Source organism: Quercus lobata, chromosome 4, assembly GCF_001633185.2.
Source record: "Quercus lobata isolate SW786 chromosome 4, ValleyOak3.0 Primary Assembly, whole genome shotgun sequence".
Lineage (NCBI taxonomy): Eukaryota > Viridiplantae > Streptophyta > Magnoliopsida > Fagales > Fagaceae > Quercus > Quercus lobata.
Window position 1 is genome coordinate 47,739,924 of NC_044907.1, and position 72,089 is coordinate 47,812,012.

Sequence of the window (72,089 nt, forward strand, 5' to 3'; positions counted from 1 at the left end):
GAATGAATTCAATTAAACTTATTAATAGTTATTCAATAATTTTAAAATTATACAAATTCCAACATTGCTAACTAAAACAAAATAACACAAAGATAAGTAAAACAAATACACAAGTTTTATTTCTACATAATATTAATATCCCAAAATATAAAACAAAACTACAAATGACTTATTGGATAACTCACTTGACAAAGAATAAAAACATATAAGAAATTTACAATCTTGAAAATTAATTTTATAATCTATTATCAATTATGGTTAGCACTCTATTTCAATTTGAGAATATACATTAAAGTTTGACTGTTTATTTATTTACACATGGTCTCTTTTATGAATATCATATTGTTGTTAAACAACATACATTCTAAGAAATATCATAATTTATTTTGAAAAGCCCTTTTTTTTGGACTTAGATTGTTAAAAAGTAGGTCTAGGCATTCATAATTTATGCTAATTTGATACTTTGGTTTCACTATTTTCACACTTATAAATGTTTCTCACACATGTCTACAATTTTAGATCTATGTTTTTTATTTTATTATAACCAGATTATCTTGGCATGTACTTTGCTATTTGATATCTAAAAATCTTTACTCATTACAAAATACTTAACCATTCATCTTTCAATTCATTTGCATGCAGTTATGTAAATGTCTCAATTGTTTCCTTAAAGCTCACAATAAACAATTAAACTAATATTATCTTACTTTTTTTTTTACCAAAAAAAAGTTTTAAAAAATAGTTCGAGTCAGGTTGACCCACAAAAAACACTGGTCGGGTCACGGGTCAACCTGTTTTTGCTTCATGTAAAAATATATATATATATCAAGTTCGGGTCAAGTATTTTTCGGGTCAAGTCGGGTCGGGTCAGAAAATTCTAACCCGTTTTGCCATGTCTATTCATATATCTCTCTTTTGGGTGTGAATTTTGAAAATTTAATATGATAGGCCAAAAATGTATTGACCCCTTTGGCAAATTAATTAACTAATTATCCAAGTTAATTAATTAAGTCAAACTAACATGCAATAGCATGGTAGCACAAACAAATCACCAATTATACTAAATGCAATGGAAAATAAATTTGACACAGATGATTTGTTTACAAATGGGGAAAATCACTGAGGCAAAACCCTCCCGGGTGAATTTAAAGTCACCACTCTTGAAAATTTACTATTATCAATCACAAGCGGTTACAAGTAAAAGGAATCCCAATACCAAATACCAACCTACAGTTAAACCCTTACCCTAATACATAATTAGACTTGTATTGCAGCGGTAATCTCTCCATTCAATACATGACTCCTAGTACGTGACTAACCAATGATGCACGAATCCCAATCATTCCAATATGTGACTAACACACCAACTTGAGGAAGATGTTAGCTGCAAAGTTTTTTAGTTCATCAAACAATGAAAATTAGGAAGCTCCTTGGTCACAAAACCCTTGGCGCAAAGACGCAGAAGCTTTTATAGAGAATATGATGAACTAGGGCAAATTCTATCGCCAGTCACAATATGCGTGTATAATCACTTTACATCACCTGTGACGACACCTAAAATAATCCTTATATATGTCTAGGGTTGTGAGAAAAGAAACCCTACACAAATACTCATGGATATGCGTATAATCAGATCTGGAAATTCTGATTTCGTAATTCTCAACAGACACAGCTTGTGTCGAGCTTCAACATTAAATCTTGATAGAAAGGATTCTATCGAGACATCTTTCGAGCTTTAATAAACAACACTTCTTCACTTGTTTCTTAGTCAGTTTTGCATGACTTCAATACTAAACTTGAACACTTGTTTCTTGAAGTACTAAACCCATCCTAGATCTACCCAATTACAAGTAAAGTGTATTTTGTCAAAGGATTAGCCAATTACATAAATATGTCCCTAACATAATGGTTGAATTTCATATTCCTTATGTTCTTAACATACATATCAAATTTCATTCAAATCGAATGTTATTTACCATTCGATTAATAATCTTATTTTTTATATATAATTTTAGATCATAGCAACTTGAAATTTTAACATTCATTTGATAACGTAACAATTAATCTTTGATCTTCTTGAAATTTTGCAAGTATGAAGAAAATAAGAACATGCAATCTAACAATTAAATTTTCAAAATTTATACTCAATATAAAGATATATGAGAAGTTTGTATAAATACTTTGTTCTTAGTTATCTAGTGTTGCCAATACCAAACTAGTAAATATTTCATATTGTTAGGTTCTAATACTTTAGGAACTAATGTATTAGAACTTCAATTTGTATATGTTAGCAAACCATGATCAAAACATTTAGTCTAGATTTAGACTTGCTCAAAGTTTGGTTTAAATTAAGTTTGGAATCGAGTAATTGCAGGAAATTACTATTTAATTTCTACAAGGCTCGATCGATCGAAAATTAGACTTGATTGATCGAAAGTCGCATATCAGCAAAAATCAGAAAACGTAAAAAGGCCATAACTTATCCGTTTGAAGCCCAAATCACAATCCCTTTTTTTCCAATATTTAAAGGACATCATAAGCTAACTCTAGGTAGGGTTTTCAAAGTTTTTTAAAGAGATTAGAGTGCATCTTGTGCCTCTTTTGTAAATCTAGGGTTTTGTACCCAAAAGCTTTCTAAAGTCTTCTGCCGGTGTTATTCCTTGAAGAATCTCAAGATCCGGTATTGTAGAAGTTGTTGCATACAAGATCAACGTCTAAGGAGATCCAAAACCTTTGAGTGGAGTCTCAAAGTCACAAGTGTGGGTGCTTGTGTTGCAAAGGCCAAGGAAAAAAGTAGTCTGTGGACTTTGAGCTATCATGGGGTCGTGGTAGCAAGTTTTCTACTCGAGGTAGCAATAGAATGTTAGTGATATAAGTTCTATTGTACAAATTTCAATTCTTACATAGTGGATTTGCTTTTTACCTTGAGGATAGTTAGTTTAAATCCTCCCCAGGTTTTGTACGGGTTTAGTTTTCCTGGGTCATCATATCGTGGCCTTCTTTATATTTCCACTGCTTTACATGATATGACTTTATTGTTTTAACTTAGATCTAAAAAATAAACCTAAGTATTCACTTAGCTAATTAATTAGGCTAAAAAATCTTGTTTATAGGGATCTAAAAACTAACACATATTTTGGTAAAAATGCAAAATGACCCTTGAATTTTGGTTGTTCTCGAACAAACCTCTTGGTGTTTCAATTTAGCATTAGATTAAATTGTAAATGAAACCCTCAAGTTTAGAGTAATTTGATTTTTTCCTCTAAAATTTCAAAATCTTGATCACTTTTCTTAACGTTAGATATCTTGGGAAAAAAAGCATTTTGTTCATATCAATTAATGTAGGGGCCAATAAATGTCACCTTCTCTCAAAATGACATAATTTTAGTATTTTAAAAAAAAAGTATTTACCTCATTATTATTATTATTATTTGTTTCTTTTTTCTTGGTTTCTTCTTTGTTTTTTGGGAAAATTACAACTTACTTACCTATGGGTTGACAGAAATTTAAGCTGTCTACCCGTAATTTAAAATTTGACACTTTACCCACCTAAAGTCTAAGCAAAATTTAAGTTGCCTACTTGTGATTTAAAATCTCACGATACAAGTATTCTGCTGGATTTTTGTTGATCTTATTTTATCTTGTATTTTTATGTTTTTTGTGCTTTTGGATGTGAGAGATATAAAAGTAGAGCAAAATTACATATTTAGCCCTCTTTTAATAGAGATGGGTTATGCAATTTTTACTAAACTAACCTCAGGCAGATAAAGTGTCAAATTTCAAATCACAGGTAGGTAACTTAAATTTCGGTCAAGTTGTAATTTGCCCTCTTTCTAACTTTACTTTTTCTCTCTCCTTTTTCATATTTCAAAATCAGTAAAATTGCACTAACCTCCTTTGAGGATTTTTAATTATACTCACCTCCCCTCTATAGTTTGGAGTAAGATACTCACCTCCTCTAAAATGCAAACTACTTACACTGATTTTCTTGATAATTAAAAAAGCTATAAAAATCCAAAAATAAAAAGGTCTAAAAAAAATCTCAAATTTCTTATTAAAAAAAGGTGTGGATGACAATTTAAGTTGAGGGTAAAATAGAAAATTCATGATTTTTTAAAATGTTTAAAGGGAGGTGTCTTATTCCGACCTAGATGTGAGATGAGTATATTACAAACTAAAGTAAAAAATGAATGTAATAATAGAAAACCTTAATGAGTTCCATGCAATTTTTTTTAGCCACGTTTACAAAAAACACGGCTATAGTTGACCTATAGTTGTGTTTTTAAGCATTTTTAGCCGTGTTTTTAAAACACGACTATAGGTCCAGCCAAATAATATATATATATATATATTTTAAAGGATGACCTATAGCCATGTTTAAAAAACGTAGCTATAGGTTAAGTATATAGCCGTGTTCAAAAAATGTGGCTATAGGTAACACCAAAATATATATATACCAAAAAAAAAAAAAAATATATATATATATATATATACATTGAATGATAATTGTAGGGACTGGGTTCATGCACTTCTTTCGTGGTAGAAGTGGATTCAAGCCCAACTAGCCCAATACAATAAATTTGTAGAGAGTAGGTTCAAGAGTTAGGTTTTAGCGAGGATAGCAACGACCGGACATGGTCATGAATGGGTTGAATAACAGATACGCAGGCTAAAACGGGAAACTTCGTCCTCGGGCCTCTCGTCCGAGGAGCTTAACGTTCTTATTATTTCTTTTACGCTAGGTTACAATGGTCCTAGAGACGATACAAAATGCTACTCACCTCTCTCTCTCTCTCTCTCTCTCTTTTCTCTATCCCCCTTTCATGGAGGAATTCTTACATTATATAGCCCTTCTTAGTTGATCCTGACCTTCCATCTGTTGATCAGGCAGGTAACTACTTGAGTGCTTGTCCCATCAGCCGCCTCCCCCTAACTTCTGTTAGTTGCAGCAACCGAAGCCACACTGTTTAGGGGTTCTTTCCCATTAATGCGGCCAGGACGTTTGTTGGCCCATTCAATGCAGAGGTGACAGTTTTTCCTTGAACCGCTCCTACACTGTACCCCCGTGCGCGTCATACTACACTCGCTCTTTCTTCTGAGAGCGCTTTGGGGGCTGCCTTTGATGGCGTGCCGTTCTTTCCTTCTAGGTTTCGGGATGCCGAGGACAGGATCGTCCTCGGCTACATCTCTAGGCCATTTGGACTTTCGTTGCACGTCCTCGGCAACGTCTCTCCTCGGTGCGGGCCTTGGGCTGTAGTGTAAAGTGGGCCGGGATCACAAATTCTCTGGCCCCACAATAGCCCCTCAAAATCTTGTTGTCCGACTCCTCAGACGAAGATGAGGGTTTTGATGACATCAGGCCTTTGTCATGGCTTGTCAAACCTTGTCATCTATCAATACCAAAGCCTCTTCGTCTGCCCGAGACACGTTCCAAGCGCCTTGGTATGTGAAGTGCGTCTTCATTAAATGCAGGTGGCTCTGTGCTCCCCACGTTCAACGATGCGATGGTAATCTAACGGTGGAGATTTCCTTACCTTTATGGGCGGGAAAATCCGCACAGTTACTTTTAATGGGAGGTATAAATAATCTTTAGAACTGATTTGTCTCTTCACTTTCGTACTTAGGAGTTCTGGCGCACATATCCTAGGTTCAGTCAAACTTCTAGCCAAACTCAAGTCTCCCTCGAGCATAAAAAGCCCGTCCAAGGAACTTTTCCTCATTGCTATAAGTTTTCTGCTCTCACTAACTCGTGTTTCCTTTCTTCTGGGTTTATCTTTCCCTTGTTCCTCTCCTTCTCCCGTCATCCCCTGAGTCTCTTTAGCAGTTTCTAGAGATGGGTAAATTAAAAAAGCTGGTTGAGACCAAAGAGGCGATGGAAAAGTTCATCACTGACTATAGGATACCCCCCAATATGGGTTTGAGGTACTGTAAGGAGGGGGAGTGGCATTTTAAGAAAAGAACGGGCGAGGTGGTGATTCCCCTTCTCGCCTTTATAAAAGGGGGTGTGAGAATCCCCATGGGGCTGGTAATGAGGGATTACCTTAGGCATTTCCGATTAGCTCCCACCTAGTGCGCTGCTAATGTGTTTAGGATCCTAGGTTGTGTGGATGCCTTAAACGAGAAAATAGGGCTAAGACTAACCCATCATGACGTAAACTGGTGCTACAACCTCCAACATTTAAGGGGCAAATCCTACTACATGAAGACAAGGGACGATAAGGTTCGATTAATCTAATGCCTCCCCGAGTCCAGCAAAGGATTGAACAAGCACTTTCTTATTGTATCTGGGGAGTGGCACGATGGTCTTCCTTGCCCAACTGTGAAGGGAAAACCAGGTGGGGTGTAGAGAGTAGGAGGGGGTTAATCTTTTGTGCCATCTTAATTTGTATGGTTCGATTACTAACTATGAACATGCCTTCTTTTTGCAGATCCACACGCCTTTCACCGACACTTTCACCTGACTAACCGGGAGGATTTGGACATCGTTCTCAAGGCGGCGGTTTTTGTAAACGAAGAGGACAACCAAGTCAGAGCCGCTCACAAAATCTTAGGGTATGATCCTATCCAGAAGTCATTTACCACCCCGAAGCACGTGATCAAAGCTAACGATCCTCGGCTACAGAAAATCACTGTAGCTGAGCACGGGTTTTTGATCTCTAAAGGATCTCCTGTCCTGGAGGGCATCTCGTTGGCTGGCTCTTCTCCGTCCCACCAAGCAGCAAAGGACGAGGGTGATTTGGGTTTATCCAAAGAGGGGTTCGGTGTATTTGACCAAGCTGATTCATCCGAGGATCCTTCCGGTGACCTGGGTGACCCTGATTCATCCAAGGCAGAACTGTTGTCAGTGGGAACATCTTCTCGGGCGGAGATGGGTTTTAAGAGAAAGCTCCTGACCAGCTTGTTCGACCTGATTGAGGGCCAGCCGGGGAAGGGTGTACAGGGAAAGTTGCAATCCAGTGTTCCAACTCCCCCACCACAGCCCCAGCCTGTCCAGACTAGGTCTTCTCCTTCCCGGTCGCAGTCAAAATCTCCCCAACCCAAACTTCCTGCCTCTCCCCAATCTAATCTACCTCCTCGGCCTGAGTCCACCGACCCAAAGAGGAAGAGGAGTTTCAAGGGTAAGGAGCCAATGGACGGGGGGAAATCCCGCTCCTCTCGAGAGGAGGACGAAGCCCCGTGAGCTTAAAAATAGTTAAAGATTGGGCATCAAGGCCAGGGGAAAGGGGTCGATGCCCGAGGAAAGGGGTCGATGCCCAATTCACGCCCAATGCTTGGCTTCTTGCCCCAATACTCCACGGGGAGCCACTGATGGAAGATGCATCCATGAGGAGTTTCCGAGACGGTGAAGGCGCTTATATGGCCGACGCGTTGGAGAGGACCCTACTGCTCCCCACTGACATGAACGAGTTAAAGAATTTGAGGATGCAGGAGGTTTTCCTCAGCATGAAGAGGTACCTAGGTATGGTAAGGCTCCTAATACCTGTGACTCCGTCGACTTTTGCTCCTAGATTTTCATTCATGATGTGTTTGTTTCAATTAGCAGGCCGTCTAGGCCACCTGTAGGCTGGAGGATGAGGCTAAGGGGCAGAGTAAGTCCGTAGAACTTGAGCGTAATAAGCGTATAGAGGCTGCGCGAACCCTTAAAAATTTCGAGGCTGACCTCACAAAGGCCAGGGAGGATTTAAAGGAGATGACCAAGGCCAGGAATAGTGTTGAAGCAGGCCTGGCCGGTGCCCAAAAACAGGCCGAGGACCAGACGAGGCACTTGCTCACTGCCGAGGAGCAATTGGGGATCGCCAAGGAGCAGATCAATGATTTAAAAAAGAAACTGACCGAGGCAGAGGGGGCTAAGGGCATCGCGGAATGGGCCAAGGACGAAGTCGTAAGGGCCAAGACAGAGGCTAAGTTTGCCAAGACGGAGGCCGAGACCTCCAAGGACAAAGCCGAGGAGGAGACTTACGATGCGGGGGTGGCTGATACCCAGGCCATCCTTAAAGTTCAAATCTCTGGTGTATGCAGGCTATACTGCTCCCAGGTTTGGAATGAAGCCCTCAAACGAGCTGGGGTGGAGGCTTCGTCCGACCTGTGGAAGGCGGAGAAGGTGTACTATCCTCCAGCTATTCGTGAGACCACCTTCTCCAGCTCCAAGGCTGTGAGCACTCCACAGGAGGTTGAGGCTGCTCAGCCAGAAGCTGTTCAGTTCGTTCCCACTCCTGATGAGCCGACTAAGGGAGGAGGGTTTCATGGGGTGACAGAAACACCTGGAGGTTTGAATCCTGAGGTGCCCCAGGAGGCTACCAAGTCCACAGTCAGTGCTCAGGTCTCTGATGCCGAGGAGCCGGCCCTCTTGGTTCAGCCCCTTCAGATTATTCCCCTTGCTGATGTCTCCAATGGCCTTGAAGCTAATCCTGCTCAGCCTCCCAAGGAGGGGGATGTATCCCAGGGTCTCAAGGCTAACCCTGCTCGGCCTCCCCAAGAAAGGGATGTCTCTCAGGGTCCCGAGGCTAATCCTATTCAACCTCCCCAGGAAGTGGCCAAAACAAAGTTGAAGAAGTAGGAGCCCTGGCCAACTTTTGTATTTGTTTTTAGTTTAGCTATTAATTAGTTTCCCTTTTGTTTTGAGGACCTTGGAATTTTCTTGTAATTAAACTCTTTGACCATATGTATGAAATTCCTTTCTTCCTTTTTCCTTTAAATTATACGTTTGTTGCCTTTACTGATATTACTATTGCTGCGAATCTCATGGTTTTTGAATTAGTTATCTTAACATGTATGAATGGTTGTGCATATGATATATTTGGAATTACATCCCAGAATTCTAACTTACCCGCACCCATGGGACGCTGAGTTTGCGTCTAAACATATTTCTAAGGAGCTAAGTGCATAATCCGAGGTGCAGAGTGTGTTTTTAGGCCATGTCTGGTACTTAGATTTTCTTGGAGTATCTAGTTTCCCCACAGGTTTGAGTCCGAGGACCATGCAAGACCTTGGTTCTGTCTAGCATTTAGATTTTCTTGGAATGTCTAGTTTCCCCATAGGTTTGAGTCTGAGGACCATGCAAGACCTTAGTTCTATCTAGCACTTAGATTTTCTTGGAGTGTCTAGTTTCCCCATAAGTTTGAGTCCGAGGATCATGCAAGACCTTGGTTCTGTCTAGCACTTAAATTTTCTTGGAGTGTCTAGTTTCCCTATAGGTTTGAGTCCGAGGACCATGCAAGACCTTGGTTCTGTCTAGCACTTAGACAGTTGCTAGGATGCGAGACATACAATCGTAATAGACTTAAAATTTGAATTGTGGAAATGTTGTTATTAATAATAATACCTTCTCAGGTTATTTACATTCCATGGATGAGGTACAGCCCTTTCATCTAAGTCTTCTAGGTAGAAAGCTCCTATTCCCGCGACTAAAGTAATTCGGTATGGCCTTTCCCAATTGGGTCCCAGCTTTCCCCAGGACGGATTCTTCGCAGCACCCACAACTTCCCTCAGCACTAAATCTCCTGGTGCTAGCGGCTTGAGCTTCACATTGGCATCATAACCCTGTTTGAGCTTCTGGTTGTAATAGGCTAAATGGATCGTTGCCTTTTCTCTTCGTTCATCGATTAGGTCCAGGTTCTTCCCCAGTAGTTCATCGTTACTATCCGGGGTGAAGGATTTCGTCCTCAGTGTTAGGAAGTTTACCTCTAGGGGGATAACAGTCTCGGCCCCATAGGTCAGGACAAAAGGTGTCTCCCCTGTGGACCGTCGTGGAGTAGTCCGATAAGTCCATAAGACATGCGGCAGCTCTTCTACCCATCTTCCCTTAGTGTCGTCTAGTCTCCTCTTAAGCCCATTAACTATGACCTTGTTGACGGCCTCGACTTGACCGTTCCCTTGAGGATAAGCTGGAGTTGAGTACCTGTTAGTGATCCCCAGCTCGCAGCAATATTTTCTGAAGGCCTTACTATCAAACTAGAGTCCATTATCTGAAATGAGGGTACGAGGGACCCCGAATCGTGTGACGATGTTTCTCCAAATGAATTTCTTAGCATCCACGTCCCTGATGTTGGCCAAGAGCTCGGCTTCGACCCACTTGGTGAAGTAATCTGTGCCGACCAGTAGATACCTCTTATTTCCCGCTATCCTCGGGAAAGGTCCCACAATATCCAGGCCCCACTGGGCGAACGGCCATGGGCTGGATAGAGGGTTGAGGATCCCGCCCGGTTGATGAATATTTGGGGCGAACCTTTGGCACTGGTTACACTTCTTAACGTACTCCAAGGCTTCCCTCTGCATCCCCAGCCACCAATATCCCTAAGTAATGGCCCGGTGGGATAGGGATCTTCCTCCTGTGTGACTCCCGCAGATCCTTTCGTGCAGCTCCTCGAGCAGTAGCTCTGATGCCTCAGGGTGGACACACAGTAAATATGGTCCAGAGTATGAACGTTTGTACAGTTTGTGGTCCTTGGATAGCTAGAACCAGAGAGCTTTTCTTCGTATTTTTTCCGCCTCCAACTTTTCCTCGAGCAAGATGTCGTCTTTGAGGTACCTCACCATAGGATCCATCCAGTTGGGGCCCGCCCTGACCTCATGAACAGGGACCATGCCTTTCGCTCCTTCATTCGTTCTATCCAAATGCTCGACAAGAATAATTAGAGGCAAATCCCCTGCCGAGGATGTGGCAAGCGTGGCCAGTGAGTCCGCATGAGTGTTTCCACTTCTGGAGACGTGCGATAGGCTGAAGAGATCGAAGCCCGACTGCAGGCGTTTGACTCGACTTAGGTACTCTTACATCCTCGCATCTCTGGCCTCTAATTCCCCCTTTACCTGGCCCACTACTAGTCTTGAGTCCGAGATCATCTCCACGGCCTTTTCCCCCATTTTCTGTACCATGGTGATTCCTTGTAGCAGGGCCTCGTACTTGGCTTCATTGTTCGTGGCCAAGAACCCAAGTCTGAGGGACTTCTCTATGACGATTTTCTTGGGAGATATTAGGACTAGCCCCACTCCGGATCCCCTTTGATTTGCTACGCCATCAACGTACACCTTCCAACGTGGGGGTCCTGGTGCAGAGATTACTCCAACCGATTTTCCATCCACGTTCTGCTCCTTTGCTACTATTTCCACTGGTGGTTCAGCAAATTCGGCCATTAAGTCAGCCAGGACCTGGCCCTTTATAGAGGTCTGGGGCATGTACTTAATTTCGAAAGCCCCCAGAACCGTGTTCCATATGGCGATCCTTCCAGTGTAATCCGCGGTCCGCAGTACAGACTTCAAGGGTAGTTGGGTTAGGACAACTACCGTGTGGACTTGGAAGTAATGGGGAAGCTTCCGCGTGGCGTGGACTACAGCCAGTATAGCCTTCTCCAAGGGTGGGTATCTGACCTCAGCTTCATGCAGTGACTTACTCACGTAATAGACCAGCTTTTGGATGCCGTTGTCATCCCGTATTAGTACCAAGCTCACAGCATGGGGGGCCACAGCAATATATGCGTACAGGACTTCATCGGCCTTAGGGCTGGACATGATAGGTGGTCGGGATAGGTACTTCTTGAGTTGTTGGAAGGCCACAACACAATCCTCGGACCACTCAAACCCCTTCCACTTGTTGATCAAGAGATAGAACGATCTACATCTGTCCGCCGACCTGGAAATGAATTGGTTGAGGGCTGCGATCATCCCTGTGAGCTTTTGGACCTCCTTTGCATTTCGTGGCGGTTTCAAGTTTTTTATAGCCTTAATCTGGTCGGGATTAATCTCAATTCCCCTATGAGTAACCATGTAGCCCAAAAATTTTCCTAATCCCACGCCAAATGAGCATTTGGAAACGTTTAGGCACAGCTTGTGCTTCCTTAAGACGCCAAAGGTGCTGCTGAGGTCCCCTAAATGTTTGGACACCGCTTTACTCTTCACCACCATGTCATCGACATAGATTTCGATGTTCTTGCCCAATTGTGGCTCGAACATTCTCATCATCATCCGTTGATAAGTGGATCCTACGTTCTTCAAACCAAACGACATTACCTTGTAGTGGTAGTTCGCAGTAGGTGTTACGAAAGCCGTTTTCTCCTGATCCTCCAGTGCCAGTGGTATTTGATGATAGCCTTGAAAGGCGTCCAAGAAGCTCATCCGAGGATGGCCTACTGTCGCATCGACTAGCTGGTCTATCCAAGGCATTGGGAAGGGGTCCTTAGGGCATGCCTTATTTAGGTCTGTGAAGTCCACACAAACTCGCCACTTCCCACTTTTCTTCTTGACCACCACAGTGTTGGCCAACCATTCGGGGTAAAAAACTTCTTTGATAGCCCCTGCACGCTTAAGCTTCGCCACCTCGTCTCTAATCGCATCAGCGTGCTCTCTTGACGGGCAACGAGGCGGCTGCTTCTTGGGAATGATGGACTGGTTAACATTAAGATGGTGACAGATGAAGGCCGGGTCGATCCCGAGAGCATCGCAGGCGTCCCAGGCAAACACATTGATGTTTCTTTTGAGGAACTCAATCAATTCCTCCTTCTCCTGTAGAGGCAGCTGAGCCCCTACCAGAAAGAATTTCTCCGGATCGCCGCTTATAACTACTTCCAAGTCTTCGCATTTTGCCTCGTCGACGGCTGTGTCAGGGGACGAAGTCGGGACCTTTGATTGCTATAAGCTCCTTTTAGCAGAGGCCGAGGACTCCACTTCAAGCCGATGGGAGACAGCAGCCACCACACAATGCCTTGCCATGGACTGGTTCCCACGGATTTCGCGGACTTGGTCCCCCGACGGGAATTTCAACTTCTGATGCAAAGAGGAGGCGACAGCTCCCAATGTGTGGAGCCAGGGTCTGTCGACGATGGCCGTATAGGGAAAGTAGGTGTCCACCACAATAAAGTTTACTTCCACCGTCTTTGGGCCGGTCTAGATGGGTAGCCTAATCATGCCCTTTGGGACAACGAGCTTCCCATCGAAGGTCATCAAAGGGGAGCTATAGAGCGTCAGATCCTCCGATTTTAATCCCAGCCCCTTATACAGATCGGGGTACATGACCTCGGCAGCGCTGCCACCATCCACCATCACCCTTTTCACATCGTAGCCCCTGATTCTGAGAGTGATCACCAGCGCGTCGTCATGGGGCTAGATGGTACCGTCCATATCTTCTTCTGAAAAGCTTAAGGCCAGGTGAAAATTCCTTCTGGCCCTTTTCGGCTTTGGCTGGGACTCCCTCGCAGGCAGCTGGGACACAGATAATACTCGAGAAGGGCGCGTGCCTGTTCTTCCTGGCGCGGCCAGGATTACATTGATCGTCCCTATGGGCGGCTTTAGGCAGTGTCTCTCTGGGGTTCCTGATGGGTCTGACCTTGATGACCACTGGAATGATGCAGGAGGTGCTTCAACTTTCCTTCTCGGACGAGCTGGTCCAGGTGGTTCCAAAGGTTCCTGCAATCCTCCGTGGTATGCCCGTGGTCCTGGTGGTATTGGCAATAGAAGTTCTGATTGCGCTTCGTGGACTCTCCGGCCATCTTATTTGGCCATCTAAAGTATGGCTCGCCTTTGATCTTCTCCAACACCCAGTGTACTGGTTCTCAGAATACAGCGTTAACAATTTGCGTGTTGGTTTCTCCGGATTGCCCTATGAAATCTCTCCTCGGGCGGTTGTTGTTGTATCGGTCCAACCTGAAATCCCTCCTCTCCTGGGGGATAACCTTCTCTTTTCCTTTACCCTGTAGCTGGTCTTCCTCTACCCGTTTATTTTTGTCAATCCAGTCCATCAACTGGTGCATACTAGTGGCAGGTTTTCCTGTCAACGACTTCCTCAAGCCGTGCTCGGCCGGGAGGCTACTTTTGAAGGTGCTGATGGTGACTTCATCAAAATTGCCTTCCAGTTCGTTAAACATTTCCCAATAACGGTCCGAGTAGGCTTTAGAGTTTCTCCATCATGCATGGACAACGATAATAACGTACTCAGGGGCCGAGGGGCTCTGCTGTTCGTAACGAAACGGGAGCCAAAGGCTTGGGTTAGTTGCCTATACGAATCTATGGAATTCGTCTTTAGGCCATTGAACCATCTCATCGCCACAGGTCCCAAGCTGGATGGGAAAACCTTGCACATTAGCGCCTCGTCCCTAGAATGGACAGTCATCCTTTGGTTAAACTGGCTCACGTGCTCCACGGGGTCTGTTTTGCCATTATAAAGGGTGAAGGTCGGCTGCTGGAATCGTCGAGGAAGCATAGCCCCTTCTATGTGGCGCGTGAAGGTGATTTGGAGAGTTGGTCCAGTGCCTTGCTCATGGCATCGTTTCCCGAGCCCCTAGGAGATGGACTTTTACATTCGCACCTCCGGAAATGCTCTTCTTTGTGGGAGAAGGTCTCGCTTGGAGGAGTCCTCGATCTTTGCCTATAATCGTCATCACTTTCGTCATCGAAGGGTATGTCATGCCTGGAATGGGATGGCCTTCGTTGTGCATGGTACAACTTCATCTTCAAGTCTTCTATCTCTTGCTGCATGGCCCGCTTATCATTCTGTCTCTGGGATGCATGGCTTTTAACTTGTTCTGGTTGCGTGACTCGGTTGTTGTTTTGTCTCTGGAATACATGGTTGCCCACACGAGAATGGCTTTTGCTGGTTTGAGTGGTGTTCACACTTCCCTCCCGAAACCTTCCATTTTCTTCATTTCAAGTACGCTCAGGGGTTGGAGAAATTACCCTGTTGTTGGGGTTTGGCTGGTTCGGGCTGATGGGAGCCTGCTTAATGAGGGCCTGATCCTGCCATGCCTGATTGTTGTCCTTACTAACACACAAGCTCTTCCCACAGACAGCGCCAATTGTAGGGACTGGGTTCGTGCACTTCTTTCGTGGTAGACGTGGATTCAAGTCCAACTAGAACAATACAATAAATTTGTAGAAAGTAGGTTCAAGAGCTAGGTTTTAGCGAGGATAGCAACGACTGGACATGGTCCTAAATGGGTTGAATAACAGATACGCAGGCTAAAACAGGAAACTTCGTCATCGGGCCTCTCGTCCGAGGAGCTTAACGTTCTTATTATTTCTTTTACGCTAGGTTACAATGGTCCTAAAGATGATACATAATGCTACTCACCTCTCTCTCTCTCTCTTTTTTCTCGATCCCCCTTTCATGGAGGAATTCTTACATTATATAGGCCTTCTCAGTTGATCCTAACCTTCCATCTGTTGATCAGGCAGGTAACTACTTGAGTGCTTGTCCCATTAGCCGCCTCCCCCCAACTTCTGTTAGTTACAGCAACCGAAGCCACACTGTTCAGGGGTCCTTTCCCATTAATGCGGCTAGGACATTTGTTGGCGCATTCAATGCGGAGGTGACAGCTTTTCCTTGAACCACTCCTACACTGTACCCCCGTGCGCGTCCTACTACACTCGCCCTTTCTTCTTGGAGTGCTCTGGGGGCTGCCTTTGATGGCGTGCCGTTCTTTCCTTCTAGGTTTCAGGATGCCGAGGACAGGATCGTCCTCGGCTACATCTCTAGGCCATTTGGACTTTCATTGCACGACCTCGGCAACGTCTCTCCTCAGCACGGGCCTTGGGCTCTAGAGTAAAGTGGGCCGGGATCACAAATTCTCTGACCCCACAATAATTATAACCACCTACATCCCCACTTTCCCACCTACCCCATTATTACTTACCCCCACTTTCATCTTTTCTTTCTTCTTCAAGTCACACCTGGTTCTTCTTTCTTTTGTTTTTTCTTTTTTTCCTTTTTCTTTCTTCCTTTTTCACTCCAGCACAACTCTTTTTTTTTCTTTGTTTCTTTGCAACTACTCTTTCTTCTTCTTTTTTTTTTTTTTTTCTTCATCTCATGCACACTTATTTGAAGCCATGCCGTCAACCCAAACATATTGACCCACCCACGCAAATGCCATCCACGCTGCTATCCATGCCAGTTAGCGCTTCCCCTTCCTCTTTTCCTCCCCTTATCTCTCTCTTTGCTTTATTGTGTTTCTTTTTTTCCCCCCTGTAGATCTAGTTTCTTATTTTTTGTTATTTTATGTCTAGTTAGTAAGAAAATGGAGGAAATGCTGAAAATTTTGAATGAAGTTGATATTCTAGAAATATTTGTGTCTATGTCTTGATTTGGATTTGAGTTTTGATCTTGAATTTTTTGGATTTGTGCTTGAATTTGTGCTATTGTGTTGCTGATATTATGCTTATGTTTAAATGGGTTTGTGCTCTTGAGATTGTTCTTTTGTGTTTCTAAGCTTGTACTTTTGTGTTACTTGAATGGATTTGGGTTGGTTTTGTTGAATGACAGGAGATACATGGGTTTGTGTTCTTGTATTTTGGAGCATGTTGTGTTCGTATTGTGAATATGTTAAGTTTGATTTTGAATTTTCTGGGTTTGTGTTTCATTTTGAATTTTTTGGGTTTGTGTTTGATTTTGAATTTTTGGGGTTTGTGTTTGATTTTTTTAAGTAAACCTATAGTTGTGTTTCAAAAATGCAACTGTAGGAGGCTTTAGCCACGTTTCTAAAATGCAGCAAAACTGTACCTATAGCCGCATTTTTAAAACGCAACTCAAACGTGGTCTATAGTCACATTTTTAAAAACGCAACTATAGGTCTAAGCCTATAGCCACGTTTAAAAGAACGCGGCTATAGACCTATTAGAGCTATAGTCGCGGTGCACATGTAAACACGGCTATAGAAAACGCAGCTATAGACCAAAAGGGGCTATAGCTGCGTTTTAAGGTCTATAGCCGCATTTTAGAAACGCAGCTATAGCCCTCATTTTTTGTAGTGGTTCTTGCAAGGAAGTTAAAGGCTAAGATCTAGTTTTTCTATTTCTTCCAATATTAAAAAGTCTGTTGTTTGTGAAGATAGTAATTGACCTCCAAGAGCCCCCTCAACTAAACATTGAGTTCTTAGATGTTTATAGTTACTGAATTAGAACTAGGTCCAATTCTAGGAGGGTTTAAAAATTATTTGAATATGAGTTTCTAAATATGGTGATATATGGGGAAGAAGCATCAGAATATGGCCAGGGAATATTTAAAATGAGGAAGAAAAAATTAATAGAGTTTGATAAACAAGCCGACTAAGTTTCACTTTCAGTCCTATAAGTTTTAGTTTTGTCATTTCAGTTTTCTAAATATTAAATTTTGTCAATTCAATCATCTATTACCTTCTATTAAGTACTGTCGTTCACTAAACCAAAATGATGCTGTTTTGGATGATTTTTTTATTTTCTTAATTTAATTTTACTGGAAAAATGTTAATTACAAAAAAGAAAGTAAAAAAAAAAAAAGGAAAAAAGAAAAAGAAACTAAGGATGTGTTAATGGCAATTCAACAACCTCATCTCCTGAATCTGTGCATCCAAACCACCAAGCATACGATTTCAAGGGAGCTTTCTCAACTTTCATTGCAGACACCATAGGATCAACCTCACCTTGCAATAACCCCACAACAGAAAGCACCTTGTTATGCATCAATATCGCACAGCCAAGCTCTAGCTGATCCTTATCCACAAAAGACAAAATCCCCACATAGTATTCCAGTCCCATCGACGATGAAACAATCACGTGATTCTCATCTATGAGTTCTTCCAGATTTCCAACACTAATGGGTGGGCCTTTAGGATCATCGATTTTAGATTTGTCTTCCTCAGCTTTTTCCTCTTCAGGTTTGAGTCTTTCTTGGTTGCTCATAGACTCTTCCTCCATTAATAGATAGTCTTTCACACGAGCAAGCTTTAGGAGTCAAAGATGGCACTTTGTGTGTGGAGTAACGCTTAGGAGTCAAGAAACGGCATCTTCTTTTTTGCTGAATGTTGAGAAGTGGCAGTTGGGCCTTTCTATTTGCGATGTTTGCAACCCATTCGAGCTGGTGGCACCGCAAGCTCGAATTTCTTCTCCTTGTTGGATCCTTCGGATTTTCAATCACTCGGTAAGTCTTGGCGGTTAAGACCGCCTGAAGTTCCTTGACCTATTAGGATGATTTGATTGTCTCAAAGACAGAGAAGCTAGATACTGTTGTTGTTGTAGGATTTTTTTTTTTTTCAAAATAACACCTATTTTCAAACAATTTTGTTAGTTAGCATCGTTTCTAAACTATTTATGAAATGAACATCTCGAGTCTAAAATACTCGAGTTCACTGTAGCAAATTGAGTATGTAAAAATCGATTTCCAGTGGAAATCGAGTAGAAACTCGAGTTCCTACTCTACACAAATAAAAAAGAGAGAAACAGAGGCAAAACGACCTTCGCCTGACGATTACACACGTTCGTGGGTCCAATCTGAGCCTGGTTTCATGGGTTTCTCTGCTTGGGTCGTGTGTTCACCGCTTGGGTCGTGGGTTCACTACTTGGGTTCGATGGTTCCTGGGTTCGCCGCTGCTTCATGTGGTTTCTGCTTTGATCTCTTTTGTTGTTTCTTTGGTTGTCATGGATTTTTTTTTTAGAGGGGAGAAGGGTTGTTGTGGATTTTTTTTCAAAGGGAGAAGAGAAAGAAGAAGAAGAGACTGAGGATTTTTGGTTTTCTTTTGTGGAACTCAAGTGTTCAAAAGTCAAGTTCCAGGTGAATTTTCATTGAAATCAAGTATGTGATACTCGATTTGCTATAGTGATCTTGAGTTCCTTAGCCTCGAGATGTTAGTCTACTAAATAGTTTAGAAACAATGCTAACTAACAAAATTGTGAAAAAAAAAAAAAAAAAAAAAAATCCGTTGTTGTACATCGTTCTCATTCCCCTTGATTTTTTTTTTGGTAATTAACATTTTTCAGTAAAATTAAATTAAGAAATAAAAAAAATGAAAAATAAAAACCATCCAAAAAACGGTGTTGTTTTGATTTAGTAAACGGCAACACTAAACAAAAAGGTAACGGAGTACTAAATTGACAAAATTTGAAACTTAAAGGACTGAATGACAAATAAATGAATTATTTTATTTATTCAGCAAAAAAAAATATTTTATTTTATTAGATTTAAGATTTATTTTTATTTTGGTTTAGATTTTTTACTTACATGGAATAATTAAATTGACTAACATGATTTCATTAGGCAAATGGCACATGTAACACACTTAAGTGGTCCTTAATGGACATATCAACATTGTACATAGACAGAAGAGTTTTTTTTTTTTTTTTAACAAACATTATCTAACAATTGGGGAAGTAAACTAAAATTTAAAAATTGAAGGGGAAAATCAAAATTACCCCACACTTTAAGGATACTATTTGCAATTTAGTCGTACCATTATTTACCCATAGGGTTTTGGAAATAGTATTGCCTCAACTGTTTGTATATTGGTATATGCAAATGTTGGTTGTAATATGTTTAAGTAATCTTACTTTGAAAAGTAAAAGAATGAAGAGAATTTTTAAATAAAAATTGAATTTTGTAGTGGCTCGCTTAAGCGAAGCTTGTGTATGTGCAATTAATCGACATTCTTTAGATGTTTTTTTTTGAGAAGGGACATTCTTTAGATGTTGATTGGAGACATAAAGTGTATTTTCGACTCTCTATTTATTTTGCTCGAGCAAGGATTGAGCGGAGACAAGCCCACTCTAGCAAAGTTGAGTGGACCCTAATAGGCATCCACTAGAAACAAGTGTAATAAACACCCCATTTTGCAACCCTTCATTCCTTTTGTTTTATCATGTTTCAACCAAGGGCAAAATGGTAACTTTACACGTGAAAATTCCAAAAAATGACCTTAAGAAAGTTTACTATTTTTTTTTTTTTTAGCAGAAATGATAATAGACTTTATTTAAAAGTCATGTTGTACAATGGAAAAGAGAAAAGAGACATTCTTTTAACCAACCAATAATCTATTTCTCTTTTGCAGCACTAACCAAAGTTAAGTCAACACATTTACATCGTAAAAGTATACTGTAAAAAGTAATAAAAAAATATAAAAAATAAAAATAAAATAAACAAAACTATCCCTAATGAGAATGATGTCTTCGAGTATCCAGTCAGCCTCAAGGAGCAAATTCTATCAGAATTCAGAAGTTCTACAAGTTCTGCAAAACTATCCACTCTGCTCTGTGTATGCTTTTATGAGAGGCAGAAGTGCCATGGCATCTAAGGTTTATTGGGGTTCATATTTTTGTGAGGTTTCCCTTTAATTCTCATTGTACTCCTTTTTTTTCTTTCTTCTTTTTCGTGGGATACCTTTTTTCTTTTATAGTAAAAAAATAAAAAACCTAGCCCAAGTAAAAAAAAGTCTATCAGTATTTTTAATACTAATGCTCCACCGTTGTCTATCAACTCATGCATGATATTTTAATCTAACAATTCCATTGTTAGAAATAAGTTAAAGCTTGAGTAACAGATATGCGTTATGCACTTTATAAAATCAGTGTCAAACAGACTTTGGATCACATTTTAATCTTACAATTCCATTCCAGTATGTTTCGCATTCACATGCAGGTACCTTAGTGGTTGGCATATGACTTCCCACCTGAAGTCAGGGAAAAGCTTAAACATCAGTGGGGATCAGACTGGAAGGGTCAAGCACAGAAGTGGTGAGCATATGATACAGCCATACATAGTTAGATGTGGTATATATGGTGAAAGGCTGCAACTGAGTCTAGACTAGGTCAGATTCAGTTTAGGGAATTAACCAAGCTGAGGATTAGTTTATCAAACCCAGGACAACTGAAATATCAACTTGTAACCATTGGATGTATTCAACCTAACATAACCTAATCTAGGATACAAAATTACAGATTTTTTTGGTTGGGGGCACGTAGAATATAGTAATTTGGATACGCAAGTAATTTTAGAATTAAAACATGCCTGTGAGTGTAAATTTGTATTTAACTTCTGTGAAAGCAATAGAGATGAATCTAAGGAAGTCTCATCTAAACAGAAGAAAGCTTTGAGGAAAGTCACTGCAGAAGCTACTGCTACTACTGCAGAAACAGAGGATAAGAAGAAGAAACAAGTTATAGAGCTACAAGCCGTTTAGTATTTTGTTGTAAAACTACTTGTAGTTTAGGAGTTAGTTTATAGATAGTGGATTACAGCTGTCAGTTCATTTTCTGGAGGGAAAGTTAGTTAATTAGTTTTTGTTAGTTTTGTTTGTTAGCTTTCAGTACAGGTATATATATCTTTGTACACAAACAATAATTAATTGAATCATTCAGTTTTCTCAATTCAGATTTTATAACTTCGTCAAACTTGCAAACCCTTTCAGGTTTCTTCTTAAATTCACTGGGAAGGATGAAGAAATCAATCTTTTGGGTGATGGGACCGAGAAAGCTGAGTTTGGCGAGTGGTCATGGATATCTCCAGAACAAAAAGTTGAGCTTGTTCGTCTTCTTTACATGGTCTTTTTTCCATTCTGTGCAGGCAGTGTATTTTAATAAGCCTGTTTACAAGGAAGTTATGATAGTTTTTGCTCCATATCTTCAGTAAACTTAAGGTATAGTAAATAAATAAATCTTGTCTGAGTTTTTTGTTTATTTAATTATTTTATCCCAAGCAAATAAATAAATAGTTAAATGCTAAAGAACCTTAAGACAAATCACTGGCCAATCCTAGGGCAATTCAACCTTCCGTCTTTCCTCAATTGATGCATTCTGTTATGTCTTTGGCTAAGTGATTTCTCTTTAATAAACACAATGCTATTGAATCTAGGTCCTCTTGTTATAAGAGGAGCAGCAGTACTGTTACTAGAACCCTGACACTAAATGCCTTTTAAAGAAATTGAGGGCAACAGCCCATACCAACACCTTCACTATCCATGGTGTCCAAATATGTATGTATGTAACCTAAATCCACACAATACTTGACCTCCTTCAGGTGAACGAAGATTATTTTTGCCAATAAGACTTGCAAGTTGTAATCCATAGTATTTCACCATTAAATGAATAAGTCATAACATTTCACACTTTTCTTTTTCAAATTCTTTCCTCAATTTTCCCTTTTTTTTCTTTTTCTTGGAAGGTGTCTGCCTCCATGTCAAATTCAGTCCATTCATTTCTATTTCCCCAAGATACAAGGGCCATCTTGATTACAAGCTCAGTTGCTAGACAGAACAAGTTCAACAAAGAAAATAATGAGCATACAATCTCCAACTTAAAGAACCGTGACTCTATTAACCAAAGTGGGTTTTTGGTACCCCCACCCCCCCCCCCCCCCCCCCAAAAAAAAAAAAAATTTCCCACACAGGTTGTCCACCTGCATCAAGTTGGTTGGGTGTGGGTCCGTCATTTTTTTTTTTTTTTAATGTTTACTGTGCATTTTCTTTTTCAAAATTAAGTGTCTATTGGCTCTACACCTTTCTGAACTAGTGCATATATGTCTATAAATAGGACTTTGGTCATTCATTTTGGTCAACTTTTTCATTCTCATTTTCTTGCATAGGAGTTCTCCAAATAGAGGAAACACATTTTTGTACATAAATTGCTATGATTCTTCTGTGTATAGGAGATTATTGTATTTTGGTCGCTTGAACCCTGAGTCTCCTCTTTAAACCCCAAGCTTAAAGGCTTGGAGAGGTGCCATCTTCCTGTTTGTTGGATGGTTTCTTGATTTTTTTTGGTTGGTTCACAACAATAGTGTTAATGGTAGGTCTAATCATTAAAAAAAAATTGTTAAAAAGTAGTGAAAAATTATCTTTAACATTTTTTTTACTAACTTTTATTTAAAACTATAACCTCTCTTTTTTATAATTTGATAGTTACAACAGGAGAGTGAGGATTTAAATTTTGGATGCTATGGCCAGTTAAGTTACAAAGCTTCTGATTTTAAGTCTTGGCTAAATTGCAAACTACATCCTTAAAGTTTGGGAGTGTTTAGATTTTATACCCTAAAATTTCAGAATTTGAATTTTACCCTTGTAAGTGGTCAGTTTCTTAGGCAACCAAATTGAACCTATCAAGGTGATGGGTAGAGCAAGCAAAGCTAACAAATAGCTCGTCACTAACATCAACCGATGGCTTTTGGGGCTGTTGGTGGGCTCAATGTGGGGTGTGAGGAGACTGCCTTTGAATAGAATAATGGCACTAAGTATTGTGGAATGTTTGGGGAAAGGGATTTATGATGGGATTGGAATTGGCAAAGTTTCAAGGCAGGTAAGAAGCCACGTTATCCTTTCTACCTTTCAAGGATAGAGAAATTTTCCATTTAAACATTATTTTAGCAACTATTTCGTTAGTTGGCATATTTTTGAAACATTTTAGCAAACTAGTATTTCGAGTATTTGAGGCTCGAGTTCAGTGAAGAAAATTGAGTCTTAGAGACTCGAGTTCCAAGCTAATGCAAATAAATAATCCACTTGTAGAGACTCGAGTTCCATAGAGTGTGTACAAAGTAAGAGACCCACTGCAAGAACAAACCCAGCATGCACAAACCCAACTCTTTCTTCAGCAGGAACTCGAGTTTCACATGGATTTTTTCTTCCACAGCTTTGAACTCAAGACTTAGAGACTCAAGTTCCTTCACAAAACTCGAGTTTCAAAGCCTCAAGATGCTAGTTTGCAAACTTGACAACTGACTAAATAATTGCTAACATAATGCTAAATGCCAAATTTCCTCTAAAAGAATATCTCCTTAAATATTCTCCAAAAAAAAAAAAAAAATGTTCTTAGTGTACGGTTTGAGGTGCCATATTCATTTCTAGGATGACATGTGGTGCATTGACGTTCCTCTCCGAGCGTCTTTTCCCATGTTGTATGGGATTGCTCAGAGGAAGGATGCATTTGTAGCTGATGTTTTGGGTGGACAGAATGAGTTTATTCATTGTAATATCCATTTTACTCGTTCTATCCAAAATTGGGAGCTGGAGAGTTTATAATTGTTAAATATTAGTATTGATACACCATGTTGAATATACTAGTATAGATGCGGAAGCGAAAGCATGAAGTATAAAACACAATAACACAAGAGAGTTACGTGGTTCAGCCTAACGGCCTACATCCACGGAGGAAACCCTAAAGGGCTACATCAATAATATATTATAGTGTAGTACAAATCCTGTGTTATAATGAATCATAACATGTGTATATATAGTAGAATAAACCCTAGACTAATAGACTTCTAGTACAAGTAGAAGACTTGACTTGCACACAAAGTAGAATTAGGCTTGGTCCTATACTAATGGGCTAATATATCTCTAACACCCCCTCTCAAACTCAAGATGGAAGCTTGATGAAATCTTGAGATTTGATAAGGTTGAGGAGATCCCTTGAATGAAGTTTGGCTCTGTGACGGTAGTTTGAGGAAGGCAATGGTCTTGTAATGTTGATGCGACTTCTAACGGTGGCTTGACTATACCGGAGAGTTTTGACGGCAGCAGTAGGAAGCCAAAGAAGATGAACGCAGTGAAGAAAAACACCGAGGAAGACAAAGATTGCTCTTAAATATACCGTAAGGACAGAAAACCATGGCCACAGGAAGGTGGCTCTGATACCATGTTAAATATTAGTATTGATACACCATGTTGAATATACTAGTATAGATGCGGAAGCGAAAGCATGAAGTATAAAACACAATAACACAAGAGAGTTACGTGGTTCAGCCTAACGGCCTACATTCACGGAGAAAACCCTAAAGGACTACATCAATAATATATTATAGTGTAGTATAAATCCTGTGTTATAATGAATCATAACATGTGTATATATAGCAGAATAAACCCTAGACTAATAGACTTCTAGTACAAGTAGGAGACTTGACTTGCACACAAAGTAGAATTAGGCTTGGGCCTATACTAATGGGCTAATATATCTCTAACAATAATCTTTCTCTGCTTTATTGTATTCCACTAATATTGATCAGAATGGGGTTGATAAAATGGTGTGGAAGCCTGCAAAGAATGGATTTTTCAAAGTTAAAATCTTATTATAGAGCCCTAACGACTAGAGGAAGTCATGCATTCCCTTTGGAAATTATTTGGAGGGTGAAAATTCCTTCTGGAGTGGCTTATTTTACTTGGATAGGCTAGGGGAAAGATTCTCACTTTGGATAATTTGAGGAGGAATATTTATATTGTTAACAGATGTTTCATGTGCAAGAACAGTTGGGAATTGGTGGGTCACTTGCTCCTTTGCTGCTCTTATGCATATAATTTGTAGATGTTTGTGTTTAGCCTCTGTGGGGTTTCTTGAGTGATGCCTAAGCAAGTAGTGGATCTACTAGCTTGTTGGAATAGAAGGGTGGGCGGCAGGTGTTGGGCAGTAGCTATTTGGGGAGCAATTCCACAATGCATCATATCGACTAATTTGCGAGAATAGAATCTTAAAACTTTCAATGGAGAGGAACATTCCATCATTGAACTGAAACGGTTTTTCTTGCTTACTCTATTTGATTGGATGACTGCATTGAGCGGTCCTTATATCCCCTCTTTTTGGGAATTTTTAGATTTGTGTTCTTTTACTTAATGTTTTGTTTCCTTTGGTACATGTCCTATGTACTATAGGAACATTTTGTGTGCTTCTCTTCTTTTATTAAAAAAGATCTTTTACCTATCCAAAAAAAAAAAAAAAAAAGCTTCTTGGTGTTTATATGTTTACAACTCTAGGTTGTCTGCTGTCACTAGTATTTAGGTGGTAATGGTGCAGCTGAAGTTTGCAACTTTCTTTTCCTTGGATCATTGCTGCTTAGTTTTGGGTGCATGAATACTGATGCTTTTAGATGTGGAATAGTTTCATTATTTATTTTTTAAAATGGAGCTTTTTATTTTTAAAAAGGGTAAGATAAGGAAAAAGGCATTGTACTTTGGTTCCACAAGCCAATGCAATGAAAAACATTTTGGCAATATTAGGTGCAAACATCCTTGATCTTTGAATACCAAACTCCCTATGGCACTTCAAAATTGATGACCATCTTATTACAATTCTATCCTTTATCTAATATGAGACTATCTGAGAGCAGGATGCTATCTCTGTGATGGTTAACCCATCAAATTTCAAATTCCACCTGTGGAAAAGCTCTCAGTTGCTTTGGCAGAGGGTGACAAATCCTTCGGACTGATTTCTCTTGGTTTTTCTTAATCCAAAAAAAATAAAAATAAAAGAAACAAAAGGTTTCTGGGTTAATTTGGTGCAGCTAGCAAACAAGATTTGTTTGGCAAGGAATTATGAAGGAAAGGAAGATAAGTGATATAAAGACCTAGACAAATCACATCTAGTTTATTTTAGCAATCAAATTTTGGAAAAAACCAATCACACTCAGAGGAATTAAAAAAAAAAATGGTGGAAATTCTTTGCAATGTTTTCTAAAAAGTTCATTTCTTACCTATCTTTGATTAGACTATGATATATGGTTTATAAACTAAAGAAAATTTGAAAGTTAACTACTAAAGGTCATGCTGAGCATAACTATACCCGCATAATAGCCATTATGCATATCCAAAATTCATTAGATTGCACCTAACAAAATAAAACATAAGAGCGTACAAAACACTAAACTAGCGGCCAAAATGGCCAAATACCACTATTTACCGAAAAATATATCAATCTACCATTGTTTTGGAAATATGTAGGGATCTACCACTTTTTAAGTACTTGAGTTTGGGGAACTCGAGTTTTCCATGGTACTCGAGTTCCATAAACTCGAGTTCTTTGAAAAAATAACCTTCAAATTCGCCGGAAAACTTTTTATGGAACTCATGTTCATGGAACTTGAGTACCATAAAAAATTTTCAAAAATTTTCCATGGAATTTGAGTTCATGGGACTTGTACCATGGAAAACTCGAGTTCCCCAAACACGAGTACCCAAAAAGTGATAGATCTCCACATATTTCTAAAACAGTGGTAGATTGATATATATTTTGGTAAACAGTGCTATTGTGCCATTTTGGCCCCAAATTAGCAACAAAATGACGTAGGGAAGACATAAAGTAGGTGTTAGGACAGATTTACAAGTGCTAATTCCTAGGTTTGTATTTATCTTTATCTTCTTATTTTTTCCGTGTTCTATTTGTTTTTCCTACAACTCCCTTTAAGAATTATGTGCTCCAACTTTAGCATTGGATCTCTTTGTTCTACATCAAACGGTCTTTAGACAAAATGACATCTCCTCCCATAAACAACGGATGGAGTGTGAGGTTATGGATTCATTCTTTTATGGAAGCATGACTTATGTTTATCTTTTAAAAAATATATATATATATAGATTTCATAAGAACTAGTTGCTAACCCATACGATGCACGGAAAAGCTATTGAGTATGAATTATTATTTAATCTTTGTTTATTTACTTCAATCATCATTTCATTATAGTTTAACATGAAAACTTAATATTGTAATTTGTTTCTGAATGAATGTTGCAGATTAGAATTCAAATCTCAAATATCCCTATTCTCAATATGAAACATTCAATTACTAAATAGAAAGTAAATTACATAAATAGCCTTGATTGGTGGCTATTACATAAATCTCCATCATTCTTTAATTAGGCCCCCTCCACTTGAAACAAACTCGTCCTTGAGTTCATCCATTGATCTTCTTTCCATACTTGCAACTCATCAATGGAATAAACAGATCAACTTGAATATGTTTTTCCTTAGTCATCACGTAATTGTTGAGATTTACCAAATAAGAAATGACAATTGAATCAAATCTATCAACCGCAATAAAATCAATAAACTTTGTTTCAGTGTCTCCCACCAAAATAATAGGAGCTTGAACGTTGCAATCATCTAACTTGACTTCATCGAGATCGTTGAAAACTTCCTCTATAATTTCTTCTTTAATGGTCTCTAGTAGCTCGACCTCAAGATCTTTCGCTATAATAGGGTCTTCATCAATCTCATCCACAATATTGATTTCAGGTTTTTATTCTATAACTATGCCTTCATTAATTTCCTTAAAACTCTATATTTTCTTCTTTGAATTCTACATATTCTTCAAGAAAAGTATTTTCTTCAACATGAACTTCTTGGCCAATAATAATCTTGTTTTGTATACGACAAAAGTTCATCACAATCCAAAGGATAAAAGTTGATAGCAAGCATCTTTTTCATCCTTGTCCATGAATGAATTTTGTCTTTACCTCGTCTAATTCTATTAGACTGTATTCATTTGCACCAACGTAAGGCATACTCACTAAGTTTATACAAAGCAAGTTTAAATTTTTTCTCATCGCAAATATTCTCATAGTCAAATAAATCTTCTAGATCAAGTAACCAATCAAGAAAATCTTCTTTATAAAAATAGCCATTAAAAGTAGCAATTATTTTATAAGGCCTATATGAAATTTGCTTACAAATAGGTTGCCCGGGAGTTATGTCTCCGCAACAATTATCCCTATTGTTTCCATGCTCCAACAACGGCATCCTAGAAAGATATTTGTGAGTGCTAGCTATACGTCATGTAATACTTACTAAGTTTTCTATCATCGAAATTGCTACCATCTCATACGTCAGCCACCAAACCAGGATAAGTAAAGGCTTTAATACCAACTGATGCAGGATGCAGAAGCGTCAAGAAGCAGAATACGTCTACTTCTAGAAAACGAGAAACAAAACATGTTTGCTTCTGAAAATAACCTCGAATCCACGAGGGTTTCTTGAATCCATAAGGGTCCTTGAATTCACATAGAGAAAGGGTTTGGAATCCACCAGAAAATTGAAGACAAAAGTTTGAATTTTATTAATTGAATAATTGTTAAAAAAACGTGTACAGACTTAGGGGCCTATTTTAAAACTTGAAAGACAAGAAAATATATTCTAAAATAGCTCCTAATTAATACCTAACCATAACAGGAACCAAATTTGACCTAAAAAGCATTAAATGCACTTAAAAATAAGGAAATAATAACCCTAAACATAAAATAATGAAAAATACAAATTAAATACCAAAATTAATAAATACAATAATTAAATAGTAAATTGTGTCCTACATCAAAAATCAAGCACGAACACCGAGTCATCCAATCTCCGGTTCCTATAGTACTTCATCAAGGAAACCTAGAACAGAAATGCTGCCTGGTGATGTTGTTGCTAATAGTAAAGAATCAGAAAAAGAAATTCATCCATTCAATTCTTTATACTATTTAATTAGCATCTTAAGAGAAATCAGCTACAATATGAAGGCATTGTTAAAATGACCATATTATCCTATCATGCCATGCTATCAAATAGACATCCTGAAATTTATTGGGCTGTTGAAGGGCTTCGTAATACTGATATTTTCAATTTTCTTGAATTAATTCAACTTTAGGATTTATCAAACATAATGCATGTCTTTCCAAACAAAAGATGGTGATATCGGCAGCCAATGAAACTGCCAAAATAGTTCATATGCAAAAAGGAACTTCAGTTTAGACATTTCTTTATATATAAATATAAATATATATATATATATATATATATATTTTTCAGAAGATATATGTCTAATGTTTCTTCACCAATCTGAAAGGTAGGTTTGCTCATACTATGACAAAGACTAAGGTTTTCGACTTTCTTATTAAAGATTATAAAATTGTCCCTAGTTATTTTTAAGTCTTTATAGTAGAGATCAATTGTAAATCACATGTAATGTCAATGATTTTGCATCCTTGTGAACATGTTTAGGTACTATAGTTTTAACCTTACACGATGGGCATAAGTGCATAAACCCCTCTGAGATTAATACCGAAACAAAATCAAATTAGTAAGTAAATATATGCATGTCTACACACATACATAGTTCACTCAACAAGACTACCTACTAAACAATTTGTCAAAGATTTACTTCACTTTTATGTCAATTGCAGTTGCAGGCCAGACAATTTTCTAGCTTTTGTGTAGTTATGCACTTTTCCCCACTATTAGTAGTTGAATAAAAGTGAGCTTGTTTGTATTTCTTAAAAATGAGGAGGAAGAAAAAAAACAATTATGAATATAAATGTCAGCTCCAAGAACTAAATCAAACCCTCCCGAATATTTTCGTAAAATTTAGTTAATCTGATAAGAATTTCCCCATTCTAGCTTCTCAACTACTATTCCTGCGTATAGGAGGTGAGAAGGGGAAGAAAAAGAAAAAGAAGATATTAGGTAAGCCAATTATATATTTTTCATTTTGAGTTTATTTCTCTCACCAACACAATTATTTTGATTTTCAGTAGATGCATGCAACTATATATTTTTCTTCAATATCTGAGGATGGGTAATATAAATAGTCAAGATTGGAGATTACCTACCAAATGTCAAAGCATTGAAATTTAATTTTGTTATCATGCCTTGAGGACTTCATCATTATGGTCAGTCAACACAAAATCACGGAAAAATCTATTGCAAAGTATTCCAGTAATACCTATATTTCAAACAAACCTACTAACCAATTTGTCACAGATTTACTTTACTTTTATGTCAATTGCAGTTGCAGGCCTGACAATTTTCTGGCTTTTGTGCAGTCATGCACTTTTCCCCACTATTAGTTGTTGAATAAAAGTGAGCTTGTTTGTATTTCTTAAAAATGAAGAGGAAGAAAAAACCATTTATGAATATATATGTCAGCTCCAAGAACTAAATCAAACCCACCCGAATATTTTCGTAAAATTTAGTTAATCTGATAAGAATTTCCCCATTTTAGCACAATCATTTGGATTTTCAGAAGATGCATGCAGCTGTATATTTTTCTTCAATATCTGAGGATGGGTAATATAAATAGTCAAGATTGGAGATTACCTACCAAATGTCAAAGCATTGAAATTTAATTTTGTTATCTTGCCTTGAGGACTTCATCATTATGGTCAGTCAACACAAAATCACGGAAAAATCTATTGCAAAGTATTCCAGTAATACCTGTATTTCAAACGGCATAAACCATGTTATGATACTAAGGTCTGACATTGTACCATAATAAAGCTAATTAAAATACAGTCATAATATTTGGGGAAAGAAAGAAAAAGTTGCATGGAATGTAGTCCAGAAGTTACAAATGATATGAACCAAAAATTCTATGTAGTCTTAGTCTTAGTCTTACAAAATACATGTATTGTACAGTGTACACACAAACTTTGACAAGAAATTCATTTCCAGCAACAAAATAAAAATCAAGGCCAATGACAATGTATCCAAATCAAGGTAGTGCTTCCAGCTTTTCTACTTATCACAACAAAAATCACGTATTTTTAAGGATTACATATTTGCTAAGAGGATGAATAACAGATAATCCTCATATTTTATCTGACAAATATTATCAAACATAATATACAGCATAAATTCAGCTGAATTAATTAGTCAATTCAAAACCTTCTCCACTAACAGATGCTTTCATGTAAGAGCGTAGTATTATTCTTGAAATAGTAATATCAATTCCTTTTTGAGAAATAAAAGAGCATCGCCAACATTAAACATGTCGATATTACAAATTAACTTGTAGATAATTTCAGAACTCAAATAACTAAAAATCATTATCATGCAGCCATTATATATGGGTTTAAAAGCATCCTATCAATCATTCAAACCAATTGCATTATCTAATTGCAGAAAAAATTTATAAAGGGGGAGAGCAACTCACTGTATAGTTTGGACAATAGCATATAGTAAGGTGGAGAGCATTACAAAAAAGGAAGTGTGCATATTGAAAGGGGGGGTTTTGTGAACTCAAAAAAAGAAAGCTGACACATACTTTTGGATAGTCTAACCATTGTTTGGCTAGTCTAGTTTACAGCTTATTAGTTTTTTGGCTAGTCTTTACAGTTTGTTAGTTTTTCCTTTATAGTTTTTATAACTCTTGGATATTTACATTACTTTCTTTTAAAGCCTTTAAGTACTTTGGTTTAAAACTTTCAGTTTATATTCAGTACTTTGTTTTTGTATCCTTGCTTTGTAGCGTTTTTAAGTACTTTTAGATTTTGTTGCATTATCTTTAGTACTACACACTTGTGCCCTTGTTGGATCTTGTATCCTTGATGCAAATACTTCGTGTATTTCGCATTGGTTATGTGTTGGACATGCAATTGATTTTTGCATTGCTCTTAATTACATTGCATGTCCGGATGATCATTGACTAGTTAAATGATCATTGTAGTCATCTTTTAATGACTGCTCTTGTTTGATCAAGTTAAGGTTTATAGTTTATATCCTGTTTATTACCTTGATCGCATTTTACTTGCTCATATTCGTACCGTGTATTCAACTTGTCATAAGCTTAATGAAAGTTTTGTATATGTGTGAGTGTTTCAGGTTACAAGTGTATACGTGCAAGTGCTTCACGGCTTCTAGATTAGGTGTATTGCTTTTCGAAATGAAACCCTATTCTTTAATTGTCCGGCTATAAATTCGGCGAGAATATTAGGATGTCCATAAGGGTTTGTAATTCTTGTAAGAGCAATGTTGAGTTTTCGGTTTACACAATTAATTTCTTTTTGTACATCTATCTGCAATTCTTCGATTCTTCGAGGCCCGCCTTTACCTTCAAGAAATAATTTTGGGAGATGCAGCATTAAGGGCTATTCGTAGAAATGGTGTAATATTAAGTTTCATATGGGATGTAACCCCTATGCCACATAATGGTTGTAGGCCCCATAAAAAAAGGCGTGTGTAAAAATAAACAAAACATTGAAATGATTTCAAGAGAAATAAATAATTTAATGATTTGATCAAATAATAAGATTACCATGGTTCGAGAGTGAGTTTTACCACTGTTCCCAGACCCACGTTTAAGTCTAGAATCTGTTTTAGGGGTTTTGTCACAGAATAGCCAAAGGGAGAGATTGTAAAGTTGTGATTTACAATTATTTTGTGTTGGCTTTAATTCCGTACCAAATTTGAATATAATTTTATTCAATCTTATGTACCCTGTATTTTATGTGGGATTTCATTGTATAGGTTATGTGTGAGAGAGAGTATGAAGACTCAAAGACATCATTGAAGATCAAAGGAGTTTTCGCGGGTAGCTCGTGAGAAAACTTCCCGCAAAGTGAACCATGTGCTCAGCACATACTGGAATGCGAAGAGTCATGACAGATAGTGATTGCTAGTTCTTGAGTATTTCACGGGTAAGGCTTTCCCGCAAGATACCCGCGAAACATTCTGTTTTGCTATTTTGTCATATCTGAAACACCATGTATTTACCCACACTATATATATCCACATTACCCACATATTGAAAGGAGTGCTTTTCAGAGAGAAAACCCTAATCATAACCCTTGAGAGTTAGAGATTGTTCTACCCACAATCCTCTACACAATCCATTGTAGTTTTCCTCAACTCCTACCTCTCCATATCCAAATCCTTGAGAGATTGATAGCCCAAACACTTACCACACCAATTCTAAGTGTAAAGTGAGGTTTTGGTGCTGCTAGGAAGCATTAGAAAGCTATTTGTTTAGTGGATGCAATCGGGCTGAATTACGTGATCCGGAGAGCTAAAGAAGAAAAGGTTTCGTCAAGTCAGTTGGTAGCAAGAGCTTGGAGGGCTCAAGTACATGGGGTAGACTTGGCTTGGAGGGTCTTTTGTTATTCATGTACTTTAACTCATTCTCTAGTGAATCGATTTACCACTTGGAGGGCGGCAGAGAGGTTTTTCGTCGAGTTCTTCGGTTTCCTCTTCAATAACACATCGGGGTGTTATCTTGTATTTGCATTCTTCTTCCCTACTCTTTTAGCTTTCATTTTATTGTTGATATTTGGTGAATATGGCTTAAAGTAGTTATATTGTTTGTTCGCTCGCATTTACTCTACTCCGCACTTGGTCTAAGTTAGAGTAAAATCAACCGAGATGTAATTATTAATTTGGGGGTCTAAACAGCTCTTGTGTTTTCACACAAATTCGAACTTTCAAGTTGTTTTGAGAATTGAGAGAGGCAGAAAGAACGGCTAAGAGAGTAAAAGAATAAGGTAAAAAACATAGAAAGAACGGCTATTTGAGAACGGCTTATATTTAAAACCTTATTCAGAAGCTTTGAATTAAAAGAACACAAATTAGTAAACCAAAGTGCTAAACTAGACCCAATAACCACAATTTCACTTCTACTAACAAATAAATAAAGAGAACAGGTTAGGGAGGAAATCCTAAAATTAAATTAAATACATCATTAACCATTCCTCAAAATGCCAAGAGACAAAGCCTGAGTAGAATTTGATCTTCTATTGTGTTTCCCTGGGAAAAACAAAAATGAAAAGAGAAGAAAACATATTAGCAATTGAAATCTATAATTGCAGCAAACCCTAATTAGGAACCCCTAAATCCCGAAACTAATGAACACCCCAAATCAAACCTCGAAGTCATTTTGATTTCGTCCTAATTCAAGAATGCTCAGAAACCATGGAAACAAAAACCACAAATTGTTCATAAGCAAATAGATTAGGACCGCAACAACAAAAAAGGAAGAAGATAGGGAAGATTGAGGATTCAAGGTGATCTGATACGTACCCGAAAGATTCAAAGCTAGTGGAATCATCTTAAGAAATTGAACCGAGAGATTTTGGGGCAACACTCACTTTAGGGTAGCGAATCGAAGAGAATGCCTCTACACATATTGGGGTTTGGGTGTGCAAACTATAACGGTGAGATTTGGTGGTGGTCAGTTCTTGAAGGGGTTTAGGGTTTTATTGGGTTTTGTAAAGTTGCAATTTACAACTATATTTTATGTTAGCTTCATTCCATGACAAAAAGTGTTGTAATTTCTTTAATTTTGTTCCTTGTATTTTGTGGGATCTAATTGTATTGGGTTTAGTATTAAGTTGGTGAAGAATCGAGCATGTATTGGATGAACAAATGGATTTCGTGAGTGTCTCGCGAGAAGCCTACCCGTGAAAGAGCTACGTGAGAAGCACATGCTGGAAGCTAAAGAGTCGTGTCAACTATCAATTTCGCGAGTGTCTCGCAAGTAAGGCCTTCCTGCGAAATACTCGTGAAACATTCTACCTGGAGGATTTTAAGTGTCACTTTCTTACCCTTCACCCATACTATATATACTCTCATTACCCACAAAAGTATGAGAGACAATTCAGAGAGAAAAACCTTAGATAGGTTTTTTACAATACACACACTCATCTTTTAGAGAGAGATTTACTCATCCTTAGTGAGAAATCTTAGTAGCCTCTTCTCCTTCCCTCTCCCATTGTCATACCTTGAGAGAAGATTTGTATCCAAACACAACCCACACCTATTCAGAGTGTAGAGAGTGTTTTGGAGCTTGGGAAGCTTTGGGATCTACCAAAAGAAGCCGGTAAGGCTTGGCGGATGCAATCAGGTGTATTGCGGGATCCGAAAAGCTAGTGAAGACAAGGTTCCAAGAAGCCAGTTGGTAGCAGGAGCTTAGAGGGCTCAAGTACATTGGGTAGACTAGGCTTGGAGAGTCTTTTGTTATTTGTATACTTCAACTTATTCACTAGTGGATCGATTACCGCTTCAAGGGTGGCGGAGAGGTTTTTCTCTGAGTTCTTCAGTTTCCTCTTCGATACACGTCTTGGTGTTAACTTATGGTTGCATCTCTCTTCCCTTACTCTTGTGCTTTACTTTTATTGTTTGTTGTTCATGTTTAAGCTCGTGTTTTCACACAAATCTGAACTTTCAAGTTTGATTTTCACCTTTTTGCGATACGATGTATTGCATTAAAAAAAAAAAAAAATCAAAGGAAGCTGAAAGGGTAGAAAAGAGAGATGAGGGGGAGAACTAGAGAAGAGAGAGAAGGAGAATGGCGTTCAGAGTTGGGTTTTGGGGAAGGAGAAGAAAAAATTTTGGGAGCTTTTTTTTTAGCCGAAATTTTTGGGTATTGGGGGTTTGATTTTCACCATTGTGGAAAATAGGTATCGGGTTTGATTTTCACCATCATGGAAAATAGTTTGTTTTTAGCTGAAAGTTTTCCTTTTTTTTTTTTTTTTTTAATAACGCTGACTATGATAATGATGTGGAAAATTTTGGTAAGGTCAATAAAAAAGTCAAAGGTTTCTACAATTTCCCCCTGCCCTCGACATGATAAGAACACAAGTTACACAATAGAGGTTTGGGCCACATGATAATGTGTGAAATTTTTTTACAAAAAAATTTACCGTAAAATGCTATACAACATTTTTCACTTAATTTTCTTGATAAATCAAAAATAACTTTAGTTTGGCCAAGTTTTTACAATGAAGTAAGCAGCCAAAAATGCTAAAATATTTTACAACTAAAAAATAGAGTTGTAAATTCACCCTAGATTTGTTAGAAAATATTCATTATCTGGTATTAGTAAAATTCTCTATTAAAATTTCTCCCAATCATTCTAGGAAACTGAGAAGATTACCCGACCTTCTCATAAATACATGAAAAGATACCAAACACTCTATTGTTCGTAGTGGTTTATGTTTTTTATGCTGTAAAATGCAATACCGCTCTTTACTTTTGCAACATGAAAAATTATCTTAAGAGATAGTCTTAAAAGACATCTCTCTTACAATATTACACGTTGTTAGAGAGCTTTAAGTTTGCTTTGGAATGCAAGATTTGGGAATTTTTCTATACGGATTTAATTAATTGAAGAAAATGTACAGGCTCTACTCATATATACAAGAAACAAAGTATATGGAAAGGAAAAATAACTGAATAACTAATCTTCCTAACAAACTAACAACCATAATCGTAAACCCAACTATCCACAAAGGATCAATCATATTTTTACACTTGATAATCCACTTATGTAAGACAAATGATAATTCAATCTAAGGTGCATGTAGTTTACTAATATTTTGTAACACGAGTAATGCTAAGGACACATAAAAATGTGCAACTTTGTGCCACGACTTGCCATGTGGCGAGTTATGGGTGGTGGAAGTGTGTCCTCACATGTTCCACCATCACACATCCACCGATCACAACTCACCACGTGGCAAGTTATGGCACAAAGTTGTGCATTTTTATATGTCTCTAGCATTACTCTTTCTAACACCCCACCAAAAAAAAAAAAAGGTCTCCTTGGGTAATCAACTTCCTTCCTCCTGTCATTGTTCTCCTGCCAGCTCATCTATATCATATCCTGTGATTTATAAGTCATTGTTTTCAAGGTAAAAATGCAACTATTCTTCCAATTACATCTATGGGATCCTTTGGATGTTGTCATTTCTTGATTACCATTGTAACTAATTCAAGAATTTGGTGAATGATGAAAGATTGGGGGGTTTGGTTTTGTTCATTTCATTTGGGGGCTTTTGCTTTGATGAGATGATTTGATTGTCTAATTTACTGACAAGTATTTGGGGGTTGGTTTCCTAGAGCAACCATATGAGTTTTGTTGTTTCATGTGTTGAGATGAGTTGGTTTTAAAGTGTGTTCCTTTGCATTTGAGATGGTTTTGACATATATGAATGTGAGCATGTGCTTGTTGTATGTTTTATAAAGTACTTCCATGAGTTATGTGGTTGGATTGCTTGACTTCTTGTTGTAATAATTGTTATATGAGGTTATGGGTGGCATTCCTAGTTTTAGATATGTTTTAACACCATTTTATGTTTAGGATAACACTTGATCATGTTGTTTTGAATGTAGCTAAACTCTAGTATTTGCATATTTGTTGGTTTGTCCACTAGCCTAAACTTCTAGTATTTATATTTAATACCATTGATAAAATGGTTTGTTTAGGATTAATACATAACATGTCTAGAATACGAGGAATGAATTTCATGTCAAAATAATATCGTTTGGTCATATTTGACTATTTTACAAGATTATTGTACAATGCTGTCATTTTTTTTAAGTTCTACACAAGTAGTACTTAATAATCTATATATATCTAAAAGCTGAAATATAGCATTATTGTTGCTACGCTCCTGTTGAGCCATATCAGCAGCCACATCATCCACCCATTTCCAACGTTCTCTCTCTTCTTCTTTTTTTTAATTCTTTTTTTTTTCTCTTATTAATTTCTCAACTTAATGTCATACTTTCACCAACTTTTTCCCTCCCTTTTATCTTTTCATCTCTCCACTACTATCTATCTTAATATTACTTTTCCTCAATCCCTTTATCTTCCTTTATTTTTTACTTTTCTTATTCCCCCTTTTACTATAAATTTACAATTCTCAATTTCATTCTATACATAGTTTTCCTACACTCATAAGGTTATTTCTCTCTCTCAATATTTTTTTTAAAATTTTTTGGTGGATTTTTATTTTTCTTTTTCTTGCATCTCTACTTTAAGTTTATAAGTTTTTGTATTATTAGAAACTCTACTTTGGGTTGATGTGATTAAGTTATGTTTTTAAGTTGTTAGTTTTTTTCATCTCTTTGATTTCATAGATATTATCCTATTGCATTATATATAAAGATAGTATATAAGAATATAACGATATTTTATTACATAACATGACTTGGATAATTTGGTATTTATTTCAATATTTTTTTATTTTTACTTTTTTTCTTCTCATATTATTTTATATAAATTTCTTATTATTCTCTCACATTCTCTCTTGAAACGTGGTTATTCTCTCTCCCTCTCTCTCTCTCTCTTCATTTTTTTTTATATTCTTTCTTACAACTCTTCTTTATATTGATGAATCATTGTGATTTTTAAAACTCTATTTTTGGTTCATACATTTTGGTGTTGTACCTTTTAGTTTCCCATTACAAGTAGCATATTTTTCTCTCTTATAGTTTTGGTTTGATTTTTGTTTGAGTTAATACTTGATTATTTTGGAAGTAAGAATTTGAATTTATATCAAAACACAATCTTGGCTATGTTAATAACAGATTGACACTCAGTCCACTTCATCAATTCGGTCTGATTCAATCTACTTCAGTCCATTTTGATCAATTTTGGTCCAATTTGGTCTACTTCAATCTACTCCAATTCAATTAGGTCCATTCAGTCTACTTCAATCAATTTAGTCCTATTCGGTCCAATTTGGTCCATATGGTCCACTTAGGTCTATTCAGTCCAATTTGGTCCATTCTATCTATTTAGTTCTATTCGGTCCATCTAGGTCTATTTGGTCAATTCGGTTCAGCTAGGTCTATTCTGTCCAATTGGTCAATACGGTCCACTTGGCCAATTCGGTCCAGTTAGGTCTATTCAGTTCGGTTCAGTTCAGTCCTTTCAGTCTACTTTGGTCGATTCGATCCTGTTCGGTCCAATCCGGTCCATTCTGTCCACTTCGATCTATTCGAGAGAACCTCAATATCATTAAAGGAAATGTCAAGTTATTTTAGATGCATCAAAGTACCTATGGTATTTGGCAACATCTTCATATTTAAACCATGTAGATCTAATGCACGCAAGTATTTAAAAGTAGAAATAAGTTTTTCAAGAGTTGATTCTTTAATTGTTCCTTGATCCTACTTCCAATATTTTTAGGCCAATATAAATGTTCGTATCTTGTTTGCTTTAACCAACTTGCTTAAATTCTCCTTAAAGAATGAAACGTTGTAAAATGGAAATGAGGGATGACGAACTTTTTCATTGACATTGTGCAAGATCATGGATTAAATCATGCATCTTAAACTCCCTAGTCATGCCTTCATCTTCTTCTACTTCTTGGAAAAAAGATCTCCAAAGTAGCTCCTTGAAGTAATCATCGGCAACATCTTCTAATTGTAGGTTTTCTTGTAGTAATTGAATAAATCCTTGTGCTATCCATAGTTATAATGTCAACTTATCAATCAAATAATCTTTGGGAAACAATGAACAATATGCAAAACAACACTTCAAATGTAATGAAAAATGATCATAACTCAATTTTGGTAAAACACCATTCTTTGATTGAGTTACATTTGTAAGTTCATTATTTTTTATTAATGACCATTCTTCTTTTGTGTCTTTGAAGTATAAGACCCTCCCAATAGTCTTTATAACAAGAGGCCCTCCTTTGCAATTTTCTACAATTTTCGATTGATCTAATGAGTAAGAAGAGAGTGAGAAGCAGAGATAGATAAAGGGAAAAAGAGAAAGAGGAGTCAGAGTAAAAAAAGGAGAAGGAGAAAGAAAAGTCAAAGGGGAGTGAATATATCTGTTCTAGTCTTCTATCATTGGTCAGTGGATGGGATCCACAACTTTGTCTAAAGTTGGGTTTTTTAGGTGAGAAGTACACCCGAAAATAACAACCAAACACAAGTTTGAAATGAGTTATAGAAAAATAGAGATAAAGATATGAGAATTGAATTAGAGTTTAGAGTGATGAGAAATAAGATTTAAGAATTGAAAATAGAGTTGTCTCTAAACCAAATAAGGCCTTATTAATCAATCACTATATGAATATATTGAATACAATAAAGCCTTTATATAAAGGCTACTATTATTCCCTTTCCTAGAATGACTTGGAATTCAAATAACCTATTCCTAGAATGAATAGGATTGCTAATAACAATTAAATAAAAAACTTAATAACTCCTAAACCAAATAGGAGAAAGACTCAAAACATAAAATATGACTCATGGGCCTTTAGTATAACCAAGAACAACCCTTTCCAGATTTCTAAAAATTACCAAAAATGCCCTTGTTCTAATAGAACTTAATTTAACTGATCCGGCAGCAACTAAACAATAAAGTAAGACTAAACAAGGTCCCATGAGAGCACCCCATCATTCGAAACATCCCAAATTAAGGCTCGAGTACTAGAACTAACTTTTCCTTGCTCTTATAGGTCTTCAAAGTGGGCTGCCACTTACGTTCCCCATCATCTCTCCCCGACTTGGAAATTCTCAACACTGGCGAGAAAAGAGAATGATAACTCTCATAAAGGTCACGGTTGATACATTGATTGAAATTCGTTAGCAGTAATCCAAGTACACTCTAAAAGAGGGCAATTCTTCCAATGGACCAAATACTTTTGGTACCCACCTTTCTCTTGTTGACACAATTTGATCATCAAGAACATCATCAATGTCTTCCTTTGTGTGAGGGGCTGGGAGCAAGCAAACAACAACCTGGTCCTCATCATCAAGATTAGAATGTCCTGGATACAATGTCAAATCTTCAACATTAAACACATTACTAATACCCATATCTGAAGGTTATTCAAGGACAAGCATTAGAGCTTGTGTTCTTCACAATCTTGCATGGGCCTGCATTCTCGGAATGAAGCTTTTTGTAAGTACCCTTAGGAAACCGCTCAAGTCGTATACAAACCATAACCACCCCCCCCCCCCTTCAAAATCAGCAAAGCATCTTCGAACAATAGTGTGAGCTTTGTATCGCTCTTTACTAAGCACAATCTTTCTTCTCACATCATCATGAATCTCCCTTATTTGACTGGCAAAGGATTCAGCTTCAGCACTTGATCTTGCACTTGGAGGTAAATTAATCAAATCAATGGACTTTCTAAGTTGCAGCCCAATAACAACCTCAAAATGACCTATAGATCTATTAACAAAACTATTATTAGCAAATTCTGAAATAGGAAGTAGCTAGTCTCAATTAGCATCATGACCCCAAAAAGTGCTTGGAAGTCCAAGGACAAAGTCCATGCTAAGATCCTCCCAAGGAGTATGAGGTACCGGTATTGGTGTGTAAAGACCAATGTTCTTTCTCCTCTTGGCTAATTGACAAATGCAACGAGACACAACCTTCACAAAAAAGTTTCTTCCGAGAGTTGATATATATTAAAGCTTCTTATTCTAAGTATAAAACAAATTTCTAGTAAATGAGATAATTGCACCAATAACAAAAAGCTTGCCCAACAGCATAGAACTCCTTATCATATGTTGAATATTTCAATTTAGCATTATTTAACTTTTCGTTGAAGTATGCAATTGGATACCCCCCTTGACTTAGAACACCTTAAATCCCCACATTTGAAGCATCAACGGTGACTTCAAATGCCTTAGAGAAGTCTAGTAGGTGAAGAACAGATGTTTTTGTCATTAATTTCTTCACTTCTTTAAAAGCTTTGCTTGCTACCCCTATCCAAGAAAATTGTCCCCTATTTAAACAATCCGTTATAAGAGCCATACTTGTGCTGAAATGTTGAATAAACCTTCTATAAAAAGTCACCAAACCATGAAAACTACGAGCTTCATGTTAAATTGCAAGTTCAGGCCACTTCAAAATAGCTTTTAACCTTTTTAGTATCAGGTTCCACACCTTTAGATGAGACAACCAAACCCAAAAATACCACACAAGAAGTCATGAAAGAACACTTTTGCATGTTAAGATAGAATTTTTCTTGTCGAAGAACCCTCATTACTTGTTGCAAATATTCTGCTCTTCTTTGGTTTTACCATATATAAGCATATCATCAAAATAAACAACCAGAAACTTGCCAATAAAGGATTGGAACACTTGTGCCGTAACCCTTATAAAGGCATTAGGTGAATTGGTTGAGGCCAAATGGCATAACCATCCATTCATTGAGACCATCCTTTGTTTTAAAGGCTGTCTTCCACTCATCTTCAGGCCTCATTTTGATTTGGTGGTAACCACCCTTAAGATCCATCTTTTAAAAGATAGTAGAACCTCTCATCACATCTACATCTCATCAAGTTGAGGTATGAGAAACCGATATCTGATGGTAATCTGTTAATTGCACGGCTATCAACACATGCGCCAACTATCATCTTTGGGCATTACCATGCCATGTGTCCCTTTTCCCCACACTTAAAACAATGATCCTTACCTTCTTTCCTCCTATCACCAATCATAGTAGCTTTACTTTTCGACTCAATAGCAGCATTCGCTTTGCAATTTGTCTGCATAGTAGGTGCTATAGGGTCAATTTTCCGTTAAGGAGTTTTACTTTTATACCATGTATAGATTTGATTTGTCTTCCTTGGAAGTTGACTTTGTGTTTTATTTGCAATAAATAAATGTATCTAATCATGATGATAGGATTCTTTTACTTGTATAATGTAGGAGACAATGATATACCATTACATGCCATTGCTTTATTGGGTATATAGAGGATATTTTGTTTGGGCTTGTAAGAAAGTATCATTTTCTCGTGTCATGTTTTTCTTCCTTCGTTTCTTACCCCTCTTTTATTTTTCTAAATTGGGGAGGGTAGGGATGGATCTAATATGAAAAATTCTGCATGCTTCTTTTTATCTTTTAATTTGGAACAAGTGGATGTCAAATCATTTACTTTGACCTTATTAGAGTGTGATGATGATTTTGTTATTTCAATTTGATTTTCCACTTGACTTAGCCATTACTTTTTTTATTCCTGTTTACATTCACAGAGATTGAAACAACTGTCACAAAAATTTGACGACAATGTTAGAGATGCCTCAAACAATTTTGAAAAGTTAATGGAAGATAAGAAAGAAACAAAAGGATTGTCTTCTAAAATTCTTCAAATGGCTGCACAAATAGCAAGGTAATCTGTGTTGAAACTTTTGGTTATTTAATTATTGTTTTGGTCTTCAAGTTTGGGACAACTTACTTTTATCTTATTTTATGTGTTTCTAATCTATTTCACTAAGGTTATATAAATGCTACCGTTGATAATGGGCCTTGGATGTCATCATCCAAGGCTCATTATCAACAGTAACATTTATATAAACCTAGTGAAATAGATTAGAAACACAAAAAATAATATAAGTTGTCCCAAGCTTGAAGACCAAAACAATTATTAAATAACCAAAAGTTTTCAACACAAATTACCTTAGACTTTGCTATTTCTGTAGCCCTTTGAAGAATTACAGAAGACGATCCTTTTGTTTCTTTCTTATCTTCTATTAACTTTTCAAACTTTTCAAAATTGTTTAAGACATCTCTAACATTGTCATCAAATTTTTGTGACAGTTGTTTCAATCTCTGTGAATGAAAACAAGAATAAAAAAAAAGTAATAGCTGAATCAAGTGAAAAATCGAACTGAAATAACAAAATCATCATCACACCCTTATTAGGTCAAAGTAAATGATTTGACATCCACTTGTTCCAAATTAAAAGATAAAAAGAAGCATGCAGAATCTTTCATGTTAGATCCATCCCCACCCTCCTTCCCAATTTAGAAAAATAAAAGAGGGGTAAAAAACGAAGGAAGAAAAACATAACATAAGAGAAAGTGATACTTTTTTACAAGCCCAAACAAAATATTCCACTATATACCCAACAAAGCAATGGCATATAATAGTATATCATTGTCCCCTATATTATACAAGAGAATCCTATCATCATGATTAGATACATTTATTTATTGCAAATAAAACACAAAGCCAACTTCCAAGGAAGACAAATCAAATCTATATATAGTATAGAAGCAAAACTCCTTTACGGAAAATTGACCCTAGAGCACCTACTATGCAGCCAAACTACAAAGCAAATGCTGCTATTGCGTTGAAAAGTAAAGCTACTATGATTGGTGATCAAAGGAAAGAAGGTAAGGATCATTGTTTAAGTGTGGGGAAAAGGGACACATGGCATGGCAATGCCCAAAGATGATAGTTGGCGCATATGTGTTGATAGCCGTGTAATTATCAGATTACTATCAGATATCGGTTTCCTATACCTCAACTTGATGAGATGTTAGATGTGATGGGAGGTTCTACTATCTTTTAAAAGATGGATCTCAAGATGGATCTTTTAAACAATGTCTCATGGGCGTCGAACATAACCACACAACCACATACCCATTAAGGGCATCAAGCATGACAAAGCCTAGAACAAGAGAGGCTATCATAAGTATAAAACATAGAAGCAAACAAGCATAGACATGAAAATAAGCTGATCCTAACCCTTTGATATGGGTCGAGGCATATGGACGATGACAAAGACTATAGGGTCTAGATCAGGTTCTAACCATTAGGCCAAAACACAAGAAAATGCGATAAAAGGAACAAAAAGACTACAATAGCACATAGAATGACAAACATAGCCTAAGCACATAAACATGGCATGGAACGCACAAGCACATGGAAGGTGGCATAGAACATATAGAGAACAAAGATCCAAGCACACAAGCATGTGAAAACAGAGATCTAGACATATAGGTATGGAAATATGCATCTAGGCATGTGAACGTACATAAATCCAAGCATACAAGCATATGAAGGCATAGACATAGGCATAGGAGCATAGAACATGCATACGACCATGTAGATCTAAGCAAGGCATAACCATAGACATGATATCAAGCATGTGAGCGTGAAAACCTAGACATGGCATGCAAACATCACACAAGGTGCAAATCAATTATTCTAAATGAAGGTAAGCAAAAAGTGTGGATTTAAAGATGATTAAAAGACCTTGGAAGTTGTTTGAATGCCTTCAAACAACTTCCAAAGGGTTCGGGAGCCTCTTTATGATTTTTGAAATGATGTAGGGCTTTATTGCAATTTTGGAAAGACTTGGGGTCAAGATGTGATTTTATGGAAAAAAAAAAGGGGTCAAAATATGAATATTGAAAAGTTCCAGGTCAAAAAGCAATTTTTGAGGAAGAACGGGTCAAAATATGATTTTGGAAATTTTTGGGATTAAAACATGATTTTGAGAATTTATGAATTAAAACATGACTTTCAGGAATTATGGATTAAAACATGATTTTTGGGAATTTTGGTATTAAAACATGATTTTGAGAATTTATGAATTAATATGCAAATATGGGAAAATACGTATTAGATGCAAACAGGATGAAATGAATTAAAATGCAAACATAGCGAAAATATGTGAATATGTAAATATGAGAAAAGGGATTAAAAAGAATGTAACAAAAATACATAATAGCAAATAAAGAAAAGATGGCATTTTATTAAAGAAAAGAAAACCTGCATTGACCCTTTTATTTTAAAAGGTGGGCTGAATATGTTTAAAACATGAAATGGATCTAAAGACAAAGGGGAAAGACCTGGATTTGAACCCACGGCCTGGCCTCAAGACATCCTTGGGCTGGGGCACACCTGGCTAAAATCAAAATGGCTTGGACCTAAAGCCACTTATGGAGTGGGCCTAAAGCCCAACTATCAAACCAAACGGACCTGAATAGCGTTCAGGTGCCCGGATTGGGCCCATTTGGCCCAAACCCGATTCTCTTAAATCTTCTTTCTCAAACCCTAGCCGTTTATTCATGCTCTCTGGAACCTTCTCCCTCTCTCCAACCTACTCGGCCTTTCTCCAATCTCTGAACCTTTCTCCACGGACCTCCATGGCTAAAGACTCAAGCTCATCACGTCTAATCAGTGCTGCCGCTACAAGCGGTGGCCTACTGTTCATCACAACCCTCATCAGGTTTTCACTCCTCTCTGAAGCTCTGCTCTCTCACTAGACCTCCATGTCTGACCACCGAGGTCCATCTCTCATCACCCCCACCCACGGTGGCGATTTAGTTCCTCAAATACTATCTCGGCCTAGACCCTTCTCTAACAAGCTTGAGGTTTCCATCCAAACCCAAGCTCTCTCTCTCTCTCTAAAACCCTCTGATCTAAACAGAGTGGAGCCTTTGGGCTCCTCCGTGGCAAGCCCCAACAACTACCAACACAAAGGCAGCTTCTGTCTCAGACTTCTCTCGGCCTAAACCCGAACCCAGGTCACCGAGTCTCACTACTCTCAAACCCAACAACCGCCCTTCGATCTACAAGCTAAGAACGCCTCAGATGGCGCGTGAACCACAAGAAGGTTATGTGGAGGCTAAAAGCCTCACGGGTCAACCACGATCTACAACCGTGGTGGCGGGTGGCCCTACACGCGGTGGCGTGTGAACACGGGTGTGCAAAAACAGAGAGTAAGTGCTGAGTCCATGTTTGTGTGCTCGGTGTTTGAGGCTTGTGTATGAAAAGTGTAGTGTTTAGCACGGATTAGGAGTATAGGGTCTGTGGTGACTCTGTGAGCATGTAAAGTGTGTAGAGCTACATATTGTAGACAAAACCAGTGTGTATGCGTGTGTGTGTGAGAGAGACAGAAGTATTATGAAAGGAAAGAAACAGGGAAAAGGAAAAGAGTTTAGGGTTTACCCACTGAATGTACTCTTTCTGCTTCTATTTTTCTTTTTGTTCACTTTGTTTTGGCTGAAAGGGAAACCAATACACAAGTCAGAAACTCAAGTTAGACAAAAAGAAAGAGGAAATTTATAGCAAAAGAGATGGAAAAAAACTCTGATTCTTTGTTGTTGTCTCTGTTTCTCCTTTTCTTTCTACCTTTGTTGCTCCTTTGGGATGCTTGCAGCTTTTTTTGGTTTTTCTTTTGGGAAATCTCCTGAATCTGTTGTGAGGGTTTTTGGATGAGAGAATGATAAAGATGATGGGAAGAGATTGGGGAGAGGCAGAGAGGGTGCCCAAGCCGCGGGTCTAGGGTTTCTAAAAATGCTCTCTTGTACCTCTGTAGTGAGTATTTGTATGGGAGGACGCGTGCTGTCCAAGCATGCACTATGAGCTGGCACATGGCAGATAAGTTCAAAAATGGGCTACTTGGGGAATGCTCTAGAATCGAATGCAAGTCATTTCTCATCAACCACCGCTCGTTTTGACACTCACCAATGCTCAATGGACCTTAAACACACACAATAAAATGTCAGGATAGTCAAATAAATTTATCAAGAAAAAAGATATGATGGGACTAAAAGAATAAATATGAGACTATTGTACTCAATTAATGATGAACGCTTCTCGATAAATCTAACTAAAATCCTACACTAAGGTGGGGTTTGGATACATGTTTTGAATTGTGTTTGCGTTTTACTTAGGGATGGCAATTTAGATCCGATCCGCGGATACCCGGTCCGGCCCGACCCTAATGGGCCGGATTTTACCCGGTCCGATAAAGAATAGGGTCGGGTATGGGTTTTTTTAAAAAAATCCGAAGCGGGTCCGGGTCGGGTTCGGATTTTATAAAAAAATCCGAAACCCGACCCGGATAAGACCCGGTTATATATATATATACAGTATTACTAAATTACCCTCACATATATATAGTTAAAAACCCTAAACTTTTCTACACTCTCCTCATTTCAGACTTTCAACTTTTCACACCTCCGCCTCTCCCTCTTCATCTCTCAGCTCTCTCACATACATAGCCATAAGAAGCCCACAACACACACGGCGTCACGGCCACAAGCAGACTGGTGCTCTGCCCCTCTCATCTTCCTCACGTCGTCGCACAGGCTTTACCCACGCCGCCGCCACACAGGCTCTCTACTCTTTCAACTCCGTTTCGTCCTCGCCGTCGCCGATCTCGCACTGTCGCATAGACGACACAGTCCTCTACCTTTCTCATCTTCCTCGCCCATGGCCACAAGCGTGACACGGCCTCACTCCACCTCATTCTCCATTTTTTTTCTTTTTTCTTTTTTTCTTTTTTTTTTTCTGGGTTCTTCGCTTCAATCATGTGAGTTTGTGTTTGTGTTTGTGATTTCTGAAAGGGAAAAATGAAAATCATAGATCTGAGATTCTGAAATTTGTGTTTGGTTTGTGATTTTGAAAGGGAAAATCGTAGATCTGAAATCTATGTTTGTGATTTTTGTGTTTATGTTTGTGATTGTGTTTGGATTTATGTTTGTGTATGTGATTTGGGGCTGAAAAATCATAAATCAAAATTTTTGTTTCTGATTTTCTCTCCAAAAAAAAATTTTGTTTTTGATTTTGGGCTGGACTGGTCATGAGGGACGGGGCCCGCGGGGCCCGTGGAGCCCGTGGAGCCGGGTTCGGGTCCCGGGAAAAAAATCCGTTTAGTAAACGGGCCGGGTTCGGGCCGCGGGTCTTGGCCCGCGGGTCGGGTCCGGGTATGAAAAAACCCGGCCCGAACCCGACCCGTTGCCATTCCTAGTTTTACTCTTTTATTTTTTAAACCATGTTTCAGTGAGACTTGAGTGGTTATGGTTACTGTTCATGAACAGTAGTCGTAAAGGTTAACTTTTCAACCGTAAATAGTGTATCTATGTAATGTTCATGGACCTACAAATATTACTTTTCAACAACTTTTTCATTAAAAATAGGTCTCACGGTACTATTCACACATTTAAAAATTATTTTACTACAGTGTTTTCAGTTTTTAGTTTCAGCAAAATAAATTCTATCCAAACGGATCTTAAATGATAATCCCAATCCATGTCAAGATTACTTTCTGTCTCCATTGCAGCTCACCAGAGCAATCTTGAAAACTCCAATAATATGTCAGATATGCATTTTGAAGGAAATCAATTGCCAATTTAAATAACAAAGCTCATTTTAGAGGTGAATCATTAACTAGCAACTTTCTCATTTTCACAACAATTCAATCAATGCAAGCCTGATTTCAATCTTTGGATATTAAAATAAAGAGTACTCAAAATCGTTTAATGTCATGTCTAAATAACTAATGAAACCTTTGATTTGACATCTAGAATTCCCATCAATTTTGGGGCTAGACAAAATACGGTATCAACACACCAAATCAAAATAAGGCCTGGAGATGAGTGGAAGACGGCCTTTAAAATAAAGGATGGTCTCAATGAATGGATGGTTATGCCATTTGGCCTTTCCAATGCACCTAGTGCCTTTACGAGGGTTACAACACAAGTGTTTCAACCCTTTATTGGCAAGTTTCTAGTTATTTATTTTGATGATATACTTATATAGCAAAACCAAAGAAGAGCATCATATTTGCAACAAGTGATGAGGGTTCTTCGACAAGAAAAATTCTATCTTAACATGAAAAAGTGTTCTTTTATGACTTCTCGTGTGGCATCTTTGGGTTTGGTTGTCTCATCTAAAGGTGTGGAACCTGATACTAAAAAGGTTAAAGCTATTTTGGAGTGACTTGAACCTGCTAATTTACATGAAGATCATAGTTTCCATGGTTTGGCTACTTTCTATAGGAGGTTTATTCAATATTCCAGCACAATTATGGCTCCTATAACAGATTGTTTAAATAGGGGACAATTTTCTTGGATAGGGGTAGCAAGCAAAGCTTTTAAAGAAGTGAAGAAATTAATGACAAAAGCACCTATTCTTCACCTACCAGACTTCTCCAAGGCATTTGAAGTCACCGCTGATGCTTCAAATGTGGGGATTGGAGGTGTTCTAAGTCAAGAGGAGCATCCAATTGCATACTTCAACGAGAAGTTAAATAATGCTAAATTGAAATATTCAACATATGACAAGGAATTATATGCTGTCGAGCAAGCTCTTCATTATTGGCGCAACTATCTCATTTACAAGAAATTTGTTTTATACTCAAATCATGAAGCTTTAATATATATCAACTCTCAAAAGAAACTTTTTTTTTTTTAATAGTAATAAGTTTATTGATAGGTTAGCCGATAGGTGCAGACCATTTTTCCTTTTACTGCATAAGTGGAAAAGGTTTGAGTGGACTGAAGAATGTGCTGTAGCATTTCAGCAGCTGAAAGAGTACTTATCTTGGCCACCTATCATGTCCAGTCCAGAGATGGATGAGGTCCTGTTTACCTACTTGGCGGTGGCCTCTCATGCCGTAAGTTTTGTTTTGATATGAGAAGACAGTGGCATCCAAAGACCAGTCTATTACGTAAGTAAGTCACTTCATGAAACCGAGGTGCGGTACTTATCACTAGAAAATGCTATCTTGGTAGTAGTGCATACTACATGAAAACTCCCCCATTATTTTCAGGCGCACACTGTGGTGGTTCTTACTCAATTACCGCTCAAGTCCATACTTCGAAGTGCAGATTATACTGGGAGGATTGCTAAATGGGGCACGATTCTGAGGGCTTTCAACATCAAATATATGCCTCGTACCTCTGTGAAGGGCTAAGTCCTTATCGATCTAGTAGCCGAGTTTGCTAAACTTCCAGAAGAAGCAGAGGTGAAGCAACATGGCATGGATGAAAAATTGGTTGGCTTAATCTCCGCACAAGACACCTCATCCTGGAAAGTATATGTAGACGGAGTAACAAACCAACAGGGAGCAGGAGTGGGGCTAGTTCTGGTATCCCCTGAAAAGATCATCATTGAAAAGTCCTTGAGGCTGGGATTTTCGGCTATGAACAACGAAGCGGAATATGAAGCTTTGCTGGTGGGAATGACTATGGTCCAGAAAATGGGTAGAAAGGCAGTGGAAGTGTTCTCAGATTCAAGACTGATCGCCGGCCAGGTAAAAGGGGAACTGGAAGCCCGAGATACAAGAATGCGGGAATATTTGAGTCAAGTTAGGTATGTACAGACGAAATTTGAATCCTTTGACTTGTCACATATTCCCAGAGGTGAGAATACCCATGCAGATTCCTTGGCAACCCTTGCCACCTCCTCGACACGGAATTTGCCGCGGGTGATAATTGTTGAGGATTTATGCACCCCCACCCCCACCCCAATAAGGAAGGACTTGCTCCAGATCCATCAAGTCAACTTGGGGCCGAGCTAGATGGACCCCATACTCCTATTCCTCGAAAGCGATATATTGCCTGAGGAGAAAACAGAAGCTGAGAAAATACGAAGGAAAGCTCATCGGTTTTGGTTGTCCGAGGACAAAAAGTTGTATAAACGTTCTTTTTCTGGGCCATATCTGCTTTATGTACATCTTGAGATATCAGATTCACTTCTAGAGAAATTGCATGAAGGAATTTGCGGAAGTCACACGGGGGAAGATCCCTATCTCACCACGCAATTACTCAAGGATACTGGTGACCAAATATGCAGAAAGAAGCGCAAGAGTATGTTAGAAAATGTGACCAATGTCAGAGATTCGCTCCAAACATCCACCAGCCTGGAGGAATTCTTAATCCTCTTTCCAGCCCTTGGCCTTTTGCTCAGTGGGGTTTAGATATTGTAGGTCCTTTTCCTAAAGCACTAGGAAACAAAAAGTATATGCTGGTCGGCACGGATTATTTCACTAAGTGGGTCGAAACTGAACCTTTGACTAATATCAGATACGTAGATGTTAAAAGGTTTATCTAGAAGAATATTGTTACTCGATTCGGTGCTTCCCACACCCTTATCTCGGATAATGGCTTTCAGTTCGACAGTAAAGCCTTTAGGCAATACTGTTCTGACTTAGGGATAAATAATAGATATTCCACTCCGGCCTATCCTCAAGGGAATGGGCAAGCTGAAGTTGTCAACAAGGTTATAGTGAATAGATTTAAAAAGAGGTTGGACGACGCAAAGGGAAAATGGGTGGAGGAATTACCACATGTCCTTTAGACGTATCGAACAACGCCTCGACTGTCAACAGGAGAGACCCATTTCTCAATGACATATGGAGTCGAGGCCATAATCCCTCTGGAAACTGGTTTCCCAACGTTAAGAACTAGTGCATTTACCCCGAGCAATAATGATGGGCTGTTGGAAAAGAGTCTGGACTTGATCGAAAAGCGAAGGGAGAATGCAATGGTCCAACTGGCTTACTACCAACATAAACTCAAGCAAGGTTACGATACCAATGTAAAGCTGAGGCCGTTGGCTGTAGGAGATCTGGTATTGAGGAAAGTTCTGAGAACCACCAAGAATCCAGCCTGGGGAAAATTGGGGCCTAATTGGGAAGGACCATATCGAATCACTTCAGTGGCAGGAATAGGTGCCTATTATTTGAAGATCTAGATGAAAAAGCTATACTCTATCCTTGGAATGTAAACAATCTAAAGAGGTATTATTATTAATAAAAAATAGTCCTATTCAGCTTCCCTTTAATTTATCCCGATCATATGTCATGTGTTTCCTCATCTATTGAAATATTAAACAGAAACTAAGTTATGTCAGGTTCCTCGGACCACAAACTTAGTGGAAATTAATACCCTATGACATCTATTGAAGTATTAAACAGAAACTAAGTTATGTCAGGTTCCTCAGACCACAAACTTAGTGAAAATTAATACCCTATGACATCTATTGAAGTATTAAACAGAAACTAAGTTATGTCAGGTTCCTCGGACCACAAATTTAGTGGAAATTAATACCTTATGACATCTATTGAAGTATTAAACAGAAACTAAGTTATGACGGGTTCCTCGGACCACAAACTTAGCAAAAATTAATACCCTATGACATCTATTGAAGTATTAAACAAAAACTAAGTTATGTCAGGTTCCTCGGACCACAAACTTAGCGGAAATTAATACCCTATGACATCTATTGAAGTATTAAACAGAAACTAAGTTATGGCGGAAATTAATACCCTACAACATCTATTGAAGTATTAAACAGAAACTAAGTTATGTCAGGTTCCTCGGACCACAAACTTAGTGGAAATTAATACCCTATGACATCTATTGAAATATTAAACAAAAACTAAGTTATGTCAGGTTCCTCAGGCCACAAACTTTATGGAAATTAATACCCTATAACATCTATTGAAGTATTAAATAGAAACTAAGTTATGTCAGGTTTTTCGAACCACAAATTTAGTGGAAATTAATACCCTATGACGTCTATTGAAGTATTAAACAGAAACTAAGTTGTATCAAGTTCCTCGAACCACAAATTTTGTGGAAATTAATAACTTATGACATCTATTGAAGTATTAAACAGAAATTAAGTTATGACAGGTTCCTCGGACCACAAACTTAGTGGAAATTAATACCCTATGACATCTATTGAAGTATTAAATAGAAACTAAGTTATGTCAGGTTCTTCTGGCCACAAACTTTGTGAAAATTAATACCCTATGACATCTATTGAAGAATTAAACAGAAATTAAGTTATGTCAGGTTCCTCGGGCCACAAACTTTATGGAAATTAATACCCTATGAAATCTATTGAAGTATTAAACAGAAACTAAGTTATGATAGGTTCCTCGGATCACAAACTTAATGAAAATTAATACCCTATGACATCTATTGAAGTATTAAACAAAAATTAAGTTATGTCAGGTTCCTCGAGCCACAAACTTAGTGGAAATTAATACCCTATGACATCTATTGAAATATTAAACAGGTTCAATAGAAATTAATACACCCTTGTACTGTTAAAATGCTAGTTCAACACGAACTTGAGCATTTGAAAGGAGTAAACCCTTAATTCCCATTCTCGGATCACAGGGTTTGTGATCACCTAGTAAAGATGTAAATCTCAATAAGCCTACGGTGAGCATGCTGCTTCTCGGCCAGCTTTTTCTTCAACTCGGCGTTGCTATTTTCTGATATGGTCAGTCTTTTCTTCTCATCTTCCAATTGCTGGTAGCAGTTATTAGTAATTTCCTCCAGCCTGAAAGTGGCTTGGGCAGCCTAAAAGAAAAGGATTAATATCATGCCAACAAAAAATATATATCTATAAATAATAATTATAAGTAAAAAAAAAATGGGGTTAACATCTTACCATGCCCAGATATCTTTTACAGTTGAGGAAGACCTCATTCTTCCTCATGCTTCGCAGGTCAGACATATCTTTTGAGAGCAGCAAGGCCTCCTCCACGGCTGAGGCAACATGGCACCCTATGCCCCCATTGAAGTCCCTGAGTGATGCATCATCCCTCAGGGGCTCCCCGTCGTGCATGGATGCTAGAAGCCAGGCTTATGGCTTTGGAGGCTGAAAGTCTGATCTCTCCAAGACCCGTTGTGATGTATGGCAGACCTTTTGCTGCTTTGCAGCTCTCGTCTTCTCAGGTCAGACGGGATCTTTCAACATCAACCATGTCCTTCCCTTTCTGCTCCCTTTTCCTTTTTGGATCAGCAGGGTCAGGTCTGATTGGTTGAGGTTGGTAAGGAGCAGGAGAAGGAGATTTGGGAAGAGGTGGGAATCTGAGACTGTGCAAATTTCCCTGGTGCACCTTTTCCAGGCTGATTTTCTATCAGCTCCATTAAACTTCTCTGAGGCTTCCTTTGGACACCCATTTCGTCAAAAACTTCCTCAGGAGGTAGAGTCTAGTTAAAAACCTCGAATTCATCCGAGGAATTTGACAAATCTACAACTTCCTCTAGATTTCTTTCTTCTTCTTCTTCTTCTTCTTCTTCTTCTTCTTCTTCTTCCTTGAGAACGAGCTGGGATGAGGATGCTCCTACTGAAGGAGTGGCAACGAAAAGTGGTTGGGTGCGGGAAGTATCTTTAGGGAGTGAAACACCCTCTGGAACAACAAACCCTTAGTAAACAACACCGATGCGGTGGAGTCGGGGGTCACGAGCTTTGATTACGTATTTAGGGGCTTGGAAGGCGAACGAGAGGGGTGTGTATCCAAGGATCAAATGAGCTGCTCGGAGTTGACCGTCAGCTTCGTTCACATACACCTCGGCTTGCAAGATCCTATCCAAGCTTGCCTTGTTAACTAAGCTGAGCTTGGGCTTGGTAGCACGCTTGTCTACAAAGTCATTGAATTAGAATGGGGTTTCGTTAGAAACAAGGACATTGAGACACGAAAAGGAAACGTAAACCAAAATTCATGAATCTACAACTATACCCCCACCTGGTTCTCCCTCCTCCATTGGACAGGGTAGGCCATTGTGCCATTCCCCGGAAAAGATAAGGAAATCCTCCTTTAAATTCTTGTTTGAAGTGGGAAGGCACTGGATTAGCCTAACTTCAGGATGCCTCAACTTGAGGTAATATCCCTGCCCCTTCAAATTGTGTAGATTGTACACCCAATTCACATCATGTTTGGGACACATTGTGTGGGAGATAACCTAAAAAACCTAAGGTAAGTCCTAGTAATAGTACTCATGGGAATGGTCATCCCACCCGCTATGAAGGCAATCATGGGAATGACCACCTCCTATGTTTTCCTAGCACCGACCCATTCCCCCTGGGCAGCGTACCTCATGCCTACTGTGGTGGGATCCTATACTTAGCCCTAAAACTCCACATACCCTCCTCGGACTCGACCAAACATTTAAACTTACCCATTTTCTTAAGAGGTTTCGAAGAAAAGTTAACAAGTTTAAAATGAAAGCTAAAGGATTTAAGAAGACTTACGAGTTTGGAAATGAGTCCTCGGACAAGTTTCTAGTATTTGTAGACGCACAGGGAAATGAAAGATAGAGAGAGAGGTTCAGTGTATGAGCTCTAGGATTATGTGATTGCAGAAAGTAAGCAAAAGAATTGATTTGAAAAGCTATTTATAGTGACATAGAAGTTACAAGCGGGAAAGTTCCCACTCGTAAAACAAGAAAAATCCTTCATCGTTCGATTTACATCTTGCCGTTAAACGTGGGGGATAGGAGCGTCGCCAAAATTTAATGCTGGCACGCTCTGGACGCCGAAACTTCAAGAGCGTGCCTTAAGCAGGTAAAAAGACATATAGGAAGTCAGAAATACGGAATAGGATCATAAACAAGATGGGCTGAGAACATCAAAATCATCATTTCCTCCCGAGGAGTAGAAAAGCAAGATATTGAAGGGCTATTGTGGGGGCCATTTAGTTAGGAGGTACTGTTAAGGTACTGTTAAGATATTCGAATGAAATTATAAGGAGAACGGAGTAAAGAGAAGAGTTGAGATAAGTCCAACGAATGTCCGAGGATAAAAGCCATCTCGGTAACAAATGTCCGAGGTAAGTAGGGCTGCCATATCATTATGGACCTTCTTCGAAGTTACATCACAACTAAGGGTTGGACATTGAACCAGGGGTAAGGAAAGAAAGGTAAGCAAATATCTTCAAAAGCTGCTACCTCCGCATTAAATGCCTCTCAACCAACTCTTTGGCCGTATTAATGTGGAAATGATGCCTGAACAGTGATCAAGCAGCCTTACAGCTACTGGCTGATGATTCTGGGAGATGCTGGATGGGACAGGAAGGAGTTTCCCGAATCTAACTCACACGTGTGTGGTAAGGATGACACCAAGATGGTAGTATATAACATAGGAAAAAAATCAAGGATAAAAAAAAAAACACAAGACAGTGCATTCTTGTATAATTTTATTGTTCAACCAAATAATATAGTACGAACTCCTTGAGTTATTCCAATGACAGATTTTCTAATCCTACTTGTGTCCAGCAGTCTTAAATCACCAAATTTGATCGTTTTTCTTCTGGAATAAATCTAGTTCTTTTATCCACGCTCTACAAATTTATTATTTGGACCGCTTGGGTTTGAGCCCAACCCTATTTTAGGTCTAGTCCAATCTCAGTCCTTACAACTCTCAAATACCTTTTAATTTTTCTTGTTATGTAATTAATTTTGTGTGTAATATTATGCAATTAGGAAAATGCTAAAAGTTACTAAAAATTTTACTATAAAAATAATGAATTATTAGTGTATTAATAAAATAATGAATTATTAGTGTATTAATAAAATAATGAATTATTAGTGTATTAATTACCTTTTATGACTTTGTGATGCATCAATTTACAAGATCTATATAATAAAATTTGTAATATATTTAACATCACTCATGCAACTAATTATTCAACCATACAATAAATTTATTTATTCTCATAACGCAGTGAAATTTTATGTCATTTGCAATTAATCTATATATAATAATAATAGGTAAAGCTGTGAGAAAATCCAATTAGATTTCAAATTGAAATTCAATTAGAGTCTAATTTTGTACCACATGTCCCATCTAATCTAAGTTTTTTTAATTTTTGTATCAAATGAGTTAATTTAGTGTAAAAAACGAGGATTAAAAAAAAAAACATAATTTTTAAACGATTTTATATTTATGAGCCTTTTTTTTATAAAACTAAAAATAATTCAAGTTTATAAGTCATCTATATATATATACATGTCCCATCTAACCAAAAATTTTAATTTTTGTGCCAAATAAGTTAATTTAGTGTAAAAAACGAGGAGTCCAACATAAATAAATCATAAAAAACATAACTGTATATCTAACAATATATATAAAATTAGAGGAAGAGAGAGTTTGAATGATTTAATATTTATGAGCCTTTTTTTTGTATAACTAAAAACAATTCAAATTTATAAGTCATCTATATATATATATATATATATATATATTAATAGGTAAAGTTTAGAGAAAATCTAATTAAATTTTACCATTGAAGTCTAATTTTACACCATATATCCTAAATTATTTATTTTTATAGAGGGTTTTATTTCATAATTTTGGAATCAAATGTGAGGCCATATCATAAATCTCCATTCAAGTGAGTTATTGTGTACAAAAACCAAAGAGTTTAGAATTAATAATGAACATAAAATATCTAAAGAGTCTAGAATTTTTACCTAATAACATTCTTACAAAACTTTTTAAAGAGTTAAAAAAAAGTATAAGAATGACCATCAATAATATTTAAATTATATATATAAGAATTATACTATTCATTTTAATGTTTATTTTTTAAGAATATTTATGCATATGATTACAAGCTAGTTATTCAATTAAAAATTATTTTGACCACAGACCCACACTCGTTGCATGCTCCAAAACTTTACTACCAGTTCTGTGGTAGTAAATAGTTTATCCCAAAAAAAAAAAAAAAAAAAAGTTCTACTGGTAAATAAAGCCTCAAACTAGAACTAAGAAAGGCACAGACACTCAGACAAAAGTCACAACCCACACAGACGCCAAGATAAAAAGTCAGAGGCGGTAAAAGTTGAGCTAGAAATGAGATTAGAGAGTGCGAAAGAGAGAGAAACCATAAAAGCAGATCAAATCTAAAAGAGAGTGAGAGATAGTCAAAGAAGCGAGAGAAGAGAAGAAATACCAGTGATGAGGCGGTGACGATGATCGGCCTGCTGGCAGTGGTGGCGTGGCCTCCTGTCTTAGAATCAAAATAAAAGAAAAAAGAAAAGGTTGGCGAGAAACAAACCAAAATACAAAATAAACTGTGTGAACAAAATCACAAATTCAATGACCAACAAATAAATGCCTTACAATACGAACAAAAAATCAAAAGAAAAAATGACGAGTTATTAAGGCCCTGTTTGGTTTGGAGGTTACTCATCACTCAAACTCCTAACTCGATTCTTATAACTCTAACTCAAATAAACCCATAACTCTGCTTGGTGGGTCGTTTGGGTGGAATATCTCAATGGGTTTTCCAATTCAAAAACTCTGCTTTATGTCACTCACTGGGTCCCACAAAAATTTATTGTAGAGCCATTGTTGTACCTTGCAAGGGAGAGAAGCTGAAGGAATGTAGAAGATCGGTGAATATGAAGTAGATCTGAAAAATAAACCAACAACAAAGGTAAAAAAATATTTGTTAGAAATTCCCTTATGTGAAGTAGTAGAGAGAGATATGATCAAACTTATAAAATGAAAACCAGCTTCGGCAAAGAAAAAAAAAAAAAAAACCTGGACCCAGATGCGTGAAGAACAGGGCAGATGATATGAGGAAACTTTTCTCACCTTTCGGTACAAGAACAGAGCAATATGTGAAAGTGAAAGATAGAAAATGAGCGTGAATGAGGTGATTGCACTAACTAAGGCTGTGTTTGGTTGCCGTAAGGCTGTGTTTGGTTGCCGTAAAACGTTTTCTGGAAAATACATATTTTCCGGAAATGTTAATTTCCGGAAAAGGAAAATATTTTTGTGTGTTTGGTTGTATTTCAAAAAATTTTCCGGAAAATATTTTCTAGTGTTTGGAAAAGAAGGAGGAAAACACAAACCCAGAAAACACACAAGCCACAACCCAGAAAATACATCAAATCCGGCGAAACGCTCGTCCGACGAGCGTCCGACGAGCGTCCGACGAGCGACGAGCGTCCGACGAGCGGCGCTCGTCGATCGACGATCGCGATCGATCGACGAGCGCGATCGACGAACGATCGCGATCGTCGATCGACGATCGCGATCGACGAACGCGCTCGTCGATCGCTCTCGTCGATCGACGAGGGACGAGCGCGCTCGTCGATCGCGATCGTCGATCGACGAGAGACGAGCGCGCTCGTCTGTGCTCGTCGATCGCGATCGTCGCTCGATCGACGATCGCGATCGTGCACCGCGCCGCTCGTCGGCGCGGTGCGATCGTCGGACGAGCGGCGCGATCGTCGATCGCGCCGCTCGTCGGCGCGATCGTCCCTCTCTCTCTCTGATCTGGGCTCTCACTGAACTGGGCTCTCTCTTTTCTCTCTCTCTCTCTCTCTCTCTCTTTTTCCAGAAGTCATTTGAAGTGAAAACAAAGACAGAATTCATTTTCCGTGGTCAAGGCTGAAAATTTCGGTCAACCGGAATTCAATTTCCGGAAAATAACGTTTTCCGTCACAGCCAAACGCTCCATTTTCCGGAAATTGATTTCCGGAATTCGTTTGAAGTCGAATCAAACGCAGCCTAAAGCTGAAATTGAATAGTGCATATGACCGTTGGCTCCATAATTTCTCTGCATGTAATGGGACTTGACCTTCAGTTGGGACCCACTTACCTTTAGTTAATTACAACTTTGCCACTATCACCATTACTCATTATCCGGAAAAAAAGCAAAATGTGTTTTTATTTCTCCTCGCTTTTAGTGCGTTTGTATACCGTTTATTTTATTAAAAATTAAAAATAATAAAAAATAATAATTTTCGATTACGGTTTACACAAAAAATACTATTTATATGTCTATTTGTACTGTTTATGTCCCATGAACAATGCAAGAGACGCTAGTCCTTTGAAAAAAAACGCAAAACGTAAACGCAGACACACTACCCAAACGTACACTAACTCACTTTTTTGAGTTAAGAACGATGGAAAGTGTAAAACCAAAACAATGCCAAACAAGCACAAATGGTGTGGGTCTCATTAAAAATGAGTAATGAGTGATGAGAATTGAGCAAACCAAACATGGCCTAAAGTGTACTCACTCCATGTCACGCCCAAACTCAACAATACAAATAGTCACGTGACAATAGCCACACTTTTTTATAAATTTTTATCTTATGGATGTACAAGACCTTCTTAGTAACTAAAAATTATCCTTAAATAAAATTTCATCAATAAATCCACAACCATCCTCAATAATGCAATTGTCAAAAAATCTCCAAAATACTAATAAAAACAACAATCCAAACCCCATGACCGTTAAACAAAAGATATACTAATTATTACAAGATCATCTTATTTCAAAATTTTCTAATCTCTATTCAAGCATACACCATCAGCAAAAGTTCCAAAATTTGCTATTTTTCATAATCTGAAATTGAAGGAGAAAAGGGGGAGGGGGGGTGAGTTGACAACTCAATAAGTAAACAAATACCAAACTAGTTGAAACAAGTATATAGATTGACAAAATAATATAAATTTATGAGATCAACATATTTCACATATGTCAAAGTTATAATATACTATGGGTTACACTTCACTATCAACTTGCCTACTATCCCTGCATGCTGATACTCCAAAAATCTGGAAAACCTTATCTGAAACAGGACCAATCTGGAAAATTTTAAATCTTTAGAATTACATCTTTATATTGCACTTTTCTGGCTTTTAATAAAAATATAATGAATTGATAAAAGTGGTCATTATTTTGTAAAATAGCACTCAATGCTTACCCATTTACACATTTTAAGAGAGATATTTAATAATAATAATAATAATACCTATTCATTGAATAAATTGGGTCCAAATATGAAAATATAAATTACTTTTATTATGTACTCATTCTATCATTACTAGATTAAAAATATTTTTATCAATTTGGTTATCAAACGGGATAAGTTACCACTTCAAATAATTTTATCACATGTTAAGAAGTAAGAAAGAAGGCTAATGAAAATGGTGTTGTTTTCTTTTTCAGCAAAGACAAAGGGATCAGTTGTGCTACAAGATTTCTTCTATTCTGAACGTGCATATTAAACTTCCTATCAATTAGATTATTTACCACTCAATCAAATAAATTCATTCTTTTTTCTTTATAATTTTAAAGTACAAAAAATATTGAAATTTAAACAGATGAGAGAGTTATTACATGTTTTAATATTTTGGAAGCATAATAAGATATAAAAAGATAATGCAATCCTGCGGTTAGGGAAAATAATTTAATAAAAAAAAAATTTGACAGATAAAATGACAAAGTTTGGCTACAAATTTAGTGGTGGCTTTTAAGCAAAAAACAAAATATCTATTAATGATAGGGAAGGGAAAATAAGTAACATTTTGGATTTTTCCCAAAAAGCAATGGATCACCAATTCTTTTGATTTCATCAATAAATTTGAAACAATTGGCGAAATACTTTTTATTTAATATAAAAAAAAAAAAAATTCTCTATCAGTGACTACCTCAAACTACAAAATGACCAATTAGAGCAAAAATTTCTATAAACACAGTGATAGATTTTAGATCAGGGTGTGATCTACTTAAAATTCTCCTTACAAACGCAAAAAGAACAATTAGAAGATAAACTGAGAACAATTTTAAAGACCATAATTTTTCAAAATTTTCTAACATATATTTTAACAGACTTTTTTTGTGCATTTCTAAAGTCAACATCAAAATAAAGTAATAAATTATTATGTGTTCATATGTATACTCTCCCTCTCATATAGGGTAGATCCTACTGACCCATTCCCATGTGAAAGGGAAGACCAGAATATACAATAATTGTCCTCAACCTAAGAGCTTGTTTGGCTAACAAAATTTGATCACTCAATTTCCATCACTCATCACTCATCACTCAATTTTTCACATCCGTTTGCCTTCATCACTCAGTTTCCATCACTCACTATTTTTCACACTATTTGGGGGGCCCACGCCTGTCACGGTGCAGCTTTTTTTTTTCCTTTTTTTTTTTTCAGTACCCAGAAACCCGAACCCAGTGAAAAAAAAAAAAAAAAAAAAAGAAAAAAGAAACCCAGTGAAGAAGAAAAAAAAAAAAAAACCCAGTGAAAGAAGAAAAAAAAAAAAAAAAAAACCCAGTGAAGACCGAACCAGTGAGAAAGAAGAAGAAAAAAAAAAAAAGTCAGTCGGTCAAAAGGTGCGGCTGAGTGGGTCCCTCATGTGTGTTTAATTACAAAAATGTCATTGAGTTATGAGTTATGGAAACTGAAAATAGCCCAAAGGTGTTTTCAGTTTCCATAACTCATAACTCAAAAATTAGAGAATTGAGTGATGAAAACAAAAAATTGGAAACTGAGTTATGGCTTGCCAAACAAACTTTTTTTTGAGAATTGAGATGGGTCCCACCATTTTTGAGAATTAAGTTATGAAAACTGAGAATTGAGTGATGAGAATTGATGAACCAAACAGCCTCTAAATAATGCACTGCATCACTGTACGGATTGACTCTCTTTACTGTCCTAGTAATCGTATGGAGATAAGGATGAATCAATAAGGCGGATTCATGCCTTCAAAAGCCATGTGCAATGGAAGAGATATAGAGGGTCCACCAAATATGACTTCCTTTTTTCAAAGACAAAAAAGTCGGACCAAAAAGATTAGACTTCATCAGCCACAAATACTTTGTGAACTGTAGAAACCCTCACATGAAGGATTAATAATCTCAAGAGGAGGTTTCGAGGAAGTATTGAGTAGGTATTGAGATTTAGTGAAGGTGACCTATAAGAGCTCTATAGATCAAGAAGATATCAAGAAAGTATTGAGCCAACTATCGGGATATATGTTAAAAATGCATTTTTTTGCTTTTCTCGAACAGACTGTATTTTCAACTTGATCTTCGATTACAACTTTAAGACACAAAAAAACTCAATAAAAGACACATAATTTGGCATGATTTAACAATACCAAAACACATAGACCTTACAATTTGCAATTAAATACTTCATGGATTTATTCATTAATTCAATGGGCGGATCTTGAGATAAATTATCATGTGCTTTGTTATATTTGTTTCATTCAAAAAAGTTTTGGGCTTTTGTTGCCCTTCTCGATATTTTTTCGAAATTCCATTCCATTATATTCATCTAGTGATTTACACGGTTTCTTGTGCTCTTATAGTAAGAGGTACAAGAAATTTTTAGTCAATTAGACGGCTGAATAAGGAAAAAGATTATTTCTATTTATAATGTCAGAAGTGCAAGAGGTTGAGATGCACCTCTACTTTAATTAAAACAAACCTACAAAATCACAACTTAGATCACCATATGCAAAAATGTTTTCATAAACCTGTTTTAAATACATTGTTAATCAACATACTCAACCAGAACTATTTACAAGTTTCTCAGAGAAGAAAAAAAAAAAAAAAAAAAACCGTTTACATGTTCCTTACTCAAATTATTTCTCGAAGTTATTGTCAAATGAGCTAAAATAATACAGTGAGACTCATAAATAGTACTAAAAAGTGTAATAGGACCAATGAATAGTAGCAAAAATAAGCTAAATAAAAAAAATAAAAAATAAAAACTAGTTTTTTAAGTCAATGCCAAACGCAACCAAAGTGTCCATTTGGGAACAACTTATTTAACTGAAACTGAAAACTTTTTGCTAAAAGTTCAGTAGATAAAGCTAAAAGGTAGATGAAATAATACAGTAAGACCCATGAATAATATCAAAAAATACAATAGAACTCATGAATAATAGCAAAAATAAGCTAAATAGTAAAAAAAATTAGTTTTTTAAGTTAATGCCTTGCACACATGAAATAACTTAAATTTATGAAGTACAAAACTGTTGACAAACCTTGAATATTCTAAAATTTATTTAATCACTTTGTGTTTAGTTTATTTGAGAAATCCTTTACACCACAACATGGGATTTCAATCTAACCGATTATACTATTTTTTTTTTTTAAATGTCTTCTGTCTAAGCCACATCAACTAGTCATCTATATATTTGGAAAACCTCTAGAGGTGGTTCCTTTTTACTTTCAACATCTTTAAACTAACAAGTATTCTATTTCTCAAAACTCTCTTTCTATAGCAGAAATCCACCTTTTGTAAATACTAGAGGAATTCATTGTGATTTCTCCTTTATGTTTGTGGAATAAAAGTCTTTTGAAAAAAGAAAAAATAGCATAAATTCATTCCTAAACCTCTATCAAAGCAATAGCATTCGTTCTATAACGTTGTACACTTTCCATGACCTCCCAAATTTATACCAAATTATTTCCATACCCAACATTCTACATCGTGCAAACAACATATTTCTCAAGTGATAATCAGAATCCTGTTTGTTGTTGGGATTTTTTTATTTTTTTTTTATTTTTTATTTTATTTATGTTGACCTGCCTAAGAACACTCCCTCTTTAACAAATCACAATTCTTTATCCCACTTTCCCTTCTGTATCTACCCACAAATGATGTAGTCACATACCCCACTAATATTATATCCAGATTTCTTTGTGATAGTTTTGGTAAGATTGCCAATTTGGCTTTTTATTTGGTTGCATTTGGGAATCTTCATCATAACCAAAGATTTGTTGAAGTAGAGGAGAGTTGAGGGAGCTAGAGTTAGCATCTTCCTTTTCTTAATTGTTGGATTCAGTAAAGGTTCATCTAGGAGGAGAGGATGAAATGGTTTGGAATTTAATTGAATATAGAAAGTTTGATGTCCACTCTTATTATAGGGCTTCTAGGGCACTATTGGAGCTATGTTTACGTGGACTCCAAAAAAGGTGTCCTCTAATGTTTCTTTGAGCAAGATTGTAGCTTTAGGAAAGATTTTAAGTCGTAAAGAATATCCTCAATAGACAATTATTTAAATGGACTGCTGTTGTATGTCCAAGGGCAGTGGAGAAAAATTGTTGATAAGCTGTTGCTGCAGCATTTAGTTATAATTTGCTTATGGCTGCAAGTGTTCCCTTGTTTGAGGTTTATCGGCTGCCTAAGTAGGTTGTTGAGATATTAGGTTGGTCCAAAGGAAGGTGCAAAAGCAAAATAATAATAGGATTTGTAATGGTTATACCACTTTTCCTAACTAATTTGTTGAGGATCCATAGCTGACCCCAAAATTGTTAGACTAAGGCTTTGTTTGTTGTTTTGTATTTGGTGAAAAAGAAATATCTGCATTTTTTAGGCTGTTGGGAATAGCTGCTGTTTTTATTTTTCTCTGTTTTTGGTCAAATGCTCTTTGATAGGATGCCTGCTCCTATAAGATGCTTCTCCCCACCCTCCCCCTCTTCTCTCTCTCTCTCTCTCTCTCTCCTACCCCTTCTTTCTTCGAATTTCCAAATGCTGTAAGTTATTATTTCTTGAAGGTCCTCTATTTCTCCAGTGTACTAAAACTGTACCCAATGTTTATAAATAAATCTTTACTTCAAAATAAATCAATAACAAAAAGGTTTTGACACATCCTCACTTTCGCTCTTCTTTTTGTACTGTTACAGTTAACAAATATGGTTTACGGGTATTACTCAAAGCTTTTGAAAAGCTCAAAGTTTTATCTTGTCATCAAGTGTCTTTTCAGATTTAAAACAAGCCTAGGTCTTTTTTGTTGGAACTCCCCATATAATTTGAGCCTTAGCTTCTAAATACAATTAATTTGTCACTGAGTGATACTTTAAACCCAAACACACTTAGAATTTTGGAGTGCTGTGTGTGTAAGTATTATTCATAACAAAAAAAATTCCTCTCACATTGGGACTGTGCTTGCATATGTTCACTCAGTAGCTCAGTGCCTTTAAAAGTTACCAGGACTTTTGGAGTGTGCTGCGTGTGCAAGTCCTATTCATCAAAAAATTAATTTTGCAACAAACTTTAAATATATTTACAACTTGACATACTTCTATTTGCAAAGATCATGTAGTAAAAATTGTATTTTCCTTAGCATTACTGTTAATTTTTTGCTAAAAGGAAAACGAAACACAAGTACAACCCAGAAAAGAAATACAACTGGATACCCAAATAGAACAACATTGACAAAGAAGTAGCTTCCCCTAACTACAACACGATTAAATCCTTCCTCAATTGAAATCCTTTACTGCTCTTTTTAGTGCAAATTTTTAAGTAGTTGAGTTCATATGAAAAGAAATACAACTGGATACCCAAATAGAACAACATTGACAAAGAAGTAGCTTCCCCTAACTACAACACGATTAAATCCTTCCTCAATTGAAATCCTTTACTGCTCTTTTTAGTGCAAATTTTTAAGTAGTTGAGTTCATATGTGGCACTCAGTCAATCCAAAAGACCTTGCAGGTTTTGAATGAATGTGTCTAAATATCTCTCTTGCATGCCTTCGCTAGTAAGTTCCTCCTTCAACTTGGCATGATTATATTTCACCAACCCAGCTATTTCACTGTCCTTGTCCATCACAGAGATAATGGCCTTACTCAAGCTTTCCTTTGAAATCCACCCATTATCTTCTCTCTCCACCTCCACTGCAACTTTGAGTTCTTCCACCATTAACCTGGCACCCAGAATTTGATCACCAAGGTATGGAACGCATACTATTTGGCAATCACTAAAGAGAGACTCCCACATGGACCCATATCCACAATGGGTCACAGAACAACCAATAGATGGGTGCTCCAATATCAATGTTTGTGGCACCCATCCCCCATACACCCATCCTCTTCCTTTAACACTCTCTTGAAACCCCTCTGGAAAAGCTTCTTCAATTGTTGCGCAACCATCTGGAGTACTCAGAGCCACCAAAAATGGTTGCCTACATAACTTAAAGCCCAAAAGTAGCTCCTGAAACTGGTCCTTTTGTAGTTTATTTTGACTCCCAAATGCACAATACACCACAGTACCTTGCTTGAAATTGCACAACCAATTAGTCCATTTCTCGTCTAGCTTTGTGGCCAGTGTTTCAGGCAGGACAGGTCCTGTTAGCAGCACAGGCTTAGCATAATGCTTCCTTAAGTAGTCACAGTATGGCCCCTCAACCTCATGATATGTCCTAAAGGCCATGGCATCACTCCATATCATGCTAGAGGTAATTCGAACATAAATAGACATCCCTGTTCCAAGATCCTCGGCAACCACTTTTAGTTGTGCAATCTCAAAGGCCTTGGACTTTATTCGCACAGATGGAGAAGGATAGCCAGGAGGCAGTTGCATGAAGTCTTCCAGAGTCATGTCCTCTAGTTTCTGCTTAGTAGGAACCTTTAGTGCTTGTGCTACTGGGGTTATCACCGAATAATATATGGCCTTGGAGCCAATTTGGTGTGCTAAGGCTGGCATCCAAAGGCTGAAGTCAAAGAAAATGAAATCAGGCTTGAGACTGCTCAGAATGGTTTGAACTTGGTCTTGGGTTTGGTCAAAGGCAATACAAAGATGTCCATGAAGTGGAAAAGGAACATCTGAGGCAGTCTCAGCACCAGGGGTAATCTATCTACACTGGGAACAAGAAGGGGATAGAAGTGGATGAGGTTTGGATAAAGGTTGAGATGTTCTACCTTTGCTTGTGCTCCTTTGGGCAGTAAGAAAGACACCCTATGGCCTCTCTCTGCAAGGTTGTTTGAGAGGTGCAGGTAGGGAGTGATATGGCCAAAAGCAAACCAGGGAAACATGGCTACATGAAGTTTTGTGCTTCTTGAATTGCTCATCTTTGCTTAAACTTTTTTTTTTAGGTAAAAAAATCCACTTAAAAACTAAGTGATTCCCACTGCTGTTTATGTATACCTGATAGAACTGGATCTCCCTAGTGGAGAGACAAAAAATTACAAACGTGTAAAAATTAATAGAATATATTCTGATGTTCACTTGAAAAAGAATATATAGTCCATGCAAAGTGGAAACGGCAAAAGGGGAATTTAAATATTTGTATCTGAAGATCAATTATAGAGTAATTAATATAATATTGCTCAAGTGCTGAAGATTTAAATGCCGAGATTTTGGATGAATCACATAAAAAGAATTTCATTTTTGGTCATACCCCACAAAAAGATCTCTCTATCTTTATGGCAAACCAGGTCTCCATTCTGCCAAATTTGAAAATAAACAAGCATCCACTGCATACGCATGTTCATTAAAATATAGAGTCTGCACAAAATGACAACTACAAAAGGGTAAACCAAATAATTGTATCTGCCCATAAATAATAGTAACTTGATATAAAATTTCTTGAGAGTTGAAGACTCTAATGCAAAGACCTTTTACTGAACCCTGCTAATATCTGAGTGTATCTTGGACTAGAAAATAACTTAGCAAACATCAAACATCAAATTGGTGAATTCTTAATTGAATCCCAGTGAGTATTTTTAGATTTTTTTCAAAATTATTCGAGAATTATACTGAAAGAAATAGCCAACAATATACATACCATTCAAAAGTTCTATTTGTCAGTCAATGGTTTGATTTCAAGTAAGCCTCAGGAGCCAAAATATTTACTTGATTTTTTTTTTTCATGCATTAAATGGCTTGTCTTTCTTTTGAGGTGGTATTACATGTATCCATCCTCTCAAATGGGGGTGGATGCATGTATTGGATACTTGATAGATTTTCTCCCTGCATGCATTATCTACAAAAGTTGGATCTTGTATCACCCTATGTTGACAATGTGGCTCACTGGCTTGAAATATCTAGCCTAGCAATCTAATGCATGCATGCTTCCGACACATGCACATCAAATTCGTTTGTTGAATTTTGTGAGCTCTTAGCAAGAGAGAAGTGGAGAAACCTTAGAGAAAAACAAGATTGACTCATCCACAATCTTCACATAAGAGACTCTTCAAATTCCTCTACTCTCTTCCTCTCCATTGTTAAATCCTTGAGAGGCTTATTACCAAAACCTTTTTCTCACCATATAAATTTCTGTGAGAGGGTTGTTTGGTGCTTTGGGAAGCAATTAGGAAGGAACCAATTTCACATTGGTTGATGCTATGGTCAAGTAGCAGAATCCGGGAAGCTAGAAAAGAAATAGGTTCGGCGCAACCTCGTTGGAGCAAGAAGCTTGGAGGGCTTAGGTATACTGGGTAAATTAGGTTTGGAGGGTCTATTGTTGTTCATGTATCCCAACTACATTTTCTAGTGGATTACTTACCACTTAGAGGACGGCAAAGAGGTTTTACGCCGAGGGCTTCAGCTTCCTCTTCGATAACATATCGTTGTGTTGTTCTTGTGTTTGCATCTCTCTTCCCTTAATCTTTGCCTTTTATTTTCTGCTGTGGATGTGATTTTAATTGGCTTAGATTGTTTATCAATTCTGTTTATAGCTTGTGTTCATTTTCCGTACACTTATTGTTTGTCATAAAGCTTGAATTGGTAATTTTGTTATTGGGGGTCTAAACGTTCAAGGGTGTTTTTACACTTTTTGAACTTTCACTACTGCAAGCCAACTACTCTTTGACTTCTTGTCATCCTAACACTGGTTCAAGCCATCTGTAGTCTTTCTCGATGGCTAAGCAAAGAAAAATGACAGGACCACGAAGACTTGTCCATCTCAATGGTGCACCAAGTCTTTGTCTGTTTCTAACAATAATGGATTGGTCACGTTGCATTTGATATTGGTGGATTCACTGTGATATCGGAAAAATTGAAAGAAGTAGCTAGGCATGTGGCCAATAGGAGTAATTGTGGTACTGTAGGCAGCACAATGGCCCTGTCTCAAGCCTATTTAAGCATAGGACTTAATTAAATGAACTAAGCTATTCATAAACAACTCAAGCTTGACTTGATAAAAAGTTAATTTATATTTGTTTGTTTATAAATGAGCCAAGTTTGAATCTTAATTTTAGTAAATATTAACCAAATAACAGATATCAGCCATGCATTGGCAACCAATGCATACCTAAATAATCTTCATATTTATTATGTTAAATAGGCTAAAATAGATGTGAAAGCGGAAGCATAAAATAGTAATACAATAATACGCAAGGATTACATAGTTTAGCATGATGGGTTATTCCTATGGAGAAAACCTGCAAGGCTCTTGACCACTATTTACCTATCTCCAAAAACACGGACACATCTACAAACAGTAGTGGAGATTTTTAGGGGCACCAAGTTAAATAAAACAAAATTCTTAAATCAAAAACTGTTTGACCCAAAAAAAAAAAAAAAAAAAAAAAAAAAAAAAAAAAACCTCATCTCATAAATTAACTTTTTAACTCAATAAAGTTGTATCCTACTTTCATTGCATAATTGATTTTGCACTAATCAATCTCTTTCTCTATGCATACAGTTAAACAATTACTAAAAAACTCATTTGATATTTCATAATCATAAGTTGTATATTGCTATAACCCAGTTTTGAGATATGCTTGACAAATTTTGTTGAATTTAATCAGATACTATTCAATCGGTGGTTGTAATCCAACATTACATTCTAAGGAAACAATATCTATTTGCTTAGGTTCACATCTTTGAGTCATTCTAGTGGTTCAACATCTATGACAAAGGATTGAGGCTTCCAAATTTTGAAGAGTTTTTTTATCTTAAAATATAAATATGGTTTCCCTAAAATTACTCACATTTTAAACCTAGATGTTAAATTTTATAAAATATCAAAGTCAAATCATTAAATAATTACTAGTAAGTTACCCGTGAGATACACGTATAATGTTGTAAAGTTTTATATAAAATGGTTTTGGAGAATGTTATATATGTATTATAGCATAATTGTTATAGAACTTTATTGATACTGAGTTCATCATAAAAAAGTGAAAGCCCAATTAGTGTATAAAACACTAATGAATGTTTAGACCCCCAATTTCAAATATAACCAACACAAGCTTATACCCAAACAATAGATGTGCGGAATAAAAGGTACAAGCAAAAACCCAAACAAACAAACAACTCTACACCATAATTAATCACAACACAGTAGAAATTAAAAGGCAAGGCCGCAAGAGTAAAGGTTAGAGAGATGCAAACACAAAGATAACACCGGCACGTGTAATCGAAAAGGAAACAGAAGAACATGGCGAAAAACCTCTCCGCCACCCTCCAAGCGGTAAAATGATTCACTAGAGAATAAAGTTGGAGTACATGAATAACAAAAGACCCTCCAAGCCTAGTCTACCCAATGTACTTGAGCCCTCCAAGCTCCTGCTACCAACTGGTTAAGCCTAACTATGTCTTCTCTAACTTTCTGAATCCCGCAATAAGCCCATTGCATCAACCAAGTGAATTGGTCATCTCTGAACTGCTTCCCAAGTACCAAAATACCTCCTCACTGATATGGGTATGATGAGATAAGGATTTGGCTAATGAACCTCTCAAGGGTATGTCAATGGAGAGAGTGAAAGTAGAGGAATTTGGAGAAATAAAAGTCTAAGATTGTGGATGAGTCAATCTTGGTTTTCTTTAGGGTTTCTCTCTCAAAATTCACTTTGGAAACTCTCTTCACACTATCTCACACACAACCCTTGCATTATTCTCACCTATATACAGGGTATCTAATTGCTGAAATTACAAGAAAATTTGACACGAAATAAAGCCAACACATGGTTAAATAAATTCAACCTTACAAAAAGAAACAATTATAAATTGCACACATATATCCATTATAATTATTCAATAGAAGTAATGAGAAATAATAATAGATAAAAAACTTTGGAGGAATATTATAGAAAATTTTTTTATATAGAATGCATCTTTCTCTTTTTACTTAATTATAAAACAAAGTACACATCTATTAATGACATGTGCAAAAAGAAAAATGTGGTGCAAAATAAATGTGCAAATATGTTTAGCCCAAAATGTGGTGCAACAAACATGTGCAAAAAGCAAAATATCTATTAATGACAGGGAAGGGAAAATAAGTAACATTTTGGATTTTTCCCAAAAAGCAATGGATCACCAATCCTTTAGCTTTCATCAAT

The 72,089-nt window shown here is 37.3% G+C and overlaps 3 protein-coding genes and 1 pseudogene across 3 annotated transcripts; 1 reads left to right on the plus strand and 3 right to left on the minus strand.

The window, feature by feature from the left end:
• Positions 1–12,876: 12,876 nt before the first annotated feature.
• Positions 12,877–19,195, minus strand: LOC115985358 (annotated as a pseudogene).
• Positions 19,196–19,887: 692 nt separating this feature from the next.
• LOC115985359 (nudix hydrolase 26, chloroplastic-like) lies at positions 19,888–21,352 on the plus strand. Its single transcript, XM_031108304.1, has 4 exons — positions 19,888–20,019; positions 20,372–20,457; positions 21,132–21,246; positions 21,287–21,352. The coding sequence occupies exons 1-4, from the start codon at positions 19,888–19,890 to the stop codon at positions 21,350–21,352; spliced, it is 399 nt and encodes a 132-aa protein (XP_030964164.1).
• Positions 21,353–39,996: 18,644 nt separating this feature from the next.
• Positions 39,997–58,884, minus strand: LOC115986957. The gene is made up of 6 exons (XM_031110393.1): positions 58,798–58,884; positions 58,612–58,666; positions 58,205–58,257; positions 46,809–47,202; positions 46,669–46,722; positions 39,997–41,070 (listed from the first exon to the last, which is right to left on the minus strand). The coding sequence occupies exons 4-6, from the start codon at positions 47,159–47,161 to the stop codon at positions 40,830–40,832; spliced, it is 648 nt and encodes a 215-aa protein (XP_030966253.1). The 5' UTR covers positions 47,162–47,202; positions 58,205–58,257; positions 58,612–58,666; positions 58,798–58,884; the 3' UTR covers positions 39,997–40,829.
• A 7,470-nt stretch (positions 58,885–66,354) lies between these two features.
• Positions 66,355–67,987, minus strand: LOC115987481 (UDP-glycosyltransferase 79B2-like). Its single transcript, XM_031111039.1, has one exon. It carries the CDS (start codon positions 67,504–67,506, stop codon positions 66,496–66,498), a length of 1,011 nt encoding a protein of 336 aa, XP_030966899.1. The 5' UTR covers positions 67,507–67,987; the 3' UTR covers positions 66,355–66,495.
• Between the last annotated feature and the right edge of the window lie 4,102 nt (positions 67,988–72,089).

Bases quoted from the DNA above. Each gene is read 5' to 3' on its own strand.
- LOC115985359 (XM_031108304.1), top strand. From the start codon at position 19,888: ATGTCTTCGAGTATCCAGTCAGCCTCAAGGAGCAAATTCTATCAGAAT. The intron at 20,458-21,131 runs GTGAGCATATGA...AAACCCTTTCAG, and splicing joins AAGGGTCAAGCACAGAAGTG to GTTTCTTCTTAAATTCACTG. The intron at 21,247-21,286 runs GTTCGTCTTCTT...CATTCTGTGCAG, and splicing joins CAGAACAAAAAGTTGAGCTT to GCAGTGTATTTTAATAAGCC.
- LOC115986957 (XM_031110393.1), bottom strand. From the start codon at position 47,161: ATGAGAAATGACTTGCATTCGATTCTAGAGCATTCCCCAAGTAGCCCA. The intron at 46,723-46,808 runs GTTTTTTTCCAT...TTTCCCTTTCAG, and splicing joins GACAACAACAAAGAATCAGA to CCAAAACAAAGTGAACAAAA. The intron at 41,071-46,668 runs GTAAACCCTAAA...TTTACCTCCAAG, and splicing joins AGAAAGAGTACATTCAGTGG to TGCAAGATCAAGTGCTGAAG.
- LOC115987481 (XM_031111039.1), bottom strand. From the start codon at position 67,506: ATGCCAGCCTTAGCACACCAAATTGGCTCCAAGGCCATATATTATTCG.